Below are 71,568 nucleotides of genomic sequence, written 5' to 3' on the forward strand. Positions count from 1 at the left end.
TAATTAAGGCTTTATATAATGTATCGTTACGGTGGCACACAGATGATGAAATTTTAATTTAAAAAGAATTTATTAAAATGTTCTGAAATCAGGTCTGTGGGAAGGAATCATATTGAAAACTTAATAAACTTTCTAATCATTGGTTATTATTAAAGTTGACACTCTCTGAGTTTATATGGAATATCACACCAAAAAGGACCATGGGTTTGTCTGGTATTAAGATGAGTTCGATCAGCCAGCTATGAACCCCGGGAACAATACTACAACTTCATCAGCCCGGATATTAGATTATGATTAGTTATGAATAAAAAAAACACGGCGTATTATGAAATGAACATGCACGTGCATGTCATGAGCGTAATTCATCTCAATCAGACACGCTTGACTTACAAAATACACACACTGACAGCCATTGGTCATCCCCGAGAGATTTTAATGTTTCCCTATTAGGGGCATTACGTGTAATTTCGTGACAAGAAAAGTATTTAGGAGATAATTAGTGTGCTAATATTTGACTTTACGCTGCCTCACGGCTGGCCGGACAGGTAACAGTTATCGATGTCTGCTTGTCGGGCTGTTGAAATTGCGTGTTCTAGCGTTTTAATACAAGTAGAAATAATCGTTGAATCTCATCATCATTTTGTAAACACGTGTTGCGTTATCCGAGCCACGTCATAGAACACAAAAATATGCGGACATGACGAAACTTTTCCAACTGATTTTTATTTGTTTGGTAGGAATTTCTAAGAAGTTGACGGATGACAAAGTAGACACAATTTATGGAAAAAGACTTCTTTAATATACAATCATGTATTTTCATTTTAGTTTTTTGACATTTTCGCTTTTGTTTTTGACATTTTCGTTTTTGTTTTTGACATTTTCGTTTTAGTTTTTGACATTTTCGCGTCCCTTTTCAGCAATTCAGTATCTACTTTATACATGATTTATCACATATTTGTATGACAAGTCGTGTTAATTTGCAAAAGGTTACGATAACAGTAAGTGAAATATCAAAATATTGGAAAACAGACTCCGTATCCCTTATGGGCCACCGTACGATCAAGATCAAATATGTCTGAAGTTGAATGAACCAACACATCATTGATTGATTTATTTTAACAAACTTGACAATATTCTGGTAGAAGTCGCTCACCTCTGGCTATACATTAAGGCCTTTTTACAGACTTTCAAAAAGTAAGGTCCACTCATTTCCAGAAATAATATTAGTGACACAAACTGACTTATTCAATAACAGACCAAAACGTTTACTGTCTTTTGGTGTTAAAGCATTTGACAAGTTATTGACCAGTGAGTCATGCAATGCTGGTTTTTGTATTTCACAGAGCTCTTTGCAATAATACCAGGCGTTCACACAAAACTACTCCAGACCCTAAACTTAGATGGTTTCAGCTTAGATTGCTCCATAGAATTCTACCTGTTAATACTTATCTACTCAAGATGCATATTGTTGACAACTGTCTATGCACTTTCTGTAATGCCGAGCCAGAATCTATCCAACATCTGTTTTGGGACTGTAGGGTAAGCAAAAATTTCTGGAAAAGATTTTCACAATGGATTGAATCCAAGTGTCCACATACTGGCAAGATAAATCTTACTTCAGACCTAATTCTTTTTGGCTTTTCAAAACATTTCCACACTGATGATATTTTTGATCTGATACTCTCATTGGCCAACTTTCACATTTATAGATGCAAAATGAAAAATAAACAACCAACCATTACACATTTCCAAAATGAGGTTAAATATTATTACCAACTAGAAAAATATAGACACTTTAATAAAGCCAAACAGACTGAATTCTATACGAAATGGGCTCCTTATGAAAACCTTTTGAAAATATAAACACTTGCTATTCCAAAACTTTACTAAATATATATCCTGCATTCTGTCTTCATAAGTACTAAAGCTTCTAGTGAGTGTGAATGTGTGTATGGATGTGTGCGAATGATATGTACTTTCTTAAAAAACCCTGGTCATGTATTTTGACTCTTATCCAAACATGATGTACTTTTACCAGGAACAATAAAAAAAAAAAATAAAAAAAAATAATACCAGGCGTTGATGTAATTCGCTCTGTCAGCTACCGTTGGTTGAATGGAGGGCGCGAAGTCGGTACCTCACCAATTGCATTCCTTATCAAACCATCCACGAGTATCGTGCTTGACAATAAAATCTTTCTTAAAATACACAAGCGCAATTAAACAAAACACCTTGGAAAGCGTTATGTTTACCATTTACCTGATCTCAGTTGATCAGTTCAGGACATTTAACATTAAATTCATCTGGAATAGTGTTCCACATATTTTGTAATGAGAAATGTTTTTCTTGATTCGAAATATGTTTCGTTTTGGGTGTTAGGTTTGAGTTACTATAACTAACATCAAAGTCATTCACAGTGAGGGAGGGGCGGTCAGGTAGCCTTGTGGTTAAAAGCGTTCGCTCGTCACGCCGAAGACCCGGGTTCGATTCCCGACATGGGTACAATGTGTTTAGCCCATTTCTGGTGTCCCCCGCCGTGCTATTGCTGGAATAATGCTAAAAGCGGCGTAAAATCAAACTCATTCACTCACTCACTCACAGTGAGGGAATACCTCGAGGTGAGTGGACTCGACTTGATCACATACTTGGAAAGCGCTGGATATAGGAAAGGTGCATTCAGAGCAAAGAACGTATTCCACAACACTTTGTCCGCAATTCGCAAAACAGGTTTTTCTGTTTGCACCCATGTCGTCGAAGAGCAGATCATTGCAGATGCTCATTCCAGGGTGTTTACAAAAGTCGATAACCGCGACTATTCACAACCCAATCATGTGAATATATGTCATCAATGATAATTGAGGTCTTCATCAATCGGAATGTATATGGGGTCGTCATTCTAAGCACAGTCGGGAACTGAAGAAGTTCGGGTGTTAAACTCTCCCTTTATATAACGACATGGCACCCAATATATTAAGAAATCTTTAATTCTAGCAATATCGGCTTCCACAACGGAAACATGTTTTCGTGGGAGTAATCACTGGATCCAGTGGGTGAGAAGTACATCACGCCGAGTATTAGTAGAATATCGTTAGAAGGGGTCTCTAACATCGTCCGCATCACATTGACAGAACTGCTCTGGAAAACCGTCACAAAAGTTGAAATATCCTGTTTGACCAGAACTAACATGCGACAAATCACTCTCAATTTCTCTATGCTATTCTGCATAATATATTCATAACCAGGAAGGTTGAAATGATCACTATCTTCTGTCCCAAGATGTCATATAGTAGAATAAATCTTGCACGATTATTTATTTTAGACCTTTGCAATGCCGCAATGAACAATGTAATGTGTGTAGATTTACGGAAAACATGTTTCCTCGCGTCTGGATAAAGGTTTGAGAGTTTTGACAGTTACCAGTTTGTAAACCAATCTGTATTTCCTTTTCTACCTTGTTCTTGTTGTAACGGAGCACGGGGGAACTTGTCCTCTCCCCTTGTCTGATCCAGGAAAGGTTTCGCCTGATTTCACGCACGTGCGGAGGGACATCATGTGACACATATACTTTCAGTCCTTTAGTTTTCCCAAGGATTTCACTTCCAGTTTCTGATTATTGTTCTTGAATGTGACAGTGGGGGTACCCCGATTCCTTGATGGTGAGTGAGTGAGTTTGGTTTTACGCCGCTTTTAGCAATATTCCAGCAATATCACGGCGGGCGACACCAGAAATGGGCTTCACACATTGTACCCATGTCGGGAATCGAACCCGGGTCTTCGGCGTGACGAGCGAACGCTTTAACCACTAGGCTACCCGACCGCCCCATTGATGGTAATCATGTAACCTCGTCAATCCCAGCATCACCAGTAAACGCGTAAAGATCCGGGGTAGAATAGGTCTTTAGCAACCCATGCTTGTCGTAAGAGGCGACTAACGGGTTCGGGTGGTCATGCTCGCTGACGTGATTCATGTCTTCGTATCCCAATTGCGTGGATTGATGCTCATGATGTCAATCACTGGATTGTCTGGTCCACACTCGATTAGTTACAGACCGTCGTCTTATAGCTGGAATATTGTTGAGAGTGACGTTAAACAACAAACAAACCAAAAAATCCTAACTCATAACACTGGTTTCGATTGCCAAAAAGTTACAGCGTGTGACACCCATTGTCAGTGTTGGTTACTATGGTATTATTGAAGTGCTGGCAAAACTGACTTACATCAACACTTTGCCCTTGTGGAATATAAAACATAATATAATAAGGATCGTTCGATCACATTGCGTGACATGGTTGGCTGTGCCTTGACCCCGATTGTGTGGAATAATTCTACCGACCACTCGTCGTCACCTTGTTGCAGTGTTCGAAATAAACAGTATTGCCAGACTGCCATCGGGACCCACAGATTTAAACGACAGCTTATTGTGACAAATAGATCGATACGCAAAGTTACTGCAGGCCTTAGGGGCGGTCGGGTAGCCTAGTGGTTAAAGCGTTCGCTCGTCACGCCGAAGACCCGGGTTCGAATCCCGACATTGGTACAATGTGTGGAGCCCATTTCTGGTGTCCCCCGCCGTGATATTGCTGGGATATTGCTAAAAGCGGCGTAAAACCAAACTCACTCACTACTGCAGGTCATAAGGACCCATACAAATTAAAAACAACGGATCCGACCCGAAATATACCTACCAAGAGGCCGACGGGCATGCGCCTATTGTGAACACCTCCTTGTTGTAGACACTTGGAACAACCCATGTTGTTAGGAGATTAACGGGAGAAAGTGTCTTCTTAGACAGGTTGTTGGTAATTGTTGTCGTTCACAATAGGTCTTCATGATTTCCTGACCGCTTTCCGTCATCTAGTAGGTGGGGCGTATGCTCGGAAGTTCGACCCCCGACAATCTTTTTTCAAAAGATGGTACTTGTTGTTACCCTGCCTGTCACTCGGAATTAAGGGGCTAAAACAACTTCTGGTCGACTCGTGTCAGTATACTGAGTGGGATACTAGTATGTTAAGCTGCAGCATGGTATATAAGTGGGCTGGCACTTTAAGATCGACATTAATCTTGACTAGTACACGCAAACACACGCACGCACGCACGCACGCACATACGCACGCACGCACGAACGAACGCACGCGTGCACACCTCATAAATCTTTTTATGTCCATTTTGTCGCATTTCACAATATTTTTTTGACAACGTTATCGCCAGACTGAGGACTAAAGCTGACTCGGGGGCACGGGTGGCCCAGTCGTCTAAGCCGCCGCGATTCGCTGAGCAGAGTTGCGTCACTTGGGCACGCCAGAAACCTATGATTGTGGGTTCGAATCCCGGTTCGACCCAATCATGTTTCTAGGTTTGTCAGCATCATACCCATGCTCGTGGGTTTCACCGAAGTGGTAAACGTCTGAGACCTGCATCACTTCGGGCTTTCCTCCCACATTAAGCTGACACGCCGCGACATAACTGGAATATTGTTAAAAGCGGCGTTAAACCCAACTCACTCACTCACTCACTCACTCACTCACTCCCTAAATATGACTCAGTTATAAAAATATATGAACAGGTGGGGTTATGCTGACTGGGGCGTTAACACCATTCAGTAACTCCCTTACTTCAAATAAAAGCAATACGACAAGGTGTTAGTCTCGTGAAACACGGGAGAATGGGAATGGTACTAACAAACGTAGAAACATATATAATCGGGGCGAAACGGGATTCGAACCCATATAACACGGTGAGGTACAGCCAGGTATTCGTTTCTAACTATGGTACTCTAATCAGATGGGATAGTGCGTGACATGATGTGTAAATATACAACTATGTATCATAAATTGTGCTGTATCGATCTGTAAACAATCACCGCACACAAGATATGAGGGCACAGACAATTGAAGTGTGTTGAGATCGTAGACGTATTCGTGCCTTCAGTCAAAGGGAGACAATCCTTGAGGTCCTAAATTTGCAATCGCGTTCACTTGGCTTATTCTGACAACTAACATGATCTTTATGGGTGTCGTGGTAAGGCGAATGCCTTAATTTGAACAAACTTGGTTTGAGTCTAGGTCTGGGTGTTGGTTAAGAATATAGATTGTAGACATGTTTCTTCTTAAGTGAAATATTACTTCAGACGACTCAAACATGGAGGGGAAATTGAAGTGATAGAAGCGTGTGTAAAATCAACAATTTAGGCCATTGAAACAGGACTGTTAATAGACAATAGAAAATAGACATAAAACAGTGTGAATGTTAGGCAGCTGTTAGCAATATCCCGACAGGGAACCAGAAATGGGCTTCACACATTGTACACGGGTTAGGAAGAAACTATAGAGAGAGAAGATGACATTTCCGATGTTCATCAAGGTACTCCAACATTAATAAACTTTAAACTTGACATTTTTTCATTACCTGCAAATATCGTCCTGTGTTTGAAGTCGTTAGATTGAGATTAATTTGTTTGTACGGGCATAATATCCATGACATTTTGTAAGTTCAAAATTTCATATTTCTAATGAGAAATATAACCCCAATGATATACATACAGTAATAACTACAGTAAACTACGTTTATAACAAATACGCTTATGACGAATTGAACTGACCGATATAACGAACTTATTTTTTGGCACTTACCAACTGCTGTTTATATGCCGTAAATATGCTTATTAAACGAACTACGGTTATAACGAACTAAAAGGGCGTGATAATACCCTCCTCCTCCTCTCTCCCCCCCCCCCCCCCCCCCCCCCCCGTGTTCGGGTGTTTGACACAGAGCTCCACCCATGGTACGACCCGGAATATGTAGAGGGCGTCATTGAAAATGATAAATACAAAATCTTTTGCAATAGGCCCGTATTAAGCCTCAGACGTATCCAGGTCACAAAACCTGATCTTGTCCTTTTTTGATAAATCCAACGAAATCATTTTTATTATTGAATTTTCTGTCCCTTTTGACACTAATGCGATTGACAAGATCCAGGAAAAACATGGCAAATATGCAAAGTACCAAGTTGTCCGACTCCCCATTGTTCTCGATCCCTTAGGTTTGGTATGTCCAAATCTGTTGACTGACATTGGTAGAGTACCCGGGTTTGCTACCAGGAATACAGCCCTTCTGACAATCTGGGTAATGCAGAAGGCTGCAGTGTTGGGGAGTCTTCACGTTCTCCGAAAAGTTCTGTGTGGGTTTGACTAGGCAGCGCTTCCTGGGAGAAGTCCCACTCGCTGTCTGGGCTGCATGTAGTGGGGGCAAGGACCCTGGGCTGATGATGAGCCTAACCAGCCTGATTGTGCCAGGATAACCCAAATCTTCGTTACTGCATTTTTTATCTTAATATGTACATCATACTACTACTACTACTACTACTACTACTACTACTACTACTACTACTACTAATGGTGATGATGATGGTGTAAAAACCGACATCCTCATGGATGTTTGTATCATACTGTCAGGAGTGAGTGAGTGAGTTGGGTTTAACGCCGCTTTTTATTTCAGTTACATCACGGCATGTCAGCTTAATATGGGAGGAAAGCCCGAAGTGATGCAGGTCTCAGACATTTACCACTTCGGTGAAACCCACGAGCACGGGTATGATGCTGACAAACCTAGAAACATAATCGGGGCGAACCGGGATTCGAACCCAGAATCATAGGTTTCTGGCGTGTACTGTCAGGACAGGATACGAGAGGAATGGATGAGTATACAGGGAGTATGTGTAAAACTAACTTCTTGCATGCGCCGTGGAGAGTGAGTGAGTGGGCATGGTTTAACGTCGTTTGAACAGTATTTCAGTTATATTACTGCTTGTCCACAGGGTAACCGATAATCGAACTTAACCATTTTGGTGCAACTCGCTGGTATGGGTATGGTGCTGATAGACCAAGGATCATAATCCGTGCGGATTGGGTGGATCGATGCTCATGATATTAATCACTGGATTGTCTGGTCCAGACTCGATTATTTACAGACTGCCTTCATATAGCTGGAATATTGCTGAGTGCTGAAGACCTATTCTACACCGGATTTTCACGGGTCAGTTGTTTTGTGTTGCTGATCAACATATAGATGTGTTATGTCTGTTGACACAACCTAAAGTTGCTTATGAAATATTTACACACTGTATTCCGGTATTTCTAAGCCAGTGATCAAAGGCAAATACTATATAGTCAAACCACGTTCTTGTTCGACAAAAACAACAATGTTCTTCTGTATATACTTAGTTTACATTTATATACAAACAACACAGGTATGTAGTGCGTAATCCATTGTGAAACAGGCGATGACTATATACAAAACGTATCAGCTTATTTGGGAAGAAAGTCTGAAGTAATGCAGGTCCAAGACATTCATCACATTGGTGCCATCCACGGACATACACGTGTTGCTGACAAACCATGGTCGTTGATTAGGGAGAATCTGGGATTCGAACTCATTATCAGCGAATCATGACAGCTGAGCAAAGCAGCTGTATGGACTAGTGAGTTGGGAGCAGTTCTCTGTTGTAGGTGTGGATGAATTGTGGTGAAAATAAAGTTTCATAGCTTCATAATTCAACCAACTTGAATGTTTCTTGGCACAACAGTTGCAGAGTATATCCGAGGGAGGCCGCTCCCACTGACGCGGAGTGAGATGATAAACGTCACCATTTGTTTGAGGAGATGGTGCAGCCTTGTTTAACAAGATGTCGAGCTCGCGTGCGTGTGTTCCGAAGACGTCTCCAGGCATAGTCGTAAGTGAGTAGTGCTGACTGGACATTTTTCTCGTGACTCTTGACAGTTTTGTATTCCGCCCTTCGCACGAAGACACTACAACCTTGAGACACAACTTTGTTCACCTGGGCTTTTACAATCCTGTGTCCAAGGAGGCGGGTTTCCCAGTTAGCATTGTCCGGAAGATGGCGGCAGAGTGTGTTCAAGACCACGAACCTTCGCCCATTGCGGCTCACCTGAACACCGATTTCATAGAGAGCTGGCTTGCTCTTCATAGAGTTGAAGATTTTCTTGGTTCTGAAGCCAGTTTTAACATCACCCCAGCGTTTCTCCCACCTGTCTGCGTCTGGTTTCGCTGGGAGCCTAGGGGAGATAACTTTGATCCAGGGTGACCAGTCCATATCTTTCAGGGCGAAGTTGTCCTCTGGGATCTCCTCTCTATTCAGCAATGTTTTCTTGCTTGGTGTCTGTGTAGAAAAATGGATGGACAGATTCTTACAATAATAGCATCAACTTGCATGACCAACACCCAGCATGGTAACGCATTATGGTGTGATTTGGACGAGAGTGAGTGAGTGCGTAGAGTTTTACACCTCTGTTACCAGCATTCAACCATTTCATATGACATTTTGTACCCATGTGCCCATGTACCCTTAACTTGGCGTGGTGTGGCAAAGCGTTTAACCACGAGGATACCTTCCTACCCTGGTGTGAATCGACTAATAAGTAGCTATGTAATAACATGATGATTATTTTGTGTACAAAAAAGGGATTTCTGTGAAAACGTATTGACAACAATGTGTAAATATATCCTTTGATTTCTTCATGTCTTACCTTTATCTTTGTAGGCTTTGGTTTCCTGATGGGAGTAGGTTTTGATTTTCTGGTTGTGATTTTTCTTGCAGGTTTTGACAAGACTGGAACGGTATCGACTTTCTTGCCACGAGAGTTTGTCACCTTCTTCGACGTTGAAGTGACGGTTGTTCCATCGCGTAGGGCAGTAAACATTCCTTCCACGTCTTCACTCAGAGAACCGTCAGCACGGCGGGCTCGAACCTCTTTCTCATAGGCCTAAAGTAGTAGATAAATTTGTTTATGTCATTATGCATAATAAGCCTAGAAGCCCATGGAAATTGAACACATTTGTAAGCATATTTACCCTATACCCACATTTACCATGTATACTGAAAGATCAAGCGTGATAACTCCGTAACTGTGCATTTCACAGATGTTCAGTCCTGAGTGGTCCTGAGTGGTCAGTTCAAATTAAATGAAACCATATTGATGCAGGGAAGAGTACAATACGATCTGTTGTTCCTTGCTTCAAAATTGAAGTGTCTTACATGTATTCCTCGTGGTCATGTGTACCATGTTGAGTAACCTACTCGAAACTGAATGACGAGTTGTTTGTCCCGGAAAGATGTAATGGACATCACCAATTCAGGGCGGAAACATAACCCTGTGTTATAGATCGTAGCTTATTCTCTAAATATGAAAGAATGAAAGTACAGGTTGTTTGAACCCTAGCTGTTGGTCAGCTGTTAGCTTACCTCCAACATATCTGCCCCCTGCTCCCTGTAGCAGATGGCCATGAGGAGATCAAACACGTTGGAGAAGTCTTTGAGTTGAAGATAGCGGCCTCCCGACTCCGCTGATATGGTTGTGTAGAATGGTATACCTCCATATCCACACTCAACACCGTAAATCTTGACTCCCTGTGGAAAATACATATAAAAGGTCAACGCTAGAGTGAGTGAGTGAGTTGGGTTTAACGCCGCTTTTAACAGTATTCCAGTTATATCACGGCGTGTCAGCTTAATGTGGGAGGAAAGACCGCAGTGATGCAGGTCTCGGACGTTTACCACTTCGGTGAAACCCACGAGCACGGGTATGGTGCTGACAAACATAGAAATATAATCAGGTAGAACCGGGATTCGAACCCACAATCATAGGTTTCTGGCCTGCGTAAGGGACGCAACTCTGAATATCTGCAAATCGCGGCGCATTAGACGACTGAGCCACCCCTGCGCCCGTAAACGCCAGAGAACAATGAGAATCGATGATCTGCCGAAAAAGATTCCATTTAGCTTAACGGGCATCATAATCGTGAAAATTACCTGAATGGATTAGTGAAAAACAGTGATGACACCAGGTGTTCGCCAAAGGAATGTAAGCTATTGCTGAGTACATATGAAGCGGTTTTTTCCACATGATGTTGTGGTGGAGAGAACAAATGATGTAGCTTTTAGATTATTAAAATCTGTAAGAAAGTCAACTCACCATGTTGGTCAGTGTTTTTAGCTCTTTCCTCCAATCTATCATCAGTTTATTTCCACTGAAGCTTGGTGCGTGTGGTGAATCATCCCCAATAAGGACAATAGCCCGATTTGAACCCGGCGTCCATGACAGTTCCTCCCCAATTTGTCTGAGAACGAGTTCGTAACATTCGCCTCCGTCTCCTCCGCCCCCTGTGCTTCTGACGTTTTTAACGAATTTGCAGAGTTCATTGACGTCAGTGGAAAAGTCGACCCACTTGGTTGCTTCACTTCCATCACAGTAGTCACCGTGTGCGAAGACGGCGATTCTGATGGCGGGGATGTCAGCCTGGAGCCGCTGTATCATGTCCTGGAGTCGACCTCGGACTTCGGCCAAACAGCTGCTCATGGAGCCGGTTGTGTCAAAGGAGAAGACAATCTCCGGAAGTCCACCAGGAGGAAGCAAAGCCATGTTGAATCTGTTGAAATATTCAAAACAACTGAAGACTATGCATACGGGAAGTGTTACTTTTGAAATTGATACAGTTTTATAACCATTAACTCAACTGATTGGTCAATACTTGTTGTCTGGGGACGAAACAGATACCGTTCACCTTCGTACCTTCGATCTCAAAGCATCTGTCTTGTTATTTTGTCATCATCATCATCATTATCATCATCATCATCATCATCATTAAAACATAAAATGCTGCAAAGAGGGTTAGGGTGATCCTGGCATCATAATAATAATAATAATAATAATAATAATAATATATTATACTATATACTGTCTCCGAGCCGACCAGTCCTCGTATTAGCCCCTGAATGCCGAGCGCCAGCAAGTACCATCTTTAAACGTCTTTTGATATGACGCGGTCGGGGATCGAACCCCGGACCTCCCGCTCTCCTGGCGGACCCTCTACCACAACACCACGGAGGCGGCCATTAATCATAAGGACACATCCTAACAAGGTATGGTAACAGCACAATACATCTCGAATTGGTTTTATAAAATTTAAGTTTTCCTTGAAAATAAATTTTAATTATGTTGGTCGTAAGTTGTATATTAGTGTTACCTGTTTATAACCAGGCTGTTGTATTAAGTGATGTACTTGGGTAACTCTCTCTCAACCTGTCCTTGCACAGTACAGCTACGTCGATATCAGTAGACTGATCCTAGTCGGCCACTCGGACAGCTTTTATACTGGCTGGGAGGCGACGATATCACATGACGCGGATTTGTGTCGGTAGCAAGTTTAGACATGCCTTGTGACTGTTTTAGACCTGATCGATGATTTCGTAAACTAGATCAAAAACATGTTCCCAAACTCAAACCGCTCACTCTCTCTCGAACACATCCTTTACTTCCATATTCCCTACACTGTCTGAACAACACTTGTTGGTTGTGTGTGATAGGAACTAGTAGTGTGCGGAGTTGGCAAATAGTTCATGACGTCACTGCTTCGCGGAATATCTAGCAATAGCGCTTGGAGGTGGCTGATTACCCAATGCTCAATCAGCAGTTTTACAGCCGACAGCGGTAATGTTGTTGGGTCGATGGCAATGTGGACACTCTGTGTATATTATTCCGAATTTTTGTATTATTGTATTATTCCAACTCAGTAGTGGATTTGGGTAAAATAGATCCTGCTACTAGCACACAATGACATGTCATTACTGAGATTAAATATTTCTGAATAGTCAGGTCGTCATGTTTTATTGCTTACAAATTAATGTTAAGTGTATGGGTATCAGTGAGTTTACTACGAGTTTAATATGGTTTTTAATAGTTTAAGATTGATTGGATGATATTGTGAAAGTTTTATATGTTTGTTAAATTGCAAAAAGCGATCAAGTTTTTTAAATATATAGTCTTTTTGTGACTTATGCTGAATATGACCAGACCACAGTTTGTATAAAGTTTGTGACATTTGGTGTGAAACTGGGGTTGGTGTGTTAGCTTCCTGTACTCAGAAAAAGAGCTGGCTAAGCAAGCCAAACTTTGTGATTTTATTGCAGCTTCATGGCCAGACTGAGAACACGTATACACGTCATGGCTGATGAATGCCTCGTTATTCAAAAACATATAAACCGTTACTACAGAAATCTATGAAAATAGATATAAAAAAATTGGTTGTGTTTAACCTAATCACACCTGACCTTTCGTTCGAGTTAACAAGGACCAAGACATTATCCCCTTCAGGTCGGTCACTGTTATTTGCACCTCTCGCCAGGTCTACTTCACTGGAATAAAGGGGGCACGGGTGGCCCAGTCGTCTAAGGCGCCGCGATTCGCTGTGCAGAGTTGCGTCCCTTAGGCACGCCAGAAACCTATGATTGTGGGTTCGAATCCCGGTTCGCCCCGATTATGTTTCTAGGTTTGTCAGCACGATACCCGTGCTCGTGGGTTTCACCGAAGTGGTAAACGTCTGAGACCTGCATCACTTAGGGCTTTCCTCCCACATTAAGCTGATACGCCGAGATATGACTGGAATAATGTTAAAAGCGGCGTCAAACCCAACTCACTCACTCATTGGAATAAACCGTTACAGTAAGGCATTACAGCGAGATGGATAATAACGTAACACGTAGGCTCGAGGTGAGGTGAGGTGAGATGGGGTGAGGTGAAGTGAGGTGAGGTGAGGTGGGGTTTAACGTCTGCTTGTACTAGCCAGGACTAATACCGGTTTCATAGTGCTAGCTCACTCATATACCATGCCGCTGTTTGACATGAATACCCCACTCAGACACAGTATACTGACTCCGAGCCGACCAGTCCTTGTTTTAGCCCCTTAATGCCGAGCGCCAGACAGGGCGCCGACCAGTTTAAAATCACCTTAATGCCGAGCGCGAGGTAGGGTAACAACATGTGCCGTCTTTTAACGTACTTAGTATTTGGTATGACGCGGCCGGGTATCAAGTCATCGACCTTACGCTCTCCGGGCAGACTGTTTATCCACTAGACCACGGAGGCGGTCACGAGGCAAGCGACGCAATGTGTTAAACACGAACTGTCGCGAATGTGATGATGGAGATATGTTTTGTGAATTTGTTTGTTTGTTATTTAACGCCGCACTCACCAATATTTCAGCTATATGACGGCCGTCTGTAAATAGACGAGTCTGGACCAGACAAGTCAGTGATTGACATCATGAGCATCGATCCACGCAATTGGGATACGATAACATGCATGAACCAAGTCAGCGATCCTGACCACCCGGTCCCGTTGGTCACCTCTTACGACAAGCATAGTCTATAAAACGCGAACGCAAGAGAATAACCAGTCTAGAATATCAGTCGAAACAGATTCCTGTTTGCGTAAAATGCAAAATAGCCATGAACATTATATGAAATGGAACGTATATATGTATTACCTTGTTGCAAGCTAGACTGCATCCAATGGGATTCAGAGTCGAGTCGTTACCCAGTATATCATTTGTAGCAACGCCGTTAGGAAATAGGGTTCGATTGCTTTGTTATTCTCAGACCACAGTGAATATTGCTGATACAGAATAGACACAGAAACAACTACACAAAGCGTTAGACAAAGGGATAAGAGACGAATTAACCCACAATAAGTTCGTACTGCTTCTTGCTTCATACTGCATCAAACTTCGTACTGCTTCATGCTTCGTTCTGCTTCATGCTCCGTTCTGCTTCATGCTCCGTACTGCTTCTTGCTTGGTACTGCTTTATGCTTCGTGCTGCCTGATGCTTCGTACAGTTTCGCGCTTCGTTCTGCTTCATGCTTCGTACATCCTCGTATTTCGTTCTGCTTCGTGCTTCGTGTTGCTCCATGCTTCGTACTGCTTCGTGCTTCTTGCTTTGTACTGCATCTTGCTTTGTACTGCTTCATGTTTCGTACTGCTTCTTGCTTCATACTGCTTAATGGTTCGCACTGCTTCATGCTTCGTAATTCTATGCGCTTCGTGTTGCTTCATACGTGATACTTCTTCGTGCGTCTCGCTGTTTTGTGCCTCATACTGCTTCATGCTTCTTGCTTCGTACTGCTTCATGCTCGTACTACTTCGTGCTTCGTACTGCTTCATGCTTCTTGCTTCGTATTGCATCGAGCTTCGTACTGCCTCTTTGTTGGTTAAGCTTCATGCTTCGTGCTTATGCTTTATCTTTCGTACTGCTTCGAGCTTCGTACTGTTTCATGCTTTGTACTGCTTCATGCTTCGTACTGCTTAATGATTCATACTGCTTCATGCTTCGTATTGTTTCGAGCTGCTGCGTTCTTCGTAATACTTCGTACTTCGTAGCTTGTTGCTATTGTGCTTGACTAGATAAAATTCCATACAAAGAGAGATTTATTGCTGGGTCCATCAAATATACCACCAACTACTTTTCGCAAAGATAAACCATAGGTCTAAATACCATCATGGAATGACTTTCTACATATTCACAGACAGTATTTGAAACAGGAGGAATTAAAACCATGTGGATTCTCAAAATCTCAAATTAATTACTTGAATCTCACAAAAGAACCAAGTTCAATAATGTCAAAACATTTGACTTTGTACACAACTATCCGTATGACAAACATAAAAGTTTAATTCTATTGGGTATTTTGCACTGAACTAAGTGACCATAGATATATCTCCAAAGGTTCAGGAAATTGTCAAAAATTATAGCAATTGACATTAAAGTTTCCTGAGAAAACAATATGTGAAAACTGCGCTTTCTCTCAGATGACATCCATGTGAAGTGCGGGATTAGGACATTCGGGCAAGAAGTGGGCATCCCCATAGGCACCAATTGTGATCCCCTTCTTGCTCGTCTGTTTCTTCATACTTACGCTTCAGATTTTCGTCTCCGATTGTCAAATTTAAACAAGGCAATCCACCAAGAAGTTCAATTTCAGCCTCGGGTTTGTCTATGATCTGATGATATCTCTCAATAATTCTCATATAGCTAATTCCCTTCCACTGATTTACCCACCTGAGTGAGAACCTAAAGAGGAGTGTGAAGCCGCCTCATTTATTTCATATTTAGTGAGTGAGTGAGTGAGTGAATATGGTTTTACGCCGCTTTTAGCAATATTCCAGCAATATCACGGCGGGGGACACCAGAAATGGGCTTCACACATTGTACCCATGTCGGGAATCGAACCCGGGTCTTCGGCGTGACGAGCGAACGCTTTAACCACTAGGCTACCCGACCGCCCCTATTTCATATTTAGAGTGAGAAAAATTCTGCAAAAGACCGTATGATAAGAGGGATGATTTCAACTTTCAAATAGTCAACTTTCCCTTTATGTCGAAAAATATTCCAGTAGCTCTAGCCTTTGGTGTCCACATTTCGCGAAATTTTAGGTATAATCGAGCGTGTTCCTTCCAAGAAATATTCATAGAACGTCATACAACTCTTGCTTAAATTCAAACATTCAAAACCTTAGTAAAGCTTTCAAAAGATTTTATGGTAGACATGTGGAGGGCACGTCCAAATTTGACGAATCAGTGATGTCCGATGCAGTCCGATGCAGTTCTCTATTTTAAATTGTACGATATGTTCCCGTGACTTGCCTTTACATGTGTTTGAGACGGGTGTCACCTGCGAAGCAGGACATACTCAATATTTCGCGAACACCTGGTATCCTCAACATTTGAAACAGACTCATAAACACATGGTTATGATATTGCTGGATTCATCAGTGGACTTTGCTTTTAGTGGACATTTTCTTAACATGATTATGAAAAAATGGTTTTATTTATGTACGATTCTCCCCACACGTGCGTCGAAGGCTCAATTTCAGTGGCGCAGTGAAGTGTAGAGAGTTTAAACAATATGTGCCATACTTACTTTACGGATTCGCTACATCGTGCAAATTAAGTTATAACATTAATATATATAACGACCATTGTTACCCGATAGTCTAATTACATTGCTTGTACTATATAAGATTAAATTATTTCACATACGAACATCCATTAAATGCATATTATTAATCTTTATGTTTTGCAGCTGATTATGGTACTTTTTATAAGGTATTAACATTTTTATGGTTCTTTTACTGCGCATCTTCTCAATGTGGAGTAAAGTCCAGTGTACTACTGTTCGTTTACATAACTGTTTTATTCAATTCTCATTACTATGATAGTTTAAATTTATATGACCTGCGAATAACGATAAATGCACCCACCGCGCTAATTTTTGTGTCATCATGATTGTTTTCGTTTTCTTGTTATGTTACAACGGGTCAGCCTAATGTGGGAGTTAGTGGACTCTTACCATTTGGTCAATCATGAAGCAAACAAGCATGGGGTCGGTGCTGAGAGACCAAGGGTCATAATCAGGACGAATCTTGAATCCATATAAACGAGCAGAAGATCATGACGTACTGGTACCCAGTGTGAACATTAAACAGAACAGAATCAATGACTTCCTTAACATCTTGCGACCGAACATCACCGCACCTTTAAGCTACAGGTGTTGTTACTTATTGATGTCATTGTTGTCCTTGCTTTTTTTCAACGAAATATCGTATTGATATTGTGGTTGTGTTAATATTCGTTGTGTTGTCTTTACTAAAATTGTGTATTCATGGGGAAACTGAGAGGATGTATGTCCACAGTACAACACAATTACGTGATATGTGTTTCTTTCAAAATGAATGTATGTTCGATGCAATAATGTTATTAATGTAACATTTGATTATTTGTGTGTCTATCCACATATGCTGAAAACAATCTTTAGCGAATGTCTTTACTCAGACGAGGGTGCGTGTGGTTGTGATATGAGTGAATGTTGCCTCGGGAATAAGTCAAGGTGCCTTTAATGATATTGAAACGAAACAAGACAACCAATAGTCTTAGTTGCGTGAACCGTGTCATGTCTTGGGGGTACGACGACATACTCCTGTAAGAATACATTGTCAATGAAAATAAACCACACGCAAGTCTTAGTAGTGTGTTTTATTCATTTTATTCTAATATTGCACATGTAACAAAGTGGGACAATAGCAATGAATGAGTTTCATAGACACCATAATATCAACAATTAAATATGCACAACGTTTCACAAAGCAGACCAATAACGTTAATCAGTCTCAATCATTCGGTAAAACACATTTTACAGTCACATAACAGTAATGACACATCATGCCCTCTCATTCGCACTAGGGATCTGGCAAGTGGCATAATATGAGATTCGATCTCGATGTTTTCGATTTGATCTCGAGTCAAATACTCATGATCACTTATAACACGGTAGTTTACAGTAAGTCCTTTGAAATATGACATCTTAATAAAAACGCCCATATCTCACTATATATTAGCATATATCACAGAATGTGTGTCAATGTTCAGCAACATTCTATACTTTGTCTGATGAAATTGTGCTGCGTTGTTTGAACACATGTCGAGCAGTAGATCGTGAACTCCTCAGACGCCTCCAAGCGTAGTCATAGGACTTTATCATGGAGGCTGTTTTGACGTGGTATGATGCTCTTCTGTACACCACCCTCCGCACATAGACACTGCAGTCCTGAGACACAACGTTGTTCACCTGAGCTCTGACAAGTTTGTTTCCAAGAAGCCGTGTTTCCCAATTAACATTATTGGGAATATAGTGGCAGAACTTACTGAATACCACACACCTTCGTCCGTACCGGATGGACTGAACACCGATCTCATAGAAAGCTGGCTTATTGTTCTCAGACTTGAAGATTGTCTTCTTTCTGAATCCAGGGTTGGCACCCCGTCTTTTCTCCCATTGTGCATCCTGTTTGAGTGGGACGTCAGGGGAGATAACTTTGACCCACGGTGACCAGTCCATGTTTCTCAAGCTGAAGTTGTTCTCAAAGACTTCCTCTCTTCTCAGAAGAGGTGTCACAAACTTTGTAGGTTTCTGGAATAATACATTATATATAATGAATCTATGAAGATATGGTCATACCTTTAAAGTTCCAAAAGGGTATACCTTTAATCGATAAATGCGATCGTTATCAGCAGTATGAGAAAGAAATGAACAACTGTGTATGTCATTATTACTTGGAAAGAAACGTATCTGAAATATACCTTCAGTGATTTAGTTCCTGGTCTCCTGGTGGATTTAGGTTTGGCCTTTCGAACTGCTGTGATTGATGTGGTTTTCTTTAAGGTGGGGATCTTCACATCTTTCTTACTGCAACCGGTTGTGGTCTTCTTTGGCGATGAAAGTGAGGCTACTCCATCACGTAGTGAGGTAAACATTCCTTCCATGTCTTTGCTGAGGGCACCTTCACCACAACGAGTTCGAACTTCTTTCTCGTACACCTGAAATGACATATACAAATGTCAAAACAGGAATACACGGAAAACATATTCGGTAAGGAAAGTAAACTAAATATATTATGAGAAAAGTATATATGTTTATAAACAATATAATCGAAGAGCAAACTTACATCAAACATATCTGCCCCGTTCTCCCTGTAGCAGATGGCCATGAGGAAGTCGAAGACATTGGAAAAGCTGTCGAGTTGAAGATGGCGTCCCCCTGTCTCCTGTGACATTCTCTTGTAGAATTCCATGCTGCCACATCCGCGCTCTACCCCATATATCTTCACTCCCTGGAAACGAATGGGATGTTTCAATGTATTTGCTGTACATTTGACTTATGTTAGCATGATGCAATTCTGAATGAACTCGATTTGTATTATCCCCAGCTGACAATCAAACTCAAAATGCAATTCGACATTGTATTGAGAATTTGAATGTCTTGAAAAATAGCATTTCTTAGTGATGTTAAGAATTGAATGTCTTGAAAAATAGCATTTCTTAGTGATGTTAAGAATTTAATTTGGCTAAAGTAAAATTAGCTCACCATTTTATTGAGAGTTTGAATCTCCTCCCTCCAGTCTATCTTGAGTTTGTTGTCGGGGTAGTCTGGTTCATGGGGGTTGGCGTCCCCGATCATGACGAGGGCACGATTGGATCCGGGTGTCCATGACAACTCCTCCCCAACTTGTCTGAGAACGAGTTCGTAACATTCGTCCGAGTCTCCGCCTCCAGTGCTGCTGACGTTGTTTACAAAGTCACATAGTTCCTTAACGTCTGTGGAAAAGTCGATCCACTTTGTGATGTAGTTGTGTTTGTCACAATAGTCCCCGTGTGCGAAGACGGCAATTCTGATGGCGGGGATGTCAGCCTGGAGCCGCTGTATCATGTCCTGGAGTCGACCTCTGACTTCAACGAGACAGCTGCTCATGGAGCCGGTTGTGTCAAAGGAGAAGACATTCTCCGGAAGTCCACCAGGAGGAAGCAAAGCCATGTTGAATCTGTTGAAATATTCAGAACAATTGAGTGTACATGTATACAAGAAGTTTTACTTTTGAAATTGATACAGCTTTATACCCATTAATTCTGGCAGTGTAAATACTTATAAAAATGTTTTAAAAATCCAAGTTTTTGTTCATTTTAGTTTTAATGTTTATATTCTCAAGTAAAACAATATATTTCAATTTTTAACAAAGTCAATTCAGAAACAAGAATGTTGGTTTCTTTAAAATATTTGCAAAGGTTATTTCCGTAAGTATGCTATAATTTATTTTTATAGATATAGAAAAATGTTTTCACGTTATAAATACATATGATTTAATAATTTACGCTTTTCTTATAAAATAGATATAGATGTGTAAGTTATTTGGAGACGATTTCCTCGCTTTCAGACCAGTACTATATACACCATCACTGTTAATATGTTCCTCAAGTTACCTGTTTTGAAATGGTGACAGTAGTTATATAGTTCTTGTGCTATATTTCCACGCTGCTGTCAAACGTAGTTTATATCTATTCAAGTCTTTCAACTGTAGTGTGTGTCACTAGACTGATCTTACTCAGCAGCCAGCTCGCTTTTATACTGGCTGAGAGGCGATCAATGGGAGCTCGCTGAGACTTGTCGTGGTTGGCATGTTAAGACCTGTTCCGTGGTTGTGTTTAGAAGAGCAGGCGATGTTCATGTCTATGCGTTTCAATATATGCTTCTGTTTGTAAAGTAACAAAATCAACTGATTAATCATTTGAAGATACATGTAATCGGGGAATTATTAAGCACCTTGGACTTTCGGAAATGTGCCCTCTTTGAAATGTCTCATATTCTGAATCGACACGTGAAACATACGTGCAGAAACAGATGAACATACTCTCTCAAACACATTATTTATATCAATGCTCCTTACACTGTCTGTCGGAAGATATTTTGGTTGGAGACGGTTTATAGCTGCAATGTACAGAGTTTGTATATTGTAGATGACGTCACTGCTTCGCGGAATGCTTTACTCACACAGCAAACTATCGATAATATTCTCAGTAATAAAACACATGAATCTTGTAGATGTTTCTGTGGCATAACTATTGTCGTTAATTGATCGTGTGTATGTACTACACTGGAAAACATCATCCCTTCCAGTTGATTATCCTATGATTGTGTAAACCATCATGAGGTGTGAATATACATTGTTGTGTTCCATTTGGAGAATACTTTGTCGTGTCAAACTTTCCCTGTGAAGCGTTGCTGTGTTGTAATTTCAATAATATATGTCGGCCCTAAATGAAAAACTCTATTTTATATGTATCACAACAATGAACACTTTCTCTGAGATAATTTCGTACTATAAGGCGTTTTAATTACTTTGTGCGCGGATTCGCAGGCGATTTTTAACACATGTAAAAAACACCATGATGTTTGTATCTTTGACAGTGTTTGTCAATGTATTTCAGGAATAGAAACAGTTGTTTTCATAATCAATATAGGACGCGAAGTATCTCTTTGTAAAATGAAGAGACACATTTAATTTTCTTTCTATTTCACGAGATAATAATACTTTTCAGAAAGCTCTATTTCCTTACATGTAAAATATATTTACTTTTATTTCCACTCCCGAGAATACGTTTTAAAAATATATCAATAAACCAAGTTATTCAAAATAACAACATTGACCAGTTTTCATGACATATATTAATAATACTCCTGCGACCAGATTTGAAGTATCAGCTGTATTACCGTGGCCAGTTTCCTTGATATTTACACCTGGAAAAGAATTTAAGCAATACATGTTTCATGTTTACATATATCCTGAACTGCCGTTAATCTTTAGGAAATATCTACACATAACATTGATTTCATTTTGATGAAAGTTGAAGAAACGCCGATGTCTGCTATGAAGTTAGTTCAAGAGAATGCCATATCGTAAGATACAAGGAAGTTGATGAAGCAAATGAAAGGGTAGTCAAATTCCACGGAACAGTTACAAAACATGTTATTAGATTATCGATTTCAGTTTCTGTATTTCAGTATGGGCTTGTCGCTGTGTAATCAATGAAGGGGTTGCGTAAGAACATTAATACCGGATGCGATTTTGAAACAAGCAGTGTTTTCCATGATATATGTCGGAAACAAAATAAATTTTGCTCAGTTTCATAACATTAATCTAAGCATGAACACTTTCTGGTCTTTTAAAAGTTATAAAACGTATGATATATAATATGTTGATATACATCTTCCGACATGGAAATGTGGTGATTGTACATTCAGGAAATGCGTTCACGACTTGAGGAACATATCTCTCAAACACGTTATTTACCTTCGTTTCTCCTCACACGCGAGTCTAGGACTCGGTTTCATTGAGCAGCGCAGTGTAGTGAAGCGAGTTTAGGAAGAATGTGTGACGTATTTACTTCGCGGATTGTTATGCTCAGTCATCAGTTCTACTGTTAATACAACACCATTACACACTGATTTAATTTGGTAGTGTCTGTGAATTTATTTTAGTAACAGAAACAGTTGTTTTCATAATCAATATAGGATGCGAAGTAACTTTTTGTAAAATGAAGAGACACGTTAAATTTTCTTTATATTTCACGAGACGGCAGATGATAATACTTTTCAGAAAACTCTTTTTCCTTACATGTAAAATATACTTACTTTTATTTCCACTCCCGAGAATACGTTTTAAAATATATCAATAAACCAAGTTATTAAAAATAACATTTACTTCGCGGATTGTTATGCTCAGTCAGCAGTTCTACTGTCAGTGCAACAATGATTACACACCGATTTAATTTTCAAACTCAATATATTAGATGCAGAAAACAGGAAAAGCAAATCACAGCAAATTTTGACTGAATCATGCGTGCAAAATGTGCGATAAATTACATTGTACAAATTGCGATGAAACATGAATATATTTTAAGGTATGTAAATTACGAACAAACATAAGATGCAATTTGGTCCTTTTATTTATGTCATAACGTTATTTTTTAACCTAATGCATGTATTCGGGTATTTATATTTGCAAGGTTATAAAACTGCGCATTATCTCAAGGTGGGAGGACAGCCCAATGCATTTCAGTTCGTGGATGTTAACATAAGTGTTTCATTATAAGCGAGTTACAATGAAGGAATACGTAATGCCTGTCATTTTAGGAGGTATAAAGTATTAACTGAATGCTAATTGGAAGGAAATACATGTCTAAGCCAACAAACGATGTATGTATATATGCGTTGATGTGTACACATATGCATGGCGTTGTAACATCCCTGTGTTACATTGTCGAGAATATAAGGCGGCTCATCAAAAACATATCCTGTTTTGACGAGTTTCTTCAACATAAATTAGCAATACCACAAAAGAGATATAGTAATGCTGTAAGGCTTCTATTATTACTTTGTTTACTTATTCGACGACCAAACATTTTCTTCTGCGTAACTTATTTTAGAAATAAAAAACCCTTAAGGATGATGAATAAAACAAGAACTAACAATCACCATTTCTTTTCATTTTTTCTTTATTTCATCACGAGGACAATAACTTCCTGAAAACACTTAAATTATGATTTAGTATTTTAATTTTATTTCAACCACTGATCCTACGTTTTAAAAAACAACAACCTTAACCTAGTGACTCAAAATAACTGCAAAACGTGGTCTAGTTTTCATGAAATAAATGTTATTAGCAGTACTATAGCTACATGCTTCCATATGAAATATCAGTTATTATTATGTATTAAGTGTTGAAAAACTGTTTACTCCCAAATACAAATCGATATTTCTGTTGAGTGACACATAACGCTTTATGCTGGAACTACTTTAAGTCTTCCTGAATGACAATCATTACAGATTAATATCATGAAATAAAATACATATTAATAACTAAAACAGTTACATAAGATGCAATTTGGTCCTATTAATTATGTCATACCGTTATTTTTTCACCTAATGCATGTATTCGGGTATTTACATTTGTAATGTTATCAAACTCATCTCAAGGTGGGAGGACAGCCCAATGCATTTCAGTTCATGGATGTTAACATATTAAGTGTTTCAGTATATGCGAGTTACAATATAGGAGTTAAAACTCATATGACATGTGAATATGAATAAATGCAAAGGAGTGCTCATAGCTAGATCTTATTATATATATATGATTTTCATTGTACACCAATTTAATTTCCAAACTCAATACATTAGATGCAGAGAACAGGAATAGCACATCACTGCAAATTTTGACTAAATAATGCATGCAAAATGTGCAGTAAATACATTGTACACAATTGAGATGAAACATGAATACATTCTATATTCTTTTGACTATGTAAGTGAAATATCATGCTGGAAAGCGTAACAACAAGAACGGCTGTTCGTTTTGTTCCTTACGATGTCTTTACTCAAAGAGATATGGAAGTCGGGGCTGGATTTGGGGGGTTGTGATATGAGTGAATGTTGCTATATGTCCATGCCAGGGCGCATTAAATGAAACTGAATCGAGACAACGGATAGTTGAGGTCTTCAGTGTGAAACAAACGCCACGTTTCGGGGGCAGGAGGACGCACTCTTGTAAGTACACATTTTCAAAGAAAATAAAGTTTATGCAAGTCTTATTAGTTTGTTTTATTCATTCTTATTCTGATATTGCACATGTTAAAATGAAGTATAGACTGTAGGTCAATGAATGATATGAATTTATATCAGCGTAATATGAACAATCAAATATATACAGCGTTTCACATAACAGGAAAATAACGTTCATCTGTCCATCATTCGGTAGAACACACACATTCTCATTCACGCACTTTAATGACACATCATGCCCTCTCATTTACATAAAATATCTGGCAAGTTGTATGATATGAGATTCGATCTCAATGTTTTCCAAAGTTATATACTTATGAATTTAACCTCTTATGTGTCAGTGTTTTCCAGAATGTCCTTTGATATATGGCATGTTAAGAAAAATGTCCATATCTCCGTATCTGTTAGTATTGCGTCAATGTTCAGAAACATTCTATACTTTGTCTGATGAAATTGTGCTACCTTGTTTGAACACATGTCGAGCAGTAGATCGTGAACTCCTCAGACGTCTCCATGCGTAGTCATAGGACTTTATCATGGAGGCTGTTTTGGCATGGTATGATGCTCTTCTGTACACCACCCTCCGCATATAGACACTGCAGTCCTGAGACACAACGTTGTTCACCTGAGCTCTGACAAGTTTGTTTCCAAGAAGCCGTGTTTCCCAATTAACATTATTGGGAATATAGTGGCAGAACTTACTGAATACCACACACCTTCGTCCGTACCGGATGGACTGAACACCGATCTCATAGAGAGCTGGCTTATTGTTCTCAGACTTGAAGATTGTCTTCTTTCTGAATCCAGGGCTGGCACCCCGTCTTTTCTCCCATTGTGCATCCTGTTTGAGTGGAACGTCAGGGGAGATAACTTTGACCCACGGTGACCAGTCCATGTTTCTCAAGCTGAAGTTGTTCTCAAAGACTTCCTCTCTTCTCAGAACTGGTATCACAAACTTTGTTGATTTCTGGAATAATATAGTGTATTATGAGACTCCTTGACATGATCATAGCCTAACACAATGAAAACAAGAATTAAACACTGTGATCGCGCATTTAAAAACAATTGAGAGAATATTTTACCTTGAACGATTTCTTTCTTGGCTTTCTGATGGATTTAGGTTTGGGCTTTCTGACTCTTTGAATGGATGTTATTTTCTTTAAGGTGGGAACCTTCACATCTTTCTTAGCGGCACTGATTGTAATCGTTGTCTTTGGTGGAGAAGGGGAGACAATTCCATCACGTAGGGATGTAAACATTCCTTCCATGTCTTTGCTGAGGGCACCATCAGCGCAACGGGCTCGAACCTCTTTCTCGTACACCTGATAAGGGCAAATAATCATTGATGAAAGGAGTTTTATAACAACGAATATCACACAATTAAAATGACAGCCGCTCTACGGATTTTAAAGTGGTGCAGTTATTTCAACTTACATGAAGAATCTCTGCCCCCTGTTCCCTGTAGCAGATGGCCATAAGGAAGTCAAAGATGTTTGTAAAGTTTTCCAATTTAAGATGCCGACCTCCTGTCTTGTTGGAAATGGTTTCGTAGAACGTCGTATTGCCCGTGTCGCACTGAACTCCATAGATTTTCACTCCCTGAAATTAATATTAATATATAGAATAAGTGAATGAACATCGTTGTGTCGAATTTACGGTTGTTGTGGCGAAGCAAAAGCAAGGTCCCTGCACCTTTCTTATTCATTCATCATTTTCGTGTTAAAACCCGGATAACTTTACTCGGATACATTTACGTGAGTCCCTTCAATGTTGACTCAAAGGTGTTTGACTGGTGAGTGTCGTGTTCTTATTATTTGATTTATGTCTGAAAATGACCACAACCTGGAAATTAATAGAAATCCAACACACCATTTCATTCAGAGTTTGTGTCTCCTTTCTCCAGTCTATTTTTAGTTTATTGGCTTTGAAGTTTGGTTCGTGGGGCTTGTCGTCCCCGACGACGACGAGAACACGGTTAGATCCTGGTGTCCATGACAACTCCTCCCTAACTTGTCGGAGAACAAGCTCGTAACACTCGCCGTAGTCGTAATCGCCTCCTGTATCTTCAACGTTCATGACGAAGTCGCAGAGCCCTTTGACGTCAGTGGAGAAGTCGATCCATTTTGTGACATATGTGGATTTGGTGCAGTAGTCACCGTGTGCGAAGACGGCGATTCTGACGGCGGGGATGTCAGCCTGGAGCCGCTGTATCATGTCCTGGAGTCGACCTCTGACTTCGGCGAGACAGTCGCACATGGAGCCAGTAGTGTCAAAGGAGAAAACAATCTCCGGAAGTCCACCAGGAGGAAGCAAAGCCATTTTGAACCTGTGGAAAATTAAAACACAACTACATTAATACATACATACATGAAAGTATATTTGTAATATCGATTCAGTTTCATTACTAACCCTTGCAGCGGAAATGCTGAAGTAATTACATTAATTGTCTTGTTCATTTTAAGGTTATCCTAAAAGAAGACATTGAAAGTTTTCCTGTCAAGGTTTATTGAGAAATCACAATCTTGTTGTCTTTTCTAAGTCAAGGTAATTTACATTAGCATACTATAACTATTTGTATTATATTTAGAAAACATGTGTTTACGTTACGTTACGTAAATTTATCAAATAATTGATCTTTTTCTTTAAAAATAGTTATTGTGGAATGTGTTCCACAAGTTACCTTTTTTGAATGATGACAGTAGATATTTAGTTGTTGTTTTTTTATTTCCCCGGTGCTATTAAATGCCTTTTTAGATATACCAACGCCTTCCAACTGCTAGCGAGTGACTTGTGTGTAGACTGATCTTACTCAGCGAGCCGGTCAGCTTTTATAGTGGCTGAGAGGCGATCAACGGTATCTCGCCGAGACTTGTCGTGGTTGGCATGTTTCGACTTGCTCCGTGGTTGTGTTTTGGACATCAGACGATGTTCATGTCTCTGTGTTTCTTGTTCGTATTTCAAGCTAAACTGCTGTTTGAAAACGCGAACTGACTCAAATTATTAATGAGTTAAAGATAAAAGTGTTATCGGAGTTATTGACCATCTTTGATTGATGGCAAATTAGTCTAATTGATCAGGCGATATTCTGAACTGATACATGACACATGCGTTCAGAAACAGTTGAACTGTCTCGCTCAAATACAGTGTTTATGCCAAGCTCCTTACAGTGACTGCAGTTGCTATTTCGCCGTGCACAATGCGTGGAGTTTGTAAAATGAGTGGATGACGTCACTGCTTCGCGGAATAAACGTTTTATGCTCAGTGATAACGGATAGGAATATTTTTTCCCCCTGTAAGATATATATTGTTGTTGATGAATGTTTAGTATGCACGGGAAGGAATACATAATGCCTTCCTATTTTGTCATCTTTAGACTTTATAAAGCATTAACTTGCTAATTGGAAGGAATGCATGTTTGATCCAACAAACAATGTATGTTTTTAAGCGTTGCTGTGTATACATATGCGATGCGTTGAAAAGTTCCTGTGTTACATTTTCGATAATATATGGCGGCTCATTAAAATATATCCTGTTTTGACGAGTTTCTTCCACATAAATTGGCAATACCACAAAAGAGATATAGTAATGCTGTAAGGCTTTTATTTTTACTTTGTGTACTTATTCGACGACCAAACATTTTTCTTCTGCGTAAGTTATTTTAGTAGTAAATAAACCTTAAAGACGGTGACTATAGGAAGAACTAACAATCACCTTTTCTTTGCCTTTTTCTTTATTTCATCATGGGGACAATATCTTCCTGAAAACACTTAAAGTATGATTTAATATTTTAATATTATTTCAACCACTGACCCTACGTTTTCAAAAAAAATCCCTACACCTAGTGACTCAAAATAAGGGTGAAACGTGGTCTAGTTTTCATGAAATAAATGTTATTAGCAGTACTATAGCTACATGCTTCCTTGTGAAATATCAGTTAATATTATTAAGTAAGTGTTGAAAAACTGTTTACTCCCATATACAAATCGATATTTGAGTCGAGTGACATATAACGCTTTATTCTGGAACTACTTCCTCAAAGACAATCATTACAGATGAAAATCATGAAATAAAATACATAACAACTGAAACAGTTTTTTTCGTGTTAAATAAACGTGTTTATCTCATCTGATGACTTGGCAAAATCACCAAGGTGAGATAAGCACGTTATTTGACCAAAACAGACAAATATCTTCTATTAATACATTGGTCAGTTTCCATGATAAACTTGTGTAAAATAACGTTGATCGGCTTCTCGCTGATACATTATTAATACAACTTCTAAGATGCTTCGGTAACAGTCAAAGGCGCCGATTGTACTTAATCCAGCGATTAAATACCCTTTGTGAGTTACGCCATACTTGTCTTACCTTATGACGCTGTTCAAATTACCTTCCCGTATCTAACGTATTCATGGCAACATCGTTCTGTCATAACTGTCAATCAAGATGGCGCAAACACATTAATAATAGATCGGAGAATTTTATTTACCTTGTCGAATAACCAAATATTATTCCCTGGGAAGAAATATGGCAAGATGATGGTTTACCATATCTGACATGGTGCCGGCTTACCCCAAACATATTGAAACCACTGTGTCCGTGCCACAGCAACAACGAAGTTGTGTCCTTGGAATTATGGCTGTTTCTGGACACAGAAATGAAAACTTCTTGAACAGTTTCAAAAACATATGAATACCTGTTGTTCAGTGTAGGGCGTTTAGCAACATACCAACATTCACACAAAACGGACACTGCTGCTCTTCCTCCGCAATATCGTCCCATGGCGGCCGCGACGCAATATCACGCCCAATGCCGTGGATTCACGTCGGTTACGGTACCATATAGTGCAACCAACTCAGTAAGCACTGTATTTCATGGCTTGCAGTTTCCTCTGTACACTGACATCAATCTCATTAAAATCAGATCTTAGTTCTCGCTACCGCTAAACAAAGATCTGAGGACATCCCATTACGGGTCACGTCAGACCGACCTTGCGCGAACTTTGATCGACCAATGGAATGACCAACCAGAAGGCAGCTTTCTCCAGCTTAACGGCACTAATTTCAAATTGGCGACTATGCTTCGAAACATATTTTGACAAATTCTCCATCACAAATTTGAAACCTGAACAAAAGAATATTCTGGAATGGGTAATAGATGGTCGAGATTGTATGGATTCGGTCGTTAAACCCGTAACTATCATTCTGAATACCCTGTGTTGAAATGTTCGAGGTTGCATGATTCCGACTGTTTTCATAACTTTTGTAGTTTTGGGGTAAAATCAACTTGTATCAAGTGTATACTTTCTTTTGTCCGGATGTTTATGATATATAGCTAAATACCGATACCCGAGATTATTCTGTATCAAACATGTTCCTTATGGAAGAATAAACTTGTTATACTTCAACTTCTATTTCAGGAATAGAAAAAAGCTGTTTTAGAAATCAATATAGGAAGCGATGTAAATTTTTGTAAAATCAAGAGCCACATTGCGTATTTTTTCTATTTCACGAGACTGATAATACTTTTCAGAAAGCTCTTATATACAACAATTTTTCCTTACATCTAATATATATTTACTTTTATTTTCAGCAACGAGAATACGTTTTAAAATATATCAATAAACCAAGTTATTTAAAATAACAACATTGATCAGTTTTCATGACATATATAAAGAATACTTTTGTGACCGGATTTGATATGAAGTATCAGCTGTACTACCGTGGCCAGTTTCCTTGATATATACATTTGGAAAATAATTTAAGCATTACCTGTTTTATATTTCCATATATCCTTAACTTACGTTTATCTTTTGGAAATATCTACACATGACATTGATCTTATTTTTTTGAATGTTGAAGAAAACACCGATGCCTGCTATGCAGTTAGCTCACGAATACGCCATATCATAATATGCAAAGAAGCTGATGAAGCAATTGAAAGGGTAGTCAAATAGTTATTTCCACACAACCGTTACAAAACATGTTATTAGATTATCGATTTCAGTTTCTGTATTTCAGTATGGGTCTGTCGCTTTGTAGAAAATAAAGGGGTTGCGTACGAACATTAATACCGGATGCGATTTTGAAACATGGCTCTTCTCTATGGAAATATAGTAAGCAGTGTTTTCCATGATATATGTCAGAAACAATTATTGCCCCGTTTCATAACATTAATCTAAGCATGAAAATTTTCTGGTCTTTTAAAAGTTATAAAACGTATGATTAATAATAATTATGTTGATTATACATCTTCCGACATGGAAAGGTGATTGTTAATTCAGGAAAAGCGTTCACCACTTGTGGAAAATGTCTCTCAAACACGTTGTTTACCTTCGTTTCTCCTCACACGCGAGTCTAGGACTCGGTTTCATTGAGCAGCGCAGTGTAGTGAAGCGAGTTTAGAAAGAATGTGTGACGTATTTACTTCGCGGATTGTTATGCTCAGTCAGCAGTTCTGCTGTCAATGCGACAACATTACACACCGATTTAATTTTCAAACTCAATACATTAGATGCAGAAAACAGAAATAGCAAATCACAGCAAATTTTGACTGAATTATGCGTGCAAAATGTGCGGTAAATACACTGTACAAATTGAGATGTAACATGAATATATTTTAAAGAATGTGAATTACGAACATACATAAGATGCAATTTGGTCCTATTAATTATGTCATCGCGTTATTTTTTCACCTGATGCATGTATTCGGGTATTTACATTTGTAAGGTTATATAACTGCGCATCATCTCAAGGTGGGAGGACAGCCCAATGCATTTCAGTTCGTGGATGTTAACATAAGTTTTTCAAATACATTGTACACAATTGAGATGAAACGTGAATACATTCTATATTCTTTTGACTATGTAAGTTAAAAGTATGTGAATTACGAACATACATAGGATGTATTTTGGTCCTACGGTTATAACGAACACGCTTATAACGAACTGACGGATAAAACGAACTTCTTTTTTGGTCCCGACTATTTGCTGTAGTTATGCTGTATATATGCTTATAACGAACTACGGTTAAAACGAACTAAAATTAGTAGTCCCTTTGAGTTCGTTATAACCGTACTTTACTGTATTTATCATGTCATCACGTTATTTTACACCTAATGCGTGTATTCATGTATTTACATTTGTAAGGTTGTAAAACTGTGCATCATCTCAAGGTGGGAGGACAGCCCAATACATTTCAGATATGCGAGTTACAATATAAGAGTTTAAACTCAAATGACGTGTGAATATGAATAAATTCACGTGAATTTATTCATATTCACACGTCATATATATGATTTTCTGTTTGTTTCTGGTGACTCTACATTCCAGCACGTCAGCTTAATGTGGAAGGTCGTTGACGTTTAGTATTTGGTGAAACACACGAGCATGGTAACGGCACTGACCAGACGATCCTGACAAGGACTTTAAATAATAGCGAAAGAAACAACCTATTTCAATATCCATAAGAAAACTGCTGAATAGTACTTGATCAATAATTTCATGGATCTATATCCTGTAGCCGCACATCACTGCACCTTTGAGCTAGAAATGGAGTAAGGTATTGACAGGCGCTTCCAAGTCCCAATAATGTTGTCAGTGAAATATCAGGCTGGAAATCGTAACAAGAATGGAAGTTCGTTTTGTTCCTTACGATGTCTTTACTCAAAGAGATATGGAAGTCGGGGCCTGATATGGGGGGTTGTGATATGAGTGAATGTTGCTATATGTCCATGTCAGGGCTCATTCAATGTAACTGAATCGAGACAAGGGAAAGTTGAGGTCTTCAGCGTGAAACAAACGCCACGTTTAGATGGTAGGAGGACGCACTCTTGTAAGTACACATTTTCAAAGAAAATAAGATATATGTTAGTCTTATTAGTTTGTTTTATTCATTCTTATTCTGATATTGCACATGTTAAAATGAGGTATAAATTGCAGGCCAATGAATGAGTTTTATATGCATCGTAATATGAACAATATATACAGTGTTTCACATAACAGGAAAATAACGTTCATCAGTCTGTTTCATTCGGTAGAAAACACACATTCTCAGTGACGCACTTTAATGACACATCATGCCCTTTCATTCACATAAAATATCTGGCAAGTTGTATGATATGAGATTCGATCTCGATGTTTTCCAAAGTTATATACTTATTAATTTTGCCTCTCATGTGCCAGTGTTTTCCAGAATGTCCTTTGATATATGGCATGTTAAGAAAAAACGTCCATATCTCCGTATCTGTTAGCATATATCGCAGAATGTGTGTCAATGTTCAGAAACATTCTATACTTTGTCTGATGAAATTGTGCTGCCTTGTTTGAACACATGTCGAGCAGTAGATCGTGATCTCCTCAGACGTCTCCATGCGTAGTCATAGGACTTTATCATGGAGGCTGTTTTGGCATGGTATAATGCTCTTCTATACACCACCCTCCGCACATAGACACTGCAGTCCTGAGACACAACGTTGTTCACCTGAGCTCTGACAATTTTGTTTCCAAGGAGCCGTGTTTCCCAGTTGACATTATCAGGAATGTTGTGGCAGAATTTACTGAATACCACACACCTTCGTCCGTACCGGATGGTCTGAACACCGATCTCATAGAGAGCTGGCTTATTGTTCTCAGACTTGAAGATTGTCTTCTTTCTGAATCCAGGGTTGGCACCCCGTCTTTTCTCCCATTGTGCATCCTGTTTGAGTGGAACGTCAGGGGAGATAACTTTGACCCACGGTGACCAGTCCATGTTTCTCAAGCTGAAGTTGTTCTCAAAGACTTCCTCTCTTCTCAGAAGAGGTGTCACAAACTTTGTAGGTTTCTGGAATAATACATTATATATAATGAGTCTATTTAGATATGGTCATACCTTTAAGGTTCCAAAAGGGTATAGCTTTAATCGATAAATGCGATGGTTATCAGCAGTATGAGAAAGAAATGAACAACTGTGTATGTCATTATTACTTGGAAAGAAACGTATCTGAAATATACCTTCAGTGATTTAGTTCCTGGTCTCCTGATGGATTTAGGCTTGGCCTTTCGAACTGCTGTGATCGATGTAGTTTTCTTTAAGGTGGGGATCTTTACATCTTTCTTACTGCAACCGGTTGTGGTCTTCTTTGGCGATGAAAGGGGGGCTACTCCATCACGAAGTGAGGTAAACATTCCTTCCATGTCTTTGCTGAGGGCACCTTCACCACAACGAGTTCGAACTTCTTTCTCGTACACCTGAAATGACATATACAAATGTCAAAACAGGAATACACGGAAAACATATTCGGTAAGGAAAGTAAACTAAATATAACTTTATTATGAGAAAAGTATATGTTTATGAAGAATATAATCGAAGAGCAAACTTACATCAAACATATCTGCCCCGTGCTCCCTGTAGCAGATGGCCATGAGGAAGTCGAAGACATTGGAAAAGCTGTCGAGTTGAAGATGGCGTCCCCCTGTCTCCTGTGACATTCTCTTGTAGAATTCCATGCTGCCACATCCACGCTCTACCCCATATATCTTCACTCCCTGGAAACGAATGGGATGTTTCAATGTATTTACTGTACATTTGACTTATGTTAGCATGATGCAATCATGAGTGAACTCGATTTGTATCATCCCCCAGCTGACAATCAAACTCAAAATGCAATTCGACATTGTATTGATAATTTGAATGTCTTGAAAAAGAGCATTCTTAGTGATGTTAAGAATTAATCTGGCTAAAGTAAAATTAGCTCACCATTTTATTGAGAGTTTGAATCTCCTCCCTCCAGTCTATCTTGAGTTTGTTGTCGGGGTAGTCTGGTTCATGGGGGTTGGCGTCCCCGATCATGACGAGGGCACGATTGGATCCGGGTGTCCATGACAACTCCTCCCCAACTTGTCTGAGAACGAGTTCGTAACATTCGTCCGAGTCTCCGCCTCCAGTGCTGCTGACGTTGTTTACAAAGTCACATAGTTCCTTAACGTCTGTGGAAAAGTCGATCCACTTTGTGATGTAGTTGTGTTTGTCACAATAGTCCCCGTGTGCGAAGACGGCAATTCTGATGGCGGGTATGTCAGCCTGGAGCCGCTGTATCATGTCCTGGAGTCGACCTCTGACTTCGACGAGACAGCTGCTCATGGAGCCGGTTGTGTCAAAGGAGAAGACTATCTCCGGAAGACCACCAGGAGGAAGCAAAGCCATGTTGAATCTGTTGAAATATTCAAAACAACTGAGTGTACATGTATACAAGAAGTTTTACTTTTGAAATTGATACAGCTTTATAACCATTAACTCTGGCAGTGTAAATACGTATAAAAATGTTTTAAAAAATTCAACTTTTTGTTCATTTTAAACTTAATGTTTATATTCTCAAGTAATAAAAATATATTTCAATTTTAAACAAAGTCAATTCAGAAACAAGAATGTTGGTTTCTTTAAAATATTTGCAAAGGTTATTTCCGTAAGTATGCTGCAATTCATTTTGATAGATATAGAAAAATGTTTTCACGTTATAAATACATATGATTTAATAATTTACGCTTTTCTTATAAAATAGATATAGATGTGTATTTTATTTGGCGACGATTTCCTCGCTGTTTTCAGACCCAGTACTATATACATCATCACTGTTAATATGTTCCTCAAGTTACCTTTTTGAACGGTGACAGTAGTTATATAGATCTTTTGCTATATTTCCACGCTGCTGTCAGACGTAGTTTATATCTATTCAAGTCTTTCAACTGTAGTGTATGTCACTAGACTGTTCTTACTCAGCAGCCAGCTCGCTTTTATACTGGCTGAGAGGCGATCAATGGGAGCTCGCTGAGACTTGTCTTGGTTGGCATGTTTGGACCTGTTCCATGGTTGTGTTTAGACGAGCAGGCGATGTTCATGTCTATGCGTTTCAATACATGCTTCTGTTTGGAAAGAAACAAAATCAACTGATTAATCATTTGAAGATACGTGTAATCGGGGAATTATTAAGAACCTTGGACTTTGGGAAACGTGCTGTTTTTTAATGTCTCATATTCTGAATCGACACGTGAAACATACGTACAGAAACAGATGAACATACTCTCTCAAACACATTATTTATATCAATGCTCCTTACACTGTCTGTCGGAAGATATTTTGGTCGAAAACGGTACATAGCCGCAATGTACAGAGTTTGTATATTGTACATGACGTAACTGCTTCGCGGAATATTTATTCGCACAGCAAAATATCGATAATTTTCTCAGCAATAACACATAGGAATCTTGTAGATGTTTCTGTGGAATATATTGTCTTTAATTGATGGTGTGTATGTACTACACTGGAAAACATCATCCCTTCCTGTTGATTATCCTTTGATTGTGTAAACCATCATGAGGTGTCACTATACATTATTGTGTTCAATTTGGAGAATACTTTGTCTTGTCAAACTTTCCCTGAGAAGCGTTGCTTTGTTGTAATTTCGAGAATATATGTCGGTCCTAAATGAAAAACACTATTTGATATGCATCACAACAATGAACACTTTCTCTATGATAGTTTTGTACTATTGGGCGTTATGAATTACTTTGTGCACAGATTCGCAGGCCATTTTTAACACATGTAAAAAAAACCCATGATGTTTGTATCTTTGACAGTGTTTGTCAATGTATTTCAGGAATAGAAACAGTTCTTTTCATTATCAATATAGGATGCGAAGTATCTTTTTTTAAAATGAAGAGACACATTTAATTTTCTTTCTATTTCACGAGACTGCAGCTGATAATACTAATAGTTTTTACTTTTATTTCCACTCCCGAGAATACGTTTTAAAAATATATCAATAAAATGTTACTCAAGATAACAACATTGACCAGTTTTCATGACATATATTAATAATGCCCTTGCGACCAGATTTGATGTGAAGTATCAGCCGTACTACCGTGGCCAGTTTCCTTGATATATACACCTGGATAAGAATTTAAGCATTACATGTTTCATGTTTTCATATATCCTGAACTGCCGTTCATCGTTGGGAGATATTTACACATGACATTGATTTCATTTTGATGAAAGTTGAGGAAAACGCCGATGTCTGCTATGCAGTTAGTTCAAAAGAATGCCATATCGTAAGATGCCAAGAAGTTGATGAAGCAAATGAAAGGGTAGTTAAAATAATTATTTCCACAGAACAGTTACAAAACATGTTATTAGATTATCGATTTCAGTTTCTGTATTTCAGTATGGGCTCATCGCTTTGTAAACAATGAAGGGGTTTCGTAAGAACATTAATACCGGATGCGATTTTGAAACAAGCAGTGTTTTCCATGCTATATGTCGGAAACAAAATGAATGTTGCTCCGTTTCATAACATTAATCTAAGCATTAACACTTTCTGGTCCTTTAAAAGCGTATGATTTATAATATGTTGATATACATCTTCCGACATGGAAAGGTGGTGATTGTTAATTCAGGAAAAGCGTTCACAACTTGAGGAACATATCTCTCAAACACGTTGTTTACCTTCGTTTCTCCTCACACGCGAGTCTAGGACTCGGTTTCATTGAGTAGCGCAGTGTAGTGAAGCGAGTTTAGGAAGAATGTGTGACGATTTTACATCGCGGATTGTTATGCTCAGTCATCAGTTCTATTGTTAATACTACAACATTACACACTGATTTAATTTGGCAGTGTCCGTCAATTTATTTCAGTAATAGAAAAAGTTGTTTTTCAAAATCAATATAGGATGCGAAGTAACTTTTTGTAAAATGAAGAGACACGGTAATTTTCTTTTTATTCACGAGACGGCAGCTGATAATACTTTTCAGAAAACTCTTCTTCTTTACATGTAAAATATACTTACTTTTATTTCCACCCCCGATAAAACGTTTTAAAATATATCAATAAACCAAGTTATTCAAAATAACATTTACTTCGCGGATTGTTATACTCAGTCAGCAGTTCTACTGTCAATGCAACAATATTACACACCGATATAATTTTCAAACTCAATATATTAGATGCAGAAAACAAGAAAAGCCAATCACAGCAACTTTTGACTGAATTATGCCTGCAAAATGGGCGGTAAATACATTGTACAAATTGAGATGAAACCTGAATATATTCTATATTCTTTTAACTATGTATGTTTAAAGTATGTGAATTACGAACATACATAAGATGCAATTTGGTCCTATTATTTAATTCATAACGTTATGTCTTCACCTAATGCATGTATTCGGGTATTTACATTTCCAAGATTATAAAACTGCGCATCATCTTAAGGTGGGGAGACGGCCCAATGCATTTCAGTTCGTGGATGTTAACATAAGTGTTTCATTATATGCGAGTTACAATGAAGGAATACATAATACCTGTCATCTTAGGAGGTATAAAGTATTAACTGAATGCTAATTGGAAGGAAATACATGTCTGAGCAAACAAACTATGTATGCATATATGCGTTGCTGTGTACACATATGCATGGCATTGTAACATCTCTGTGTTACATTTTCGAGAATATATGGCGGCTCACCAAAAACATATCCTGTTCTGACGAGTTTCTTCGACATAAATTAGCAATACCACAAAAGAGATATAGTAATGCTATAAGGCTTTTATTTGTTTACTTATTCGACGACCAAACATTTTCTTCTGCGTAACTTATTTTAGTAATAAAAAACCCTTAAAGATGATGAATATAGGAAGAACTAACAATCACCATTTCTTTGCTTTTTTCAATAACTTCCTGAAAACACTTAAATATTGATTAAATATTTTAATTTTATTTCAACCACCGACCCTACGTTTTGAAAAAGACCCTAAACCTAGTGACTCAAAATAACTGCGAAACGTGGTCTAGTTTTCATGAAATAAATGTTATTAGCAGTACTATAGCTACATGCTTCCATATGAAATATCAGTTATTATTATGTAGTAAGTGTTGAAAAACTGTTTATTCCCATATACAAATCGATATTTCTGTCGAGTGACATATAACGCTTTACGCTGGAACTTCCTCAATGACAATCATTACAGATTAATATCATGAAACAAAATACATAATAACTAAAGCTGTTACATAAGATGCAATTTGGTCCTATGAATTATGGCATAACGTCATTTTTTCACCTAATGCATGTATTCGGGTATTTACATTTGTAATGTTACAAAACTGCGTATCATCTCAAGGTGGGAGGACAGCTCAATGCATTTCAGTTCGTGAATGTTAACATAAGTGTTTCATTATATGCGAGTTACAATATAGGAGTGTAAACTCATATGACGTGTGAATATGAATAAATGCACGTGAGTGTTCATAGCTATGTGATATGAGTGAATGTTGCTATATGTCCATGCCAGGGCGCATTAAATGTAACTGAATCGAGAAAAGGGAAAGTTGAGGTCTTCAGTGTGAAACCCCTCGGGGGTAGGAGGACGCACTCTTGTAAGTAGACATTTTCAAAGAAAATAAAGTATATGCAAGTCTTATTTTATTTATTCCTTTTCTGATATTGCACATGTTAAAATGAAGTATAGATTGTAGGTCAATGAATGATATGAATTTATATACATCGTAATATGAACAATCAAATATATACAGCGTTTCACATAACAGGAAAACAACGTTCATCTGTCCATCATTCGGTAGAACACACACATTCTCAGTCACGCACTTTAATGACACATCATGCCCTCTCATTCACATAAAATATCTGGCAAGTTGTATGATATGAGATTCGATCTCGATGTTTTCCAAAGTTATATACTTATGAATTTGGCCTCTTATGTGCCAGTGTTTTCCAGAATGTCCTGTGATATATGGCATGTTAAGAAAAAACGTCCATATCTCTGTATCTGTTAGCATATATCACAGAATGTGTGTCAATGTTCAGAAACATTCTATACTTTGTCTGATGAAATTGTGCTCCCTTGTTTGAAGACATGTCGAGCAGTAGATCGTGATCTCCTCAGACGTCTCCATGCGTAGTCATAGGACTTTATCATGGAGGCTGTTTTGGCATGGTATGATGCTCTTCTGTACACCACCCTCCGCACATAGACACTGCAGTCCTGAGACACAACGTTGTTCACCTGAGCTCTGACAAGTTTGTTTCCAAGGAGCCGTGTTTCCCAATTAACATTATCGGGAATATAGTGACAGAACTTACTGAATACTACACACCTTCGTCCGTACCGGATGGACTGAACACCGATCTCATAGAGAGCTGGCTTATTGTTCTCAGACTTGAAGATTGTCTTCTTTCTGAATCCAGGGTTGGCACCCCGTCTTTTCTCCCATCGTGCATCCTGTTTGAGTGGGACATCAGGGGAGATAACTTTGACCCACGGTGACCAGTCCATGTTTCTCAAGCTGAAGTTGTTCTCAAAGACTTCCTCTCTTCTCAGAAGAGGTGTCACAAACTTTGTAGGTTTCTGGAATAATACATTATATATAATGAATCTATTTAGATATGGTCATACCTTTAAAGTTCCAAAAGGGTATAGCTTTAATCGATAAATGCGATCGTTATCAGCAGTATGAGAAAGAAATGAACAACTGTATATGTCATTATTTTTTGGAAAGAAACATGTCTGAAATATACCTTCAGTGATTTAGTTCCTGGTCTCCTGATGGATTTAGGCTTGGCCTTTCGAACTGCTGTGATTGATGTGGTTTTCTTTAAGGTGGGGATCTTCACATCTTTCTTACTGCAACCTGCTGTGGTCTTCTTTGGCGATGAAAGTGAGGCTACTCCATCACGTAGTGAGGTAAACATTCCTTCCATGTCTTTGCTGAGGGCACCTTCACCACAACGAGTTCGAACTTCTTTCTCGTACACCTGAAATGACATATACAAATGTCAAAACAGGAATACACGGAAAACATATTCGGTAAGGAAAGTAAACTAAATATAACTTTATTATGAGAAAAGTTTATGTTTATGAACAATATAATCGAAGAGGAAACTTACATCAAACATATCTGCCCCGTGCTCCCTGTAGCAGATGGCCATGAGGAAGTCGAAGACATTGGAAAAGCTGTCGAGTTGAAGATGGCGTCCCCCTGTCTCCTGGGACATTCTCTTGTAGAATTCCATGCTGCCACATCCACGCTCTACCCCATATATCTTCACTCCCTGGAAACGAATGGGACGTTTCAATGTATTTACTGTACATTTGATTTATGTTAGCATGATGCAATCCTGAGTGAACTCGATTTGTATCATCCCCCAGCTGACAATCAAACTCAAAATGCAATTCGATATTGTATTGAGAATTTGAATGTCTTGAAAAAGAGAATTTCTTAGTGATGTTAAGAATTTAATCTGGCTAAAGTAAAATTAGCTCACCATGTTATTGAGAGTTTGAATCTCCTCCCTCCAGTCTATCTTGAGTTTGTTGTCGGGGTAGTCTGGTTCATGGGGGTTGGCGTCCCCGATCATGACGAGGGCACGATTGGATCCGGGTGTCCATGACAACTCCTCCCCAACTTGTCTGAGAACGAGTTCGTAACATTCGTCCGAGTCTCCGCCTCCAGTGCTGCTGACGTTGTTTACAAAGTCACATAGTTCCTTAACGTCTGTGGAAAAGTCGATCCACTTTGTGACGTATTTGTGTTTGTCACAATAGTCCCCGTGTGCGAAGACGGCAATTCTGATGGCGGGGATGTCAGCCTGGAGCCGCTGTATCATGTCCTGGAGTCGACCTCTGACTTCGACGAGACAGCTGCTCATGGAGCCAGTTGTGTCAAAGGAGAAGACTATCTCCGGAAGACCACCAGGAGGAAGCAAAGCCATGTTGAATCTGTTGAAATATTCAAAACAACTGAGTGTACATGTATACAAGAAGTTTTACTTTTGAAATTGATACAGCTTTATAACCATTAACTCTGGCAGTGTAAATACTCATAAAAATCTTTTGCAAATCCAACTTTTTGTTCATTTCGATCTTAATGTTTATATTCTCAAGTAATAAAAATATATTTCAATTTTAAACAAAGTCCATTCAGAAACAAGAATGTTGGTTTCTTTAAAATATTTGCAAAGGTTATTTCCGTTAGTATGCTATAATTTATTTATTTTTTTATAAAAAATGTGTTTACGTTATAAACACATATGATTTAATAATTTACGCTTTTCTTATAAAATAGATATAGATGTGTATTTTATTTGGCGACGATTTCCTCGCTGTTTTCAGACCCAGTACTATATACATCATCACTGTTAATATGTTCCTCAAGTTACCTTTTTGAACGGTGACAGTAGTTATATAGATCTTTTGCTATATTTCCACGCTGCTGTCAGACGTAGTTTATATCTATTCAAGTCTTTCAACTGTAGTGTATGTCAGTAGACTGATCTTACTCAGCAGCACGCTCGCTTTTATACTGGCTGAGAGGCGATCAATGGGAGCTCGCTGAGACTTGTCTTGGTTGGCATGTTTGGACCTGTTCCGTGGTTGTGTTTAGACGAGCAGGCGATGTTCATGTCTATGCGTTTCAATACATGCTTCTGTTTGGAAAGAAACAAAATCAACTGATTAATCATTTGAAGATACATGTAATCGGGGAATTATTAAGAACCTTGGACTTTGGGAAACGTGCTGTTTTTTAATGTCTCATATTCTGAATCGACACGTGAAACATACGTACAGAAACAGATGAACATACTCTCTCAAACACATTATTTATATCAATGCTCCTTACACTGTCTGTCGGAAGATATTTTGGTCGAAAACGGTACATAGCCGGAATGTACAGAGTTTGTATATTGTACATGACGTAACTGCTTCGCGGAATATTTATTCGCACAGCAAAATATCGATAATTTTCTCAGCAATAACACATAGGAATCTTGTAGATGTTTCTGTGGAATATATTGTCTTTAATTGATAGTGTGTATGTACTGTACTGGAAAACATCATCCCTTCCAGTTGATTATCCTTTGATTGTGTAAACCATCATGAGGTGTCAATATACATTATTGTGTTCAATTTGGAGAATACTTTGTCTTGTCAAACTTTCCCTGAGAAGCGTTGCTTTGTTGTAATTTCGAGAATATATGTCGGTCCTAAATGAAAAACACTATTTGATATGCATCACAACAATGAACACTTTCTCTATGATAGTTTTGTACTATTGGGCGTTATGAATTACTTTGTGCACAGATTCGCAGGCCATTTTTAACACATGTAAAAAAAACCCATGATGTTTGTATCTTTGACAGTGTTTGTCAATGTATTTCAGGAATAGAAACAGTTCTTTTCATTATCAATATAGGATGCGAAGTATCTTTTTTTAAAATGAAGAGACACATTTAATTTTCTTTCTATTTCACGAGACTGCAGCTGATAATACTAATAGTTTTTACTTTTATTTCCACTCCCGAGAATACGTTTTAAAAATATATCAATAAAATGTTACTCAAGATAACAACATTGACCAGTTTTCATGACATATATTAATAATGCCCTTGCGACCAGATTTGATGTGAAGTATCAGCCGTACTACCGTGGCCAGTTTCCTTGATATATACACCTGGATAAGAATTTAAGCATTACATGTTTCATGTTTTCATATATCCTGAACTGCCGTTCATCGTTGGGAGATATTTACACATGACATTGATTTCATTTTGATGAAAGTTGAGGAAAACGCCGATGTCTGCTATGCAGTTAGTTCAAAAGAATGCCATATCGTAAGATGCCAAGAAGTTGATGAAGCAAATGAAAGGGTAGTTAAAATAATTATTTCCACAGAACAGTTACAAAACATGTTATTAGATTATCGATTTCAGTTTCTGTATTTCAGTATGGGCTCATCGCTTTGTAAACAATGAAGGGGTTTCGTAAGAACATTAATACCGGATGCGATTTTGAAACAAGCGGTGTTTTCCATGCTATATGTCGGAAACAAAATGAATGTTGCTCCGTTTCATAACATTAATCTAAGCATTAACACTTTCTGGTCCTTTAAAAGCGTATGATTTATAATATGTTGATATACATCTTCCGACATGGAAAGGTGGTGATTGTTAATTCAGGAAAAGCGTTCACAACTTGAGGAACATATCTCTCAAACACGTTGTTTACCTTCGCTTCTCCTCACACGCGAGTCTAGGACTCGGTTTCATTGAGTAGCGCAGTGTAGTGAAGCGTGTTTAGGAAGAATGTGTGACGATTTTACTTCGCGGATTGTTATGCTCAGTCATCAGTTCTATTGTTAATACTACAACATTACACACTGATTTAATTTGGCAGTGTCCGTCAATTTATTTCAGTAATAGAAAAAGTTGTTTTTCAAAATCAATATAGGATGCGAAGTAACTTTTTGTAAAATGAAGAGACACGGTAATTTTCTTTTTATTCACGAGACGGCAGCTGATAATACTTTTCAGAAAACTCTTCTTCTTTACATGTAAAATATACTTACTTTTATTTCCACCCCCGATAAAACGTTTTAAAATATATCAATAAACTAAGTTATTCAAAATAACATTTACTTCGCGGATTGTTATACTCAGTCAGCAGTTCTACTGTCAATGCAACAATATTACACACCGATATAATTTTCAAACTCAATATATTAGATGCAGAAAACAAGAAAAGCCAATCACAGCAACTTTTGACTGAATTATGCCTGCAAAATGGGCGGTAAATACATTGTACAAATTGAGATGAAACCTGAATATATTCTATATTCTTTTAACTATGTATGTTTAAAGTATGTGAATTACGAACATACATAAGATGCAATTTGGTCCTATTATTTAATTCATAACGTTATGTCTTCACCTAATGCATGTATTCGGGTATTTACATTTCCAAGATTATAAAACTGCGCATCATCTTAAGGTGGGGAGACGGCCCAATGCATTTCAGTTCGTGGATGTTAACATAAGTGTTTCATTATATGCGAGTTACAATGAAGGAATACATAATGCCTGTCATCTTAGGAGGTATAAAGTATTAACTGAATGCTAATTGGAAGGAAATACATGTCTGAGCAAACAAACTATGTATGCATATATGCGTTGCTGTGTACACATATGCATGGCATTGTAACATCCCTGTGTTACATTTTCGAGAATATATGGCGGCTCATCAAAAACATATCCTGTTTTGACGAGTTTCTTCGACATAAATTAGCAATACCACAAAAGAGATATAGTAATGCTATAAGGCTTTTATTTGTTTACTTATTCGACGACCAAACATTTTCTTCTGCGTAACTTATTTTAGTAATAAAAAACCCTTAAAGATGATGAATATAGGAAGAACTAACAATCACCATTTCTTTGCTTTTTTCAATAACTTCCTGAAAACACTTAAATATTGATTAAATATTTTAATTTTATTTCAACCACCGACCCTACGTTTTGAAAAAGACCCTAAACCTAGTGACTCAAAATAACTGCGAAACGTGGTCTAGTTTTCATGAAATAAATGTTATTAGCAGTACTATAGCTACATGCTTCCATATGAAATATCAGTTATTATTATGTAGTAAGTGTTGAAAAACTGTTTATTCCCATACACAAATCGATATTTCTGTCGAGTGACATATAACGCTTTACGCTGGAACTTCCTCAATGACAATCATTACAGATTAATATCATGAAACAAAATACATAATAACTAAAGCTGTTACATAAGATGCAATTTGGTCCTATGAATTATGGCATAACGTCATTTTTTCACCTAATGCATGTATTCGGGTATTTACATTTGTAATGTTACAAAACTGCGTATCATCTCAAGGTGGGAGGACAGCTCAATGCATTTCAGTTCGTGAATGTTAACATAAGTGTTTCATTATATGCGAGTTACAATATAGGAGTGTAAACTCATATGACGTGTGAATATGAATAAATGCACGTGAGTGTTCATAGCTATGTGATATGAGTGAATGTTGCTATATGTCCATGCCAGGGCGCATTAAATGTAACTGAATCGAGAAAAGGGAAAGTTGAGGTCTTCAGTGTGAAACCCCTCGGGGGTAGGAGGACGCACTCTTGTAAGTAGACATTTTCAAAGAAAATAAAGTATATGCAAGTCTTATTTTATTTATTCCTTTTCTGATATTGCACATGTTAAAATGAAGTATAGATTGTAGGTCAATGAATGATATGAATTTATATACATCGTAATATGAACAATCAAATATATACAGCGTTTCACATAACAGGAAAACAACGTTCATCTGTCCATCATTCGGTAGAACACACACACATTCTCAGTCACGCACTTTAATGACACATCATGCCCTTTCATTCACATAAAATATCTGGCAAGTTGTATGATATGAGATTCGATCTCAATGTTTTCCAAAGTTATATACTTATGAATTTGGCCTCTTATGTGCCAGTGTTTTCCAGAATGTCCTTTGATATATGGCATGTTAAGAAAAAAACGTCCATATCTCCGTATCTGTTAGCATATATCACAGAATGTGTGTCAATGTTCAGAAACATTCTATACTTTGTCTGATGAAATTGTGCTACCTTGTTTGAACACATGTCGAGCAGTAGATCGTGATCTCCTCAGACGTCTCCATGCGTAGTCATAGGACTTTATCATGGAGGCTGTTTTGGCATGGTATGATGCTCTTCTGTACACCACCCTCCGCACATAGACACTGCAGTCCTGAGACACAACGTTGTTCACCTGAGCTCTGACAATTTTGTTTCCAAGAAGCCGTGTTTCCCAATTAACATTATCGGGAATATAGTGACAGAACTTGCTGAATACCACACACCTTCGTCCGTACCGGATGGACTGAACACCGATCTCATAGAGAGCTGGCTTATTGTTCTCAGACTTGAAGATTGTCCTCTTTCTGAATCCAGGGTTGGCACCCCGTCTTTTCTCCCATTGTGCATCCTGTTTGAGTGGAACGTCAGGGGAGATAACTTTGACCCACGGTGACCAGTCCATGTTTCTCAAGCTGAAGTTGTTCTCAAAGACTTCCTCTCTTCTCAGAAGAGGTGTCACAAACTTTGTAGGTTTCTGGAATAATACATTATATATAATGAGTCTATTTAGATATGGTCATACCTTTAAGGTTCCAAAAGGGTATAGCTTTAATCGATAAATGCGATCGTTATCAGCAGTATGAGAAAGAAATGAACAACTGTATATGTCATTATTGCTTGGAAAGAAACATGTCTGAAATATACCTTCAGTGATTTAGTTCCTGGTCTCTTGATGGATTTAGGTTTGGCCTTTCGAACAGCTGTGATTGATGTAGTTTTCTTTAAGGTGGGGATCTTTACATCTTTCTTACTGCAACCTGCTATGGTCTTCTTTGGCGATGAAAGTGAGGCTACTCCATCACGAAGTGAGGTAAACATTCCTTCCATGTCTTCGCTGAGGGCACCTTCACCACAACGAGTTCGAACTTCTTTCTCGTACACCTGAAATGACATATACAAATGTCAAAACAGGAATACACGGAAAACATATTCGGTAAGGAAAGTAAACTAAATATAACTTTATTATGAGAAAAGTATATGTTTATGAAGAATATAATCGAAGAGCAAACTTACATCAAACATATCTGCCCCGTGCTCCCTGTAGCAGATGGCCATGAGGAAGTCGAAGACATTGGAAAAGCTGTCGAGTTGAAGATGGCGTCCCCCTGTCTCCTGTGACATTCTCTTGTAGAATTCCATGCTGCCACATCCGCGCTCTACCCCATATATCTTCACTCCCTGGAAACGAATGGGATGTTTCAATGTATTTACTGTACATTTGACTTTTGTTAGTATGATGCAATTCTGAATGAACTCGATTTGTATTATCCCCAGCTGACAATCAAACTCAAAATGCAATTCGACATTGTATTGAGAATTTGAATGTCTTGAAAATAGCATTTCTTAGTGATGTTTAGAATTTAATTTGGCTAAAGTAAAATTAGCTCACCATTTTATTGAGAGTTTGAATCTCCTCCCTCCAGTCTATCTTGAGTTTGTTGTCGGGGTAGTCTGGTTCATGGGGGCTGGCGTCCCCGATCATGACGAGGGCACGATTGGATCCGGGTGTCCATGACAACTCCTCCCCAACTTGTCTGAGAACGAGTTCGTAACATTCGTCCGAGTCTCCGCCTCCAGTGCTGCTGACGTTGTTTACAAAGTCACATAGTTCCTTAACGTCTGTGGAAAAGTCGATCCACTTTGTGACGTAGTTGTGTTTGTCACAATAGTCCCCGTGTGCGAAGACGGCAATTCTGATGGCGGGGATGTCAGCCTGGAGCCGCTGTATCATGTCCTGGAGTCGACCTCTGACTTCGACGAGACAGCTGCTCATGGAGCCGGTTGTGTCAAAGGAGAAGACTATCTCCGGAAGACCACCAGGAGGAAGCAAAGCCATGTTGAATCTGTTGAAATATTCAGAACAATTGAGTGTACATGTATACAAGAAGTTTTACTTTTGAAATTGATACAGCTTTATACCCATTAATTCTGGCAGTGTAAATACTTATAAAAATGTTTTGAATGTTAGTTTTAATGTTTATATTCTCAAGTAAAAAAATATATTTCAATTTTTAACAAAGTCAATTTAGAAACAAGAATGTTGGTTTCTTTAAAATATTTGCAAAGGTTATTTCCGTAAGTATGCTATAATTTATTTTTATAGATATAGAAAAATGTTTTCACGTTATAAATACATATGATTTAATAATTTACGCTTTTCTTATAAAAAAGATATAGATGTGTAAGTTATTTGGAGACGATTTCCTCGCTATCAGACCAGTACTATATACACCATCACTGTTAATATGTTCCTCAAGTTACCTGTTTTGAATGGTGAGAGTAGTTATATAGTTCTTGTGCTATATTTCCACGCTGCTGTCAGACGTAGTTTATATCTATTCAAGTCTTTCAACTGTAGTGTGTGTCACTAGACTGATCTTACTCAGCAGCCCGCCAGCTTTTATACTGGCTGAGAGGCGATCAATGGGAGCTCGCTGAGACTTGTCTTGGTTGGCTGAGACCTGTTCCGTGGTTGTGTTTAGACGAGCAGGCTATGTTCATGTCTATGCGTTTCAATACATGCTTCTTTTTGGAAAGAAACAAAATCAACTGATTAATCAGTTGAAGATACATGTAATCGGGGAATTATTAAGCACCTTGGACTTTGGGAAACGCGCTTTCTTTGAATGTCTCATATTCTGAATCGACACGTGAAACATACGTACAGAAACAGATGAACATACTCTCTCAAACACATTATTTATATCAATGCTCCTTACACTGTCTGTCGGAAGACGGTATATAGCCGCAATGTACAGAGTTTGTATATTGTAAATGACGTCACTGCTTCGCGGAATGATTTACTCGCGCAGCAAAATATCGATAATATTCTCAGTAATAAAGCACATGAATCTTGTTGATGTTTCGGTGGCATAACTATTGTCGTTAATTGATAGGGTGTATGTACTATGCTGGAAATCATCATCCCTTCCAGTTGATTATTCTGTGATTGTGTAAACCATCATGAGGTGTGAATACACATTGTTGTGTTCCATTTGGAGAATACTTTGTCGTGTCAAACATTCCCCGAGAAGCGTTGCTTTGTTGTAATTTCGAGAATATATGTCGGTCCTAAATGAAAAACACTATTTGATATGTATCACAACAATGAACACTTTCTCTATGATAGTTTTGTACTATAGGGCGTTTTTAATTACTTTGTGCACGGATTCGCAGGCCATTTTTAACACATATAAAAACCCATGATGTTTGTATCTTTGAAAGTGTGTGTCAATGTATTTCAGGAATAGAAACAGTTGTTTTCATAATCAATATAGGACGCGCGAAGTATCTTTTTTTTAAATGAAGAGACACCTTTAATTTTCTTTCTATTTCACGAGACTGCAGCTGATAATACTTTTCAGAAAGCTCTATTTCCTTACATGTAAAATATATTTACTTTTATTTCCATCCCCGAGAATACGTTTTAAAAATATATCAATAAATTGTTATTCATGATAACAACATTGACCAGTTTTCATGACATATATTAATAATGCTCTTGCGACCAGATTTGATGTGAAGTATTAGCTGTATTACCGGGGCCAGTTTCCTTGATATATACACCTGGAAAAGAATTTAAGCATTACATGTTTCATGTTTTCATATATCCTGAACTGCCGTTCATCTTTAGGAAATATCTACACATGACATTGATTTCATTTTGATGAAAGTTGAAGAAAACGCCGATGTCTGCTATGCAGTTAGTTCAAGAGAATGTCATATCGTAAGATACAAGGAAGTTGATGAAGCAATTGAAAGGGTAGTCAAATAATTATTTCCACAGAACAGTTACAAAACATGTTATTAGATTATCGATTTCAGTTTCTGTATTTCAGTATGGACATGTCGCTTTGTATAAAATAAAGGGGTTTCGTAAGAACATTAATACCAGTTGCGATTTTGAAACAAGCAGTGTTTTCCATGATATCTATCGGAAACAAAATAAATGTTGCTCCGTTTCTTAGCATGAACACTTTCTGGTCCTTTAAAAGTTATAAAACGTATGATTTATAATATGTTGATATACATCTTCCGACATGGAAAGGTGGTGATTGTACATTCAGGAAAAGCGTTCACAACTTGAGGAACATATCTCTCAAACACGTTGTTTACCTTCGTTGCTCCTCACACGCGAGTCTAGGACTCGGTTTCATTGAGTAGCGCAGTGTAGTGAAGCGAGTTTAGGAAGAATGTGTGACGATTTTACTTCGCGGATTGTTATGTTCAGTCATCAGTTCTATTGTTAATACTACAACATTACACACTGATTGAATTTGGCAGTGTCTGTCAATTTATTTTAGTAATAGAAACAGTTGTTTTCATAATCAATATAGGATGCGAAGTAACTTTTTGTAAAATGAAGAGACACATTTAATTTTCTTAATATTTCACGAGACGGCAGCTGATAATACTTTTCAGAAATTTTTCTTTCTTTACATGTAAAATATACTTACTTTTATTTCCACCCCCGAGAATACGTTTTAAAATATATATCAATAAACCAAGTTATTCAAAATAACATTTACTACGCGGGTTGTTATGCTCACTCAGCAGTTCTACTGTCAATGCAACAATATTACACACCGATATAATTTTCAAACTCAATATATTAGATGCAGAAAACAAGAAAAGCAAATCACAGCAACTTTTGACTGAATTATGCGTGCAAAATGTGCGATAGATACATTGTACAAATTGAGATGAAACATGAATATATTTTAAAGAATATATGTGAATTACGAACATACATAAGATGCAATTTGGTCCTATTATTTATGTCATAACGTTATTTTTTTAACCTAATGCATGTATTCGGGTATTTATATTTGCAAGATTATAAAACTGCGCATCATCTCAAGGTGGGGGACAGCCCAATGCATTTCAGATCGTGGATGTTAACATAAGTATTTCATTATAAGCGAAAAGGAATAGCAAATCACTGCAAAATTTGACTATAATAATGCATGCAAAATGTGCAGTAAATACATTGTACACAATTGAGATGAAACATGAGTACATTCTATATTCTTTTGACTATGTAAGTTAAAAGTATGTGAATTACGAACATACACAATATGTATTTTGGCCCCTGTGTGTGTGTGATATGAGTGAATGTTGCTATATGTCTATGTCAGGGCGCAATAAATGAAACTGAATCGAGAAAAGGGAAAGTTTATGTCTTCAGTGTGAGTGAGTGAGTGAGTATGGTTTTACGCCGCTTTTAGCAATATTCCAGCAATATCACGGTGGGGGACACAAGAAATGGGCTTCACAAATTGTACCCATGTCGGGAATCGAACCCGGGTCTTCGGCGTGACGAGCGAACGCTTTAACCACTAGGCTACCCGACCGCCTTCTTCTGTGTGAAACAAAGGCCACGTTTTGGGTAGGAGGATGCACTCTTGTAAGTAGACATTTTCAAAGAAAAAAAAGTATATGCAAGTCTTTTTAGTTTGTTTTATTCATTCCTATTCTGATATTGCACATGTTAAAATGAAGTATAGATTGTAGGTCAATGAATGATATGAATATATATACATCGTAATATGAACAATCAAATATATACAGCGTTTCACATAACAGAAAATAACGTTCATCTGTCCATCATTCGGTAGAGCACACACATTCTCAGTCACGCACTTTAATGACACATCATGCCCTCTCATTCACATAAAATATCTGGCAAGTTGTATGATATGAGATTCGATCTCGATGTTTTTTTAAAGTTATATACTTATGAATTTGGCCTCTTATGTGCCAGTGTTTTCCAGAGTGTCCTTTGATATATGGCATGTTAGAAAAACGTCCATATCTCTGTATCTGTTAGCATATATCAAAGAATGTGTGTCAATGTTCAGAAACATTCTATACTTTGTCTGATGAAATTGTGCTGCCTTGTTTGAACACATGTCGAGCAGTTGATCGTGATCTCCTCAGACGCCTCCATGCGTAGTCATAGGACTTTATCATGGAGGCTGTTTTGACGTGGTTTAATGCTCTTCTATGCACCACCCTCCGCACATAGACACTGCAGTCCTGAGACACAACGTTGTTCACCTGAGCTCTGACAATTTTGTTTCCAAGAAGCCGTGTTTCCCAATTAACATTATCGGGAATATAGTGACAGAATTTACTGAATACCACACACCTTCGTGCGTACCGGATGGACTGAACACCGATCTCATAGAGAGCTGGCTTATTGTTCTCAGACTTGAAGATTGTCTTCTTTCTGAATCCAGGGTTGGCACCCCGTCTTTTTTCCCATTGTGCATCCTGTTTGAGTGGAACGTCAGGGGAGACAACTTTGACCCACGGTGACCAGTCCATGTTTCTCAAGCTGAAGTTGTTCTCAAAAACTTCCTCTCTTCTCAGAAGAGGTGTCACAAACTTTGTTGATTTCTGGAATAATATAATGTATCATGAGACTCCTTGACATGATCATAGCCTAACACAATGAAATCAAGAATTAAACACTGTGATCGCGCATTTAAAAACAATTGAGAGAATATTTTACCTTGAACGATTTCTTTCTTGGCTTTCTGATGGATTTAGGTTTGGCCTTTCTGACTCTTTGGATGGATGTTATTTTCGTCAAGGTGGGAACCTTCACATCTTTCTTAGCGGCACTGATTGTAATCGCTGTCTTTGGTTGAGAAGGGGAGACAATTCCATCACGTAGGGATGTAAACATTCCTTCCATGTCTTTGCTGAGGGCACCATCAGCGCAACGGGCTCTAACCTCTTTCTCGTACACCTGATGAGGGCAAATAATCATTGATGAAAGGAGTTTTATTATGACGAATATCATAGAATTAAAATGACAGCCGCTCTTCGGATGTTAAAGTGGTGCAGTTATTTCAACTTACATGAAGAATCTCTGCCCCCTGTTCCCTGTAGCAGATGGCCATAAGGAAGTCAAAGATGTTTGTAAAGTTTTCCAATTTAAGATGCCGACCTCCTGTTTTGTTGGAAATGGTTTCGTAGAACGTCGTATTGTTCGTGTCGCACTGAACTCCATAGATTTTTACTCCCTGAAATCAAAATCAATAAATGGAATAAGTGAATTAACATCGTTGTGTCGAATTTACGATAGTTGTCGCGAAGTAAAAAAAGGTCCCTGCACCTTTCTTATTCATTCATCATTTTCGGTTTAGTTGAAGCCCGAATAACTTTACTCGGATACATTTACGTGAGTCCCTTCAACGTCGACTCAAAGGTGTTTGACTGGTGAGTGTCGTGTTCTTATTATTTGACTTATGTCTGAAAATGACCACAACCTGGAAATTAATAGAAATCCAACACACCATTTCATTCAGAGTTTGTGTCTCCGTTTGCCAGTCTATTTTTAGTTTATTGGCTTTGAAGTTTGGTTCGTGGGGCTTGTCGTCCCCGACGACGACGAGAACACGGTTAGATCCTGGTGTCCATGACAACTCCTCCCTCACTTGTCGGAGAACAAGCTCGTAACACTCGCCGTAGTCGTAATCGCCTCCTGTATCTTCAACGTTCATGACGAAGTCGCAGAGCCCTTTGACGTCAGTGGAGAAGTCGATCCATTTTGTGACATATGTGGATTTGGTGCAGTAGTCACCGTGTGCGAAGACGGCGATTCTGACGGCGGGGATGTCAGCCTGGAGCCGCTGTATCATGTCCTGGAGTCGACCTCTGACTTCGGCGAGACAGTCGCACATGGAGCCAGTAGTGTCAAAGGAGAAAACAATCTCCGGAAGTCCACCAGGAGGAAGCAAAGCCATGTTGAACCTGTGGAAAATGAAAACACAACTACATTAATACATACATACATGAAAGTATATTTGTAATATCGATTCAGTTTCATTACTAACCCTTGCAGCGGAAATGCTGAAGTAATTACATTAATTGTCTTGTTCATTTTAAGGTTATCCTAAAAGAAGACATTGAAAGTTTTCCTGTCAAGGTTTATTGAGAAATCACAATCTTTTTGTTTTTTCTTATTCAAGGTAATTTAATTTGCATACTATAACTATTTGTATTATATGCAGCAAACATGTGTTTACGTTACGTTACGTAAATTTATCAAATAATTGATCTTTTTCTTTAAAAATAGTTATTGTGGAATGTGTTCCACAAGTTACCTTTTTTGAATGATGACAGTAGATATTTAGTTGTTGTTTTTTATTTCTCCGGTGCTATTTAATGCCGTTTTAGATATACCAACGCCTTCCAACTGCTAGCGAGTGACTTGTGTGTAGACTGATCTTACTCAGCGAGCCGGTCAGCTTTTATAGTGGCCGAGGGGCGATCAATGGTATCTCGCCGAGACTTGTCGTGGTGGGCATGTTTCGACTTGCTCCGTGGTTGTGTTTTGGACATCAGACAATGTTCATGCCTCTGTGTTTCTTGTTCGTATTTCAAGCTAAACTGCTGTTTGAAAACGCGAACTGACTCAAATTATTAATGAGTTAAAGATAAAAGTGTTATCGGAGTTATTGACCATCTTTGATTGATGGCAAATTGGTCTAATTGATCCGAACTGATACATGACACATGCGTTCAGAAACAGTTGAACTGTCTCGCTCAAATACATTGTTTATGCCAAGCTCCTTACAGTGACTGTAGCTGCTATTTCGCCGTGCACAATGCGTGGAGTTTGTAAAATGAGTGGATGACGTCACTACTTCGCGGAATAAACGTTTTATGCTCAGTGATAACGGATAGGAATATTTTTTTCCCCTGTAAGATATATATTGTTGTTGATGAATGTTTAGTATGCACGGGAAGGAATACATAATGCCTTCCTATTTTGTTATCTTTAGACTTTATAAAGCATTAACTTGCTAATTGGAAGGAATGCATGTTTGATCCAACAAACAATGTATGTTTTTAAGCGTTGCTGTGTATACATATACGATGCGTTGAAAAGTTCCTGTGTTACATTTTCGATAATATATGGCGGCTCATCAAAAATATATCCTGTTTTGACGAGTTTCATCCACATAAATTGGCAATACCACAAAAGAGATATAGTAATGCTGTAAGGCTTTTATTTTTACTTTGTGTACTTATTCGACGACCAAACATTTTTCTTCTGCGTAAGTTATTTAAGTAATAAATAAACCTTAAAGACGGTGACTATAGGAAGAACTAACAATCACCTTTTCTTTGCCTTTTTCTTTATTTCATCATGGGGACAATATCTTCCTGAAAACACTTAAAGTATGATTTAATATTTTAATATTATTTCAACCACTGACCCTACGTTTTCAAAAAAAATCCCTACACCTAGTGACTCAAAATAAGGGTGAAACGTGGTCTAGTTTTCATGAAATAAATGTTATTAGCAGTACTATAGCTACATGCTTCCTTGTGAAATATCAGTTAATATTATTAAGTAAGTGTTGAAAAACTGTTTACTCCCATATACAAATCGATATTTGAGTCGAGTGACATATAACGCTTTATTCTGGAACTACTTCCTCAAAGACAATCATTACAGATGAAAATCATGAAATAAAATACATAACAACTGAAACAGTTTTTTTCGTGTTAAATAAACGTGTTTATCTCATCTGATGACTTGCGCCAATCATGGCAAAATCACCAAGGTGAGATAAGCACGTTATTTGACCCAAACAGACAAATATCTTCTATTAATACATTGGTCAGTTTCCATGATAAACTTCAGAAAAAAATACATTGTCCATCTTCAGTGAGATATTTGTGTGAAATAACGTTGATCGGCTTCTCGCTGATACATTATTAATACAACTTCTAAGATGCTTCGGTAACAGTCCAAGGCGCCGATTGTACTTTATCCAGCGTATAAATACCCTTTTTGAGTTACGTGATACCTGTCTGACCTTATGACGCTGTTCAAATTACCTTCCCGTATCTAACGTATTCATGGCAACATCGTTCTGTCATAACTGTCAATCAAGATGGCGCATACACATTAATAATAGATCGGAGAATTTTATTTACCTTGTCGAATAACCAAATAGTATTCCCTGGGAAGAAATATGGCAAGATGATGGTTAACCATATCTGACATGGTGCCGGCTTAACCCAAACATATTGAAACCACCGTGTCTGTGCCACAGCAACAACGAAGTTGTGTCCTTGGAGTGAGTGAGTGAGTGAGTTGGGTTTAACGCCGCTTTTAACATTATTCCAGTTATATCACGGCGTGTCAGCTAAATGTGGAAGGAAAGCCCGAAGTGATGCAGGTCTCAGACGTTTACCACTTCGGTGAAACCCACGAGCACGGGTATGGTGCTGACAAACCTAGAAACATAATTGGGGTGAACCGGGATTCGAACCCACAATCATAGGTTTCTGGCGTGCCCAAGGGACGCAACTCTGCACAGCGAATCGCGGCGCCTTAGACGACTGGGCCACCCGTGCCCCCTGTGTCCTTGGAATTATGGCTGTTTCTGGACGCAGAAATGAAAACTTCGTGGATTCATGATCACGTCGGTTACGGTATCATATAGTGCAACCAACTCAGTAAGCACTGTATTTCATGGCGTGCAGTTTCCTCTGTACACTGACATCAATCTCATTAAAATCAGATCTTAGTTCTCGCTACCACTAAACAAAGATCTGAGGACATCCCATTAGGGGTCACGTCAGAACGATCTTTCATCCGACCAATCAGAGCCCCCCCCCCCCCCCCCCCCACCACACACACCAATTTGTCACACATGCCATCTTTCACACACCATAAAACAAAATAGGACAGGGGTGACTGACGGGCTAATCCCTTCCACTTAGCTCACCGTTAAAAAAGAATGATCCAGGCAGAACAATACAACACCAGATTGTTTGACATGCAAATTTTTTTTATTTTAATTGATTATCTTACCTTATCTTGAATATTTTTATTCATCCCTTTATTATATTACACTATCTTTAATCCAGAGACATACAATATTATTGGACACAACATTATATAACATTATCCTAAATATTGATATTCATAATAATAAACAGTGACATACAACATCACAATCTCTCTCAAACACGTTTCAGCAGATGACCAGTGGCATCCAGGTGCTGCATTGGTAACTTTGTTCCTGTTGGAGAGCTGGTCTTTTAGGCGTCAGATACAATTTCCAAGGTCTGTAGACCTTCATCCGGCAAGGTGGTGCTGCACTGAAGTTCAGTTGTGTCAGTTTTGCCTTGTCTGTAGCCTTGATCTGTTGTACGACCTTGCTGAATCTGTAGGTGTTGGGATGATAGTATGCTAAGAGACGGTTCGATCTGGTGGAACCCTTCAAGGATGTTGTCAGTGCGTGGGCCATTTGTCTGGTTATGGTTCCATACGTGAAATGGAAAAAGTTGCATGTCGACCCAGTTCGTGATCATGACGTCTTTGAATGCCTTGGCACGGGGAAAATCGGGCAAGAATCCATAGCTTCAACCCAACTCGTGCCAAAAGCAAATTTACAACCGAGCTTCTGCTGTACGCGTGTCTTAAGAAAGCTGAACAATCTACGGTACATATAGATTGCAATCTGACGATCACGTTAGAGTATGTATTCTTATGCATAAGAAGCACACCCACTCAAAGCATGAATTATATCAACCTGATTTCCCAAAGCGCTTGACAAGAGGGTAAAGTTTCATCCATGTATATTGTATCTGCTGCCTGAAGTGCTTGCCACTTATCTTGTGTGGAGAAGGGTTGGGTCTTCTTTTCTTCTCTATCGCCGAAGAGAAGAGAGCGCTGTCTCCACTCCCAAAGGAGATCAACTTCAACTTTGGTCTGAGGCAAGGCTGGTCTCCCTACACTGACGGTAGACTGCACTGCTTATACTGGAGAAAGATGGAAGAATCGGGATCTGTTCTTGTTGTTGCTCGGCAATCACACCATTATACATCATCGCTGACAGTATGTTGAATACTGCTGGAATTAGCCCTTTCATTTAGTTGGAGACACTTGATGACGGCACGGTAGCCAGTTTTGTCCATTTTCATAAGCAGAGAATACTGGTCACTTGATGCCTGCATATATTTGCTGCATGGTTTTGTTTTTAGTTGAAATTCTGCATGAATGAGAAGTTAACTCAGGTGGATTCAAAATATTAGCTGTGTATATATATTGTAAGTCGTAAGTTCCTTGATAATGATGACATTAAAATGTTTGAAAGACGTATGCCAACCAATTTGTTCACATGTTACATGCCTAGACTAGCATAAATACATACCAATGTACTGTTACTGATTTTCATTTGGTCCTATTCACGAGTGAACCCGCGTATATGTATTTCATCGTGCTCAATATAATTATCACAGCTTGCTACATTAGCTCTGGTGAGTGTTTAAAGAAAAAAACACAGTATTGAAAAATCTTTGATTGCTGGAAACAAACAATGGCGACATTTTGGCAAACGCAATAACGTCGTCGAAATGCATCGTCTGATGTTTTGCCAGGCTTTAGCAGGCTTATAGATCATTATATCATTTTAAGACGTAAACACGATCTTATCCGACTACATAATATTGCAGAAATACACATTGTACACTGACAACCATTTGACATATCTTGAAGGCTATGGTTGGTAGCTCGTATTCTCAAGAAGCTGTTCGATGCCAATTAAGTCATCATATACTAATTATTAATATCTTCGTTCACAACAATATATTGTTAAAATATTTCCTGGTAAATGGGAATACAATATGCAACATGATACATACCAGAGTGTAGCATTAAGCTACATATATAGGCAACCTATTGAAATACTTGGCATATCCCTACGCCCAAGAGATGAAACATTGTTAACACAGCATATGTTTCTATATTATAGCATACAATGCAACGTTGTTAGACCCAGAAAAGTAATACACTATCACTGGTCTCACTAGTCTTTGTTGACAATACATAATTGTTTATGAACTAGTATTCATTTTAGTTGGCTTTTTGATTCATAGTTTAATACATTCTATTTAGAAGGATTCGACATATAAAGGAAGTGACAGAAATCAGTTAAATTGCAGCGACCGCCCGTCCTCCGGCAGATTTGGCTGGCTGTCCACAAATCCTCTTCCGAAAGAACGCACTTGAATCCCGGCATGTTGCCCCATCTATAAAGTCATTACATGGTTTAAGCAATACATATCTACCTGTATATATTCTGGAGATTAGGGGCCCGATCCAACATATACTCTGCACAAAAAGAAACGCAAAGGTATTTTAGATGTATATATCATATGTCATATGAATATTCAAAAGATGGTAATCGATAGTTCGAAATTGGCACACATCATTTTCATTGACACAGTTCCATATGGCATACATGGGACAGTAGATGTACAAGGGGAAGGTCTTGTATGAGACCCGTGAAGATCCGGTGTAGAATAGGTCTTCAGCAACCCATGCTTGGCGTAAAAGACGACTGTATTTACTGTTGTAAGAGGCGACTAACGGGATCGGTAGGTCAGGCTCGCTGACTTGGTTGATGCATGTACTCGTATGCCAATTGCGTGGATCGATGCTCATGATGTCAATCAGTGGATTGTATGGTCCAGACTCGAACTTTTACAAACCGACGTAATTTTGTTGGAATATTGCTGAGTGAGGCGTTAAACAACAAACAAACAAAACAATATCTTGTATGGCAACCATTAGAGTATTACACTGATTGGCATAGGCGTCCGAATTGTGATCTTGGGAATTTTCACCCACTCTGCCTGGAGCGCTTGTCCGAACTGACCCAGTGCATCCCATAAATGTTCGATTGGGTTTAAATCTAGAGACCTGGAGGGCCATGACAGGACCTGGATGTTTTCATTCCTGAAAAAGGCTGTTGTCAGTCTTGCCGTGTGAGGTCGGGCATTGTCTTGTTGGGAAATGCCGTTTGCTTGTTTCATAATGGGAAGGACGTTGGGTCGAAGTATCTCATCCGTGTAACGTTACGCCCTAACATTTGTACCAAGTCCCACATAATCACACTACCTACACTTATCTGTCTACTTGTTGTATGCAGTTTCGCTCTGACGTTCAGCACGACTCCTGTAAACACGACGTCTACCATCCGCACGCCGAAGCATAAAACGTGACCCGTTACTAAACCACACTTTTCTCCATCACAGTTGTAGCCATACTCTGTGTCCTTGAGACAAATGACGTCACAGCCGACGATGCATTTCCGTCCAAATGACACTTCGAACTGCTCGTCTTGCGCGAATACCTCGAGAACGTTAACGGATCCTTGCTCTCTGGGCGAATATTCTAATTGTAGAAGTGGCCGTGATAGCCGTATGAATCAATTCTGTGCTCCAGTAGTAAAAGAGGTCGACCGTCTGTCACACTATCTGGACTGATAATCTACACAATCCTGGTATTGCCGTTGTTGTAGGGGTGATTGTGATGGTTCTTCCACGTAAGTGACCTAGCCGTATGAATTTGTCCTGTGCTCTAGTTGTTATACCTGGCCAAGGCAAGCGCTCTAGGGCAGTTAAAAGCACCTCAATGTCGATTCCCTATACAACAATAGCCTTTAATCTGCCATCTATACAACAAAAGTCCTAACTTCCGTTTCAAAATTAATTTAACTGTGTCTGAGTATTTTAAAGGCATGTCATATTTCTTATTGTCTACACGTTCTACAGTCTGCTACTGTTTCGGGAAGACAAAATAACTGTCACCTTAATGTTGCGTGTGAGCGAGATATTTGAGTAATGGGAGACACTATCAGCATGTCAATGTCAAAGGCTTGGTCAGACAGTAACGTGTAAACATGACCCTTCCGACATTTGGCTTTCGGAATGTAGACTGCTCTCTTATGTTTTACTAACAAATCATCAGCATTTAGCTTGCAGGAAACTTATCTTAAGAATACTGATAAATTTGAAATGCGTCAGTACAATTCATATCATTCTTCTTCCCCACCAGGTGATAAAGCCACTGGGGGTGCTTCAATTTTGATGAGGCAGGCATTATCCACAGCCCTGGTTCTCTTAACTGTAATCTTCAGGCTGTTGCAGTCCGTCTTACCTTACTCATAACCTTCACTCTTTGTTCATTATATATTTCTCCATCCTCGAATCTTCAGCAGTCCGATCTTCAGGATTTATTTGACCAGCTCCCTAGGCCATGTATCATCATGGGTGATCTTAATAGACATAACCCTCTATGGGGAAGTTCCAATACTAACAATAAAGGGTAAATCCTTGAAGATTTTATTTCTAATAATAATCTATGCATATTCAACGACGGCGGGGAGACATATTTACATCCTGCAACTGGTACCTATTCTGCATTAGATCTGTCAATCACAGATTCTAACATATATAATGAATTTGAATGGTCAATCCATGATGACCTTTGTGGAAGTGATCATTTTCCGACTGTAATTACAACTGTATGAAACTATTCCTAAGTCCTCTGTGGACCCACATATTCGGAAACCATGGTTTACTGACGAATGCAAACAAGCTAGGAAGCGTAGGAAGGAGGGAGAGAAATATTTTCATCCTACTGTACATAATTTAAACAATGTGAAAATCAATTCTGCCAAGGCTCGACGAACATTTAAACACAATAAACGTCAGTCTTGGAAGAATTATGTTTCTAAAATAAATTCACGCACGCCTATGTCAAAGGTATGGAACATGATAAAAAAATCAAAGAAAAAAGTCAAAACTAGTATTCGTCATCTAAAAGATGACAATAATTTATTGCCTGAAAAATCAGATATTGCAAATAAATTGGGCGAAACTTTAGCTAAACATTCTTCGTCGTCAAATTATAATCCAAAGTTTCAGAAGTATAAACATCAACAAGAGAAGAAGAACGTTACTTGTAATTCTGACAATGGCGAAGATTATAATGAAGTTTTTTCACTACATGAACTACACACTGCTTTAGCACAAGCTCATGGTACTGCAACTGGTGCTGATGATATTCATTATCAGCTCTTAAAACACTTGAATCTTGTCTCACAACACAACTGAATACTTTTGATGATATTTGGACAACAGGACATTTTCCTCCTTCATGGAGAAATGCGATAGTTGTACCCATACCAAAACCTTGGAGGGATCATACAGTTTCTTCAAATTATCGACCTATTTCATTAACTACCTGTGTTTGTAAAACCATGGAGCGCATGGTAAATAATCGATTAGTTTGGTTTTTAGAAACCAATCATCTGAATAGTAACATCCAATGCGGTTTCCGTAAAAACCGAAGTACAATTGACCATTTGATTCGTTTAGAATCAAGTAATAAAAATGCTAAATTTGTAAATAAACAGCATGCTGTAACTATCTTTTTCGATCTTGAAAAAGCTTATGATACCACTTGGGAGGATTGTATTCTAAAAGATTTACATGACTTTGGTTTAAGAGGCCGCTTACCTCAATTTGTATCACAGTCATTAACAGACAGACAATTTCAAGTTCGTGATGTTTACGTAGTATATATTCTCAACAACAAGTGCGTTTAGTTTCGAATGTAGGCCCACCTCGAAATTTCGATTAGGCAAACGGAGTTAGCTCCCTTCCCGATCCACCGATAATGCGGTTTCGCCGTTAGTATTACACATCTCCTCCACACTTGACCCTATTAGCTCCTACAATTAGTATTATACATCTCCTCCATCCTTGTCCCTATTAGCCCCTACAGTTAGTATTATACATCTCCTCCACCCTTGCCCCTATTAGCCCCTACAGTTAATATAATACATCTCCTCCACCCTTGCCCCTATTAGCGCCTATGGTAAGTATTATACATCTCCTCCACCCTTGCCCCTATTAGCGCCTACAGTTTGTATTATACATCTCCTCCACCCTTGCCCCTATTAGCCCCTACAGTTAGTATTATACATCTCCTCAACCCTTGCCCCCATTAGCGCCTACAGTTTGTATTATACATCTCCTCAACCCTTGCCCCCATTAGCGCCTACAGTTTGTATTATACATCTCCTCAATCCCTGCCCCTATTAGCCCCTACAGTTAGTATTATACATCTCCCCCACCCTTGCCCCTACAGTTAGTATTATACATCTCCCCCTCCCTTGCCCCTACAGTTAGTATTATACATCTCCCCAAAGTTGCCCCTATTAGCGCCTACAGTTAGTATTATACATCTCCTCCACCCTTGCCCCTATTAGCCCCTACAGTTAGTATTATACATCTCCCCCAACCTTGCCCCTACAGTTAGTATTATACATCTCCTCAACCCTTGCCCCCATTAGCGCCTACAGTTTGTATTATACATCTCCTCCACCCTTGCCCCTACAGTTAGTATTATACATCTCCTCCACCCTTGCCCCTATTAACCCGCACAGTTAGTATTATACATCTCCTCCACCCTTGCCCCTACAGTTAGTATTATACATTTTCTGAGATATTTCATTGGTGAGACTGGGGGTGGGATCTTTTCAGCTACAAAACCAGACTATTTTCATATTTCAAACTATGAGCCTGATTTTATTTAAGAACCACCTTACAACAATTTGGTGGCAGGTCATTTATTTTTATTGAGAGTCTGAAGTCTGTTTTTTCGAAAACTTTTAGGTACAATGTCATATTTTCGCTAAAATCCCAGCTCACTTCCCCAACATAAGTGCATCCGCAACAGCCGTCAGCGTATCAAAGGTTGGGGGAGAATATTTAGATTGTTTACATTTTTCGCTTAATTTGGTCTGGTATACATTGATTACATTGTTGTTTATTCGAAGACTCTTCCAAAGCACTTGGATTGTTTGAAACACATAATTTCGTCAAAAGGAAAGTCTGCTATGAAGGACATGTAGTTTCAGACAACGGCCAGGACCGGATCCAGAATAGTTAGAGATGATATCTTCACGGCCCAGACCAACGTCTCCAGGCTCTGCTGGTTACTATCTACGTTTTGTTGCCAATTTTGCAGACCTTGGGGTAAACCTCTACCTCATTCCCCACGAAAAGGAAAATGGAAACGTAAGATTACGGAGAGAATATGGGAATGAGGACCAGAGCAGGAACAATTATCATGTGAGTTGAGTGCCAGATTACTTTCACCACCGGTTTCTGTGTATTCTCTTCCTTTAGATTTGCATGTAGATGCTATCCAGAAGGGTTTAGGAGCAGTTTTGACCAAACTCGAGATGGAGAGAAGCGAGGAATCAGTTATGCAAGTCGTGGGAATTAAAACAAGACTACCCCGCACAAAAACTAGAACTCTTGGCTATCACTTGGAAAGTTCGAACTGTTTGTTTTCTGTTTAACGCTGCACTCTCCAATATTTCAGCTTTATGGCGGTTGTCTGTAAATAATCGAATCTGGACCAGACAATCCAGTGATTGACATCATGAGCATTGACCCACGCAATTGGGATTCGATGACATATTAACGACGTGAGCGAGCCTGACCACCCGATCCTGTTAGTCGCATCTTACAAGCATAGTCTTTCACGGCAAGCATGGGTTGCTGAAGACCCATTCTAACCCGGATCTTAATCGGGTAGAAAGTTTGAACTGTCAATATTGTCTTGATATGTATGTCACGGATTGTCATATTCATGATATTGTATTTTATGATGTTTTAGCTGGTATATGATGTATCACGATTTTTTGTATATATCTTACACTTGATATTGTCTAGAGTATTGAGTAATGTTTTATTGGGATGAAGATTGACCCCACAGGCATCATAAATAATAGTAATGTTTTATTGGGATGAAGATTGACCCCACAGGCATCATAAATAATAACAATGTTTTATTGGGATGAAGATTGACCCCACAGGCATCATAAATAATAACAATGTTTTATTGGGATGAAGATTGACCCAACACGCATCATAAATAATAACAATGTTTTATTGAGATGAAGATTGACCCCACAGGCATCATAAATAATAACAATGTTTTATTGGGATGAAGATTGACCCCACAGGCATCATAAATAATAACAATGTTTTATTGGGATGAAGATTGACCCCACAGGCATCATAAATAATAACAATGTTTTATTTGGATGAGTGAGTGAGTGAGTATGGTTTTACGCCGCTTTTAGCAATATTCCAGCAATATCATGGCGGGGGACACCAGAAATGGGCTTCACACATTTATTGGGATGAAGATTGACCCCACAGGTATCATAAATAATAACAATGTTTTATTGGGATGGTGGTGTGTAAATGAGTGAATGAGTGCCAGTCACCCTTCCATACCTCCCAATGTTTATCAATGAGTATTTATTGAACCCACCCATCCCCATTCCCCCAAACCCGCAGGCAGGCAGGCAGGCAGGCAGGCAGACAGGCAGACAGGCACGCAGACAGGCAGGCACACACGCAGGCAGGCAGACTACTCTCTTATGTTTGTGTTTCTGGTATGCATGGGGCGTTTTGTTATACATGATACCTTTTGTACAGTTTAAGCTTATGTACGTATGTGTCCCTTGAAACATAAGTAGATGATGCAAATATTTCGGTTATTCCATCAAAATATAGTAAAATGAAGTGTTGCAGCTGTTAAATGAGTAATAACAGGTTTTAATGAGAAAATTTAATATTAATATTAATTCTATACAAGTCAAATCACTGCAAGAATGGGCTGCACATATTGTTTCCATATGCAGTGGATGGAACTTGGGTCCTTGGCTTCACTTACATGCCCAACACCACAGCATCTGTGTAAACTAGTACAGGACAGTAAAAGGGACATGTCTCAATATTGTCTGGGACATAAAATGAAGATGTTATTAACACTAGAATTTACGTTCATGATGCTTGCATGTTCAAGTGTGAAGAAAGAAAAACATGCTCTGCTCTTGTTCGTATGGGGGAACTAAACACTTTTATGAAATTATTGATGATAAAAAACTTAACACTCACTTGGAGTTTTGTAGACCAAAGATGATCAATTGGACATTCATGCAGTGTTTAGGTAACTGGCCATAAATATACATGATCATGGTCAAGATGAAAACGGACTGTGAAGCCAGATTGTAGACATCCATTGACTCAAGGTGTAAGTTGTTCCTGTATTCAGATAAGTTGTAGAGCAGAAAATGGCACCATACAACACAGAGAAACTATGCTGATATTTGAGTTTAAAATGACAAAACAAATTATTTTCAGTTAGGACATTTTATTCCTTAAAAACAAAGAAACCTTTTATCAATTTTGTATAAGAAATGATCATACAGGCTGTAAATAATCAAGTCTCGACCAGACAAGACAATTATATGATGAAATATTATGAGCAATGGTCCTACAGATCAAGGTACAAGGACACGTAATGAATCAAGTCACTGAGTCTGACCACCGGATCAATTCAATCATCTCTAACATCATACATTGGTTCCTGGGAACCTATTCTGAACCAGGTAACATACAACAACATTCAGTATAAGTATATTTATGCCTGTAGAAAAACAATAAGTCAGTAAAAGAATCTTACATAATCCAAATGTAATGTCAACTAACTTGGCTAACTAGTCCTTGGCTACCAAACATTGAATGAGAACATAACATGAATAATCTACAGAATACTCATTAATAATGATTCTGGAAAGTAAACAAACATAAACTAAAAGACAAAATGCCTCTTTGAACAATTGTAACTATCATACAACCAATACCACATGGACCAAGTGTATTAACTTCCATGTCTGTTAGCTAAATGAGACTGACAGTAAACATAATTGTTTTAGAAAAGGTGTAGAGAAAATAAACTTTTAAAAAATGTGATAAGAATATCACAGGTTACGTACATGCCAACAAGGGCTGGGACAGGTAAATCGGGTACTCGGGTCGGGTGGGTACCGAGTAGGACCCGGGTACCCACAGGACTACCAGGACCCGTGGTTAGTCACGTGATATATTGTTTAGTGACTTAAAGTGTAACCATAGAATTCTAGATAATTTTTGTCATTAATGTTCGCATTTCTTTCTGACTATGCATCCATTCCTTCTGATTTTTCATATTTTTGAATCAAGATATAACTTAAGTCAACTTCAGTGTGTGCACGACCAGATTGTTTAATACATGTATCTAAATATGTTTTGCCAGGACTATGGTAAAAAATTCCCAATCGGACATTTTGTACCTATCTCTTGTGACCCGGGTAGGGTAGGGTAATGCCAACATCTGGGGTTGGATAAGGGTTTGCTGGGGCAAGTAAAACGTACAATGATTATGGTAGAACATTATAAACAAGAGTCATCAGAAGATGACAAATCCCCCTGCCATCTGACTGTTACTTTAAGTCCAACTTGATGAGAGAACTTCTATCTAATCTGTGTCTCAGTATACACGTTATTGAACTATCAAATCAATATCAAGGAAATGGGATTCTATGTCAGGTACACATCAATATGAACAAAATCAAAATCAAACTTTTGACATAGAAACAGAAAAAATAAATAAATTCAAAACATCCCTTAATAGCAAAAGCCACCAGTTGACAACCTGATCTTTTTCTGGAAACTATGCACGCACAGAGTACATGTACCTCTAGTTTTAGAGATATGGTCCGGACAAACACACCACTATGAACAGAGTCAAAGTCAAACTTTTTGCCATGGAAACATGAAAACAAATTCTTAATAGCAAAAGGCTTCAGCCCTTGACTAATACCGGTACATGAACCAAGTTTGGATGAAAAATGTTGATTTGTTTTTTGTACTATTCCGGAAACGACACCGACCTCCATTTAAGCTAAGTCGCAACTTGTTTCAATAAAACAGGGCAAAATCAAATTTTGAATAGAGAATTTAGGCACCATTTCAGTCCTTGGTTAATATAATTATATACCAGGTTTGGATGAAAAGTTTCACAGATTTCAAGTTGTGCTGCGGAAACGCTTACCACATCTATTTGAGACTAAGTAGAAAGTGTTTCCATAGAAATCGAGAAAGAAAAATGCTAAAAAGTCTGCAAATAGCAAAAGGCACAACTTCAGGATCTGTTAAAACAAATATTGAATGGTTTTCGAGTAAGGCTCCGGAAACAAAATGATTACAGACGCACAGACGTGCAGACAGACAGACAGCCAAGGCATTATTTGCCAGGGTGATAAAAAGGGAAACAAGGCTTTGTAGAATCTACTACAAGACACACAAGACATTCTCACTGCATGATTAATTACCAAAAGAAGTTTCAGAGTTGTGAGACAAAGCAGCATTACCAACAGATTTGGTGTGCAATTGTGTGCAGTGATAATGATTCACCTACTGTGAACACAAACACAAAATACATGTGGTTAATGCTATAGAGGAAATGTAAGACAATGAGGCATTGCTATATACACTCAATGGTCATAATATCGTAAAATATCCACATGTACAAATATATACCATCTCAACACACATGTGGCATGTGCCAAATATCACAATAAGGTTGAGAAGGCAAAGCAAATTGGAATGGCATCATTGATTCATATGCGTCAAATTACAAATATATGGACAGATATGGTGCAAACACAGTTCTCCTTTGAGGAGGTAGACAAAAGTTACAACCACAACAATAGTGCAAAGATGTCAAAGTAAGTAATCAGTTTAAATGACATCTCCCTTAAGACAGGATTTCAGCATAAGAAATAAAATGCAAAATTTAGTAAACAAATGATGACATTTGTATTTCATATACTAAATTTGTTTGGGGAGAACATGTGGAAACCTTGTGCCCTGCACACTGTTTGATCTCTTTGAAAGGTTTTGCAAAGACTACTCCTGCAATTGTATGTGAAAGGCACAAATGCCAGGTCACAAGGGCTCGCGAACATTTACACTATGATATACACAATATACTTAATGTGAACACCCATTCACGGACATCCATATTGGACTTCTTCATAGATATTGTGTTCAGCATATCCATCAGAATGTATGCAATAGCTTCCTTCATGTCCACACACGGTAATCTGTGACCACTCTGAAGTGTAAGAAAAGATACATGGGATAAGACTGAGTACAATGATACACAGACAGTCAGGCAAATCATTTGCACTCTTTAAAGTCATTTCGTCCTGAAAGTCGTGGGTGATAAGGACTTCTTCTACCCGATAAGCCAGAAAAGGTTCTTGAAGAAAGCTACAATATTTACAATATGCCAATTAACCTCACAATTTCAAATCTATACCTTAGCAAAGCTTGTGATGAGCAATAAGAAGGTTTGTGGTATTTGCCCTGGTTGTCAGGGACCAAATCATCTGACAATACTGACCAGAAATCTGTTTTAGTTTTGTCCAGAACTGTGGCTAAGTGTGTGTCTTCACGGGGCACGGGAGGGCCAGTTGTCAAACGCGCCCCAATAAGCTGTGCAGTTATAAACATCTAAGACCTGCATCAATTCGTGTTTTTCTCCCACATTAAACTGACACGCCATGATATAACTGGAATACTGTTAAAAGTGGCGTCAAACCAAACTAAATCACATGGTCACTCTCTCACTCTTACCACCTTAGTACTGTTTATTAAGTTGACCATTTTATACTTTTCATGTCTCCACCAGATGAGCAACTCAAACCCATCATAATATTGCAGACCATAAGCTAACATAGACATATATATATAAAATATTCTTACATGTACTTTTGTGTTAAACTTTCCAGCTTATTTCCAACTTGGCACTTGAACAGGTTTTATCTTCCCCGAGCACAACCTGTATCAACAGAGAGACAGTTATAAGATATATTTTACCTTGTTGGCAACATATGATAAGTTAAGAGGACTTCATAAAACATAGTGCCATAACACTGTATGGTCCTGGGATCCCCCAGTCAAACTCTTGGTCGATTCCTACCAGAGTCTGTGTGATAAAGGCTCTTCATACAATAAGACTTATTATGTCTTATGTTCGATCCCATATGGTCAGTCTGACCTCACTACGACATCACTGCCTCAACTATACTTGGGATACGTACATGGCATAGTGAGTGAGTGAGTTACAATTTTACATTGCCGTACGTGGCATAGTAAGGGAGTTATTATTTGACATCGCCGTACGTGGCATAGTGAGTGAGTGAGTTATAATTTTACATCGCCATACGTGGCATACTGAGTGAGTGAATTATTTAATTTACATCGCCGAACGTGGAATAGAGAGTGAGTTATAATTTTACATCGCCGTACGTGGCATAGTGAGTGAGTTATAATTTTACATCGCCGTACGTGGCATAGTGAGTTACAATTTTACATCGCCGTACGTGGCATAGTGAGTGAGTGAGTTATTATTTTACATCGCCGTACGTGGCATAGTGAGTGAGTGAGTTATTATTTTACATCGCCGTACGTGGCATAGTGAGTGAGTTATAATTTTACATCGCCGTACGTGGCAAAGTGAGTGAGCTACAATTTTACATCGCCGTACGTGGCATAGTGAGTGAGTTATAATGTTACATCACTGTACGTGGCATAGTGAGTGAGATACAATTTTACATCGCTGTACGAGGCATAGTGAGTGAGTGAGTTATACTGTTACATCGCCGTACGTGGTATGGCGAGTGAGCGATATATAATTTTACATCGCTGTACGTGGCATAGCGAGTGAGCGATTTATAATTTTACATCGCCGTACGTGGCATACTGAGTGATTTACAATTTTACATCACTGTACGTGGCATAGTGAGTGAGTTACAATTGTACATCGCCGTACGTGGCATAGTGAGCGATTTATAATTTTACATCGCCGTACGTGGCATGGTGAGTGAGTTACAATTTTACATCGCCGTACGAGGCATAGTGAGTGAGTGAGTTATAATGTTACATCGCCGTACGTGGCATAGTGAGTGAGATACAATTTTACATCGCTGTACGAGGCATAGTGAGTGAGTGAGTTATACTTTTACATCGCCGTACGTGGCATTGCGAGTGAGCGATATATAATTTTACATCGCTGTACGTGGCATAGCGAGTGAGCGATTTATAATTTTACATCGCCGTACGTGGCATACTGAGTGATTTACAATTTTACATCACTGTACGTGGCATAGTGAGTGAGTTACAATTGTACATCGCCGTACGTGGCATAGTGAGCGATTTATAATTTTACATCGCCGTACGTGGCATGGTGAGTGAGTTACAATTTTACATCGCTGTACGAGGCATAGTGAGTGAGTGAGTTATACTGTTACATCGCCGTACGTGGCATGGCGAGTGAGCGATATATAATTTTACATCGCTGTACGTGGCATAGCGAGTGAGCGATTTATAATTTTACATCGCCGTACGTGGCATACTGAGTGATTTACAATTTTACATCACTGTACGTGGCATAGTGAGTGAGTTACAATTGTACATCGCCGTACGTGGCATAGTGAGCGATTTATAATTTTACATCGCCGTACGTGGCATGGTGAGTGAGTTA

General features: G+C 38.6%; 6 protein-coding genes across 9 annotated transcripts; all 6 read right to left on the bottom strand.

Moving 5' to 3' along the window:
• Window positions 1–8,186: 8,186 nt before the first annotated feature.
• Window positions 8,187–20,783, bottom strand: LOC124141879. Of its 3 annotated transcripts, none has more exons than XM_048400266.1 (5): window positions 20,660–20,766; window positions 10,990–11,443; window positions 10,260–10,424; window positions 9,544–9,780; window positions 8,187–9,176 (listed from the first exon to the last, which is right to left on the bottom strand). In XM_048400266.1, the coding sequence occupies exons 2-5, from the start codon at window positions 11,434–11,436 to the stop codon at window positions 8,640–8,642; spliced, it is 1,386 nt and encodes a 461-aa protein (XP_048256223.1). In that variant the 5' UTR covers window positions 11,437–11,443; window positions 20,660–20,766; the 3' UTR covers window positions 8,187–8,639. The 3 variants fall into 3 exon arrangements, with proteins under 3 accessions (XP_048256223.1, XP_046366016.2, XP_048256224.1); XM_046510060.2 differs by lacking the exon at window positions 20,660–20,766 and adding an exon at window positions 12,041–12,382; XM_048400267.1 differs by lacking the exons at window positions 8,187–9,176; window positions 9,544–9,780; window positions 10,260–10,424; window positions 10,990–11,443 and adding exons at window positions 17,876–18,815; window positions 18,986–19,222; window positions 19,351–19,515; window positions 19,770–20,223 and having other exon boundaries at window positions 20,660–20,783.
• LOC124141899 lies at window positions 17,876–27,722 on the bottom strand. Its single transcript, XM_046510092.2, has 6 exons — window positions 27,475–27,722; window positions 26,664–27,120; window positions 26,229–26,393; window positions 25,877–26,116; window positions 25,215–25,761; window positions 17,876–18,268 (listed from the first exon to the last, which is right to left on the bottom strand). Exons 2-5 carry the CDS (start codon window positions 27,111–27,113, stop codon window positions 25,228–25,230), a joined length of 1,389 nt encoding a protein of 462 aa, XP_046366048.2. The 5' UTR covers window positions 27,114–27,120; window positions 27,475–27,722; the 3' UTR covers window positions 17,876–18,268; window positions 25,215–25,227.
• Window positions 23,729–35,527, bottom strand: LOC124141887. Of its 2 annotated transcripts, XM_048400268.1 has the most exons (6): window positions 35,427–35,527; window positions 34,531–34,984; window positions 34,155–34,319; window positions 33,786–34,022; window positions 33,069–33,615; window positions 23,729–25,214 (listed from the first exon to the last, which is right to left on the bottom strand). In XM_048400268.1, the coding sequence occupies exons 2-5, from the start codon at window positions 34,975–34,977 to the stop codon at window positions 33,082–33,084; spliced, it is 1,383 nt and encodes a 460-aa protein (XP_048256225.1). In that variant the 5' UTR covers window positions 34,978–34,984; window positions 35,427–35,527; the 3' UTR covers window positions 23,729–25,214; window positions 33,069–33,081. The 2 variants fall into 2 exon arrangements, with proteins under 2 accessions (XP_048256225.1, XP_046366029.2); XM_046510073.2 differs by lacking the exon at window positions 23,729–25,214 and having other exon boundaries at window positions 32,680–33,615.
• A 3,734-nt stretch (window positions 35,528–39,261) lies between these two features.
• On the bottom strand, window positions 39,262–42,210 carry LOC124141894. Its single transcript, XM_046510087.2, has 5 exons — window positions 41,997–42,210; window positions 41,103–41,556; window positions 40,725–40,889; window positions 40,356–40,592; window positions 39,262–40,185 (listed from the first exon to the last, which is right to left on the bottom strand). Exons 2-5 carry the CDS (start codon window positions 41,547–41,549, stop codon window positions 39,652–39,654), a joined length of 1,383 nt encoding a protein of 460 aa, XP_046366043.2. The 5' UTR covers window positions 41,550–41,556; window positions 41,997–42,210; the 3' UTR covers window positions 39,262–39,651.
• A 3,621-nt stretch (window positions 42,211–45,831) lies between these two features.
• Window positions 45,832–48,663, bottom strand: LOC125382112. Its single transcript, XM_048400269.1, has 5 exons — window positions 48,546–48,663; window positions 47,674–48,127; window positions 47,298–47,462; window positions 46,929–47,165; window positions 45,832–46,758 (listed from the first exon to the last, which is right to left on the bottom strand). The coding sequence occupies exons 2-5, from the start codon at window positions 48,118–48,120 to the stop codon at window positions 46,225–46,227; spliced, it is 1,383 nt and encodes a 460-aa protein (XP_048256226.1). The 5' UTR covers window positions 48,121–48,127; window positions 48,546–48,663; the 3' UTR covers window positions 45,832–46,224.
• Window positions 48,664–51,692: 3,029 nt separating this feature from the next.
• On the bottom strand, window positions 51,693–54,849 carry LOC125371604. The gene is made up of 5 exons (XM_048400265.1): window positions 54,401–54,849; window positions 53,591–54,047; window positions 53,153–53,317; window positions 52,801–53,040; window positions 51,693–52,685 (listed from the first exon to the last, which is right to left on the bottom strand). Exons 2-5 carry the CDS (start codon window positions 54,038–54,040, stop codon window positions 52,152–52,154), a joined length of 1,389 nt encoding a protein of 462 aa, XP_048256222.1. The 5' UTR covers window positions 54,041–54,047; window positions 54,401–54,849; the 3' UTR covers window positions 51,693–52,151.
• Between the last annotated feature and the right edge of the window lie 16,719 nt (window positions 54,850–71,568).

The sequence above is a fragment of the Haliotis rufescens genome, unplaced genomic scaffold (genome assembly GCF_023055435.1).
Source record: "Haliotis rufescens isolate VD_foot unplaced genomic scaffold, xgHalRufe1.0.p SCAF_2, whole genome shotgun sequence".
NCBI lineage: Eukaryota > Metazoa > Mollusca > Gastropoda > Lepetellida > Haliotidae > Haliotis > Haliotis rufescens.

What these genes read in the sequence shown, in the direction of transcription:
- LOC125382112 (XM_048400269.1), bottom strand. Translation starts at nt 48,120, where the DNA reads ATGGCTTTGCTTCCTCCTGGTGGTCTTCCGGAGATAGTCTTCTCCTTT. An exon ending in TTCAAACTCTCAATAAAATG is followed by an intron (nt 47,463 to 47,673) that starts GTGAGCTAATTT and finishes ATTCGTTTCCAG; the next exon opens with GGAGTGAAGATATATGGGGT. An exon ending in ACGGGGCAGATATGTTTGAT is followed by an intron (nt 47,166 to 47,297) that starts GTAAGTTTGCTC and finishes ATGTCATTTCAG; the next exon opens with GTGTACGAGAAAGAAGTTCG.
- LOC124141887 (XM_048400268.1), bottom strand. Translation starts at nt 34,977, where the DNA reads ATGGCTTTGCTTCCTCCTGGTGGTCTTCCGGAGATAGTCTTCTCCTTT. An exon ending in ACGGGGCAGATATGTTTGAT is followed by an intron (nt 34,023 to 34,154) that starts GTAAGTTTGCTC and finishes ATGTCATTTCAG; the next exon opens with GTGTACGAGAAAGAAGTTCG. An exon ending in CAGGAACTAAATCACTGAAG is followed by an intron (nt 33,616 to 33,785) that starts GTATATTTCAGA and finishes GTATTATTCCAG; the next exon opens with AAACCTACAAAGTTTGTGAC.
- LOC124141894 (XM_046510087.2), bottom strand. Translation starts at nt 41,549, where the DNA reads ATGGCTTTGCTTCCTCCTGGTGGTCTTCCGGAGATAGTCTTCTCCTTT. An exon ending in ACGGGGCAGATATGTTTGAT is followed by an intron (nt 40,593 to 40,724) that starts GTAAGTTTCCTC and finishes ATGTCATTTCAG; the next exon opens with GTGTACGAGAAAGAAGTTCG. An exon ending in CAGGAACTAAATCACTGAAG is followed by an intron (nt 40,186 to 40,355) that starts GTATATTTCAGA and finishes GTATTATTCCAG; the next exon opens with AAACCTACAAAGTTTGTGAC.
- LOC124141899 (XM_046510092.2), bottom strand. Translation starts at nt 27,113, where the DNA reads ATGGCTTTGCTTCCTCCTGGTGGACTTCCGGAGATTGTTTTCTCCTTT. An exon ending in CACAAACTCTGAATGAAATG is followed by an intron (nt 26,394 to 26,663) that starts GTGTGTTGGATT and finishes TATTAATTTCAG; the next exon opens with GGAGTGAAAATCTATGGAGT. An exon ending in AGGGGGCAGAGATTCTTCAT is followed by an intron (nt 26,117 to 26,228) that starts GTAAGTTGAAAT and finishes TGCCCTTATCAG; the next exon opens with GTGTACGAGAAAGAGGTTCG.
- LOC125371604 (XM_048400265.1), bottom strand. Translation starts at nt 54,040, where the DNA reads ATGGCTTTGCTTCCTCCTGGTGGACTTCCGGAGATTGTTTTCTCCTTT. An exon ending in CACAAACTCTGAATGAAATG is followed by an intron (nt 53,318 to 53,590) that starts GTGTGTTGGATT and finishes TTTTGATTTCAG; the next exon opens with GGAGTAAAAATCTATGGAGT. An exon ending in AGGGGGCAGAGATTCTTCAT is followed by an intron (nt 53,041 to 53,152) that starts GTAAGTTGAAAT and finishes TGCCCTCATCAG; the next exon opens with GTGTACGAGAAAGAGGTTAG.
- LOC124141879 (XM_048400266.1), bottom strand. Translation starts at nt 11,436, where the DNA reads ATGGCTTTGCTTCCTCCTGGTGGACTTCCGGAGATTGTCTTCTCCTTT. An exon ending in TAAAAACACTGACCAACATG is followed by an intron (nt 10,425 to 10,989) that starts GTGAGTTGACTT and finishes TATTTTCCACAG; the next exon opens with GGAGTCAAGATTTACGGTGT. An exon ending in AGGGGGCAGATATGTTGGAG is followed by an intron (nt 9,781 to 10,259) that starts GTAAGCTAACAG and finishes CTACTACTTTAG; the next exon opens with GCCTATGAGAAAGAGGTTCG.